The 72,089-nt window shown below is 42.2% G+C and overlaps 1 protein-coding gene and 1 pseudogene across 3 annotated transcripts; both read left to right on the top strand.

The window, feature by feature from the left end:
* The first annotated feature begins 31,450 nt into the window (after nucleotides 1-31,450).
* LOC133923873 (uncharacterized) lies at nucleotides 31,451-37,151 on the top strand. 3 transcript variants are annotated; one of them, XM_062369153.1, is made up of 4 exons: nucleotides 31,451-31,909; nucleotides 32,857-32,958; nucleotides 35,384-36,542; nucleotides 36,622-37,151. In XM_062369153.1, exon 3 carries the CDS (start codon nucleotides 35,408-35,410, stop codon nucleotides 36,524-36,526), a length of 1,119 nt encoding a protein of 372 aa, XP_062225137.1. In that variant the 5' UTR covers nucleotides 31,451-31,909; nucleotides 32,857-32,958; nucleotides 35,384-35,407; the 3' UTR covers nucleotides 36,527-36,542; nucleotides 36,622-37,151. The 3 variants fall into 3 exon arrangements, with proteins under 3 accessions (XP_062225137.1, XP_062225138.1, XP_062225136.1); XM_062369154.1 differs by having other exon boundaries at nucleotides 31,451-31,896; nucleotides 35,384-37,151; XM_062369152.1 differs by having other exon boundaries at nucleotides 35,384-37,151.
* A 709-nt stretch (nucleotides 37,152-37,860) lies between these two features.
* On the top strand, nucleotides 37,861-59,142 carry LOC133923768 (3'-5' exonuclease-like; annotated as a pseudogene).
* The last annotated feature ends 12,947 nt before the right edge of the window (nucleotides 59,143-72,089 follow it).

The raw sequence follows: 72,089 nt of genomic DNA, 5'->3' as shown, positions 1-72,089 counted from the left end.
CAGCCATGCCGAGCCTCTCTAGCACCTCCGGTCCATGGTGGACCCATGGACCGAGTAGCTCCTCTCGGTTCACCGCCCGGTGGACTCAGTCCACGCAGGTTTTTCCTCACAAATATAATTCTTTCCAATTTATGACATCAGCTTGCGTAATAAACAAGTTTTTCAATATAAAATTAATCGGTTTATTCTATGTAAATAAGTAAAATTTATAGAAACACCCTAGAACTTCAAATGCTTATAACTTTTTTGCTCGTAACTTCGATTTAGGCGATCCTTATGCTCAAATTCTTGTAGCGTCGTGTAGAATCTTTTTATATGTTTTTTTACCAAGTTTTAGTATTGTTTGGTGTACTGTTCTTATGTTTGCTAGTGTGCTTATGTAGACGATTTAGTCCAAGAGCAGTTCGGGAATTTTCAGGAAGAGGACTGTGAAGGAACTGTGCATCACCTTGACGAAGGCAAGTGTCTTGACCATGTTGTGAGCTTAGTTTTATTATAAAGTCAAACTTTACAAAACATGCATGCTGCTTTTGTGGTGAAATAGGTAATATAGAAAACACTAGTTTTATATACAGGCTTTACACTTGTAGATGCTAATGTCTCATTAATGTCACGTTACTGTTTAGCCATGCTTTTAGATGAACATGTAGTATATAGTGATGAATTTTGAGCTATGAACTTAAAAGTTGATATAGAAAGTATGTTATGATAATTGATGTTGTTAACGAATTTAGCAACAAGGAATCTAGGGTTTGGACATGAAGGGAAGGTGGGTGTATGTGCCTGTTGATGTGTTTCGGGCATGGTTATATTGGATGGATATGTTTTATGTTTTACCCTTGTGGGTTAGTTGGCGGTCTTGCCTAGACCATGTTAAGAACCGGTTCGTGGAGCGACCACCCATGACAATAATACAATCACAAGACCTATAAGGTATGGTTTGGCTATGTAATTAGATGCTCTCCCAGTGTTGTATGAGCCAGTTGGATGTGTAGAAAAGGAAGGAGTACTTCCCAAATCTACCCAGCACAAGAGGGGGCTTTTAGGGTGGAGGGTTACTCCACTTATGTACGGCGATGAAACCTCAGTGGGCAAGTGCATATTGAGAGACTCTTTGGAAAAGCCTTGTAGTGATCTTTCGGTGCACACCTCAGAAGTTTGTAAGGTACCGACGGGTACTGGCAAAAGAGTTGATTATAACTCGTGGGTAAAGTGTACCAACTCTGCATAGTGTCAAACTGAATATTCAGCCGTGCTCACGGTTATGAGCGGTATGAGCCTCACATGATTAGTTGGGTGGATGTTTTCCATGGTTAAGAAATGGTTGAATTCTTAGAGATTGAAGGAGATCTTTTGCACTTCTTTCCTTTTTAAAAGAAAACTGATTTTTCATAGCTTTAGGCTAAAAATTGGCTTTTTTGCAAATAAAACCCTAGAGAATAGAAAATCTTGGTTCAAGCCTCCATGTCATATTTTCCCTCACTTGTTGAGTATTGGAAATACTCACGCTTGCTTTTCAGAAGGTGAAGCTTATGAAGATTATCCTGAAGATGGTGTAGAGTTCTAGGCTTGTGAAGCTTCTGGTTGACTGCCTGAGGAGTGGGAACTGCGTTGTGTTTCTTTTCCGCTACTATGTAATTTTCTCTAGACCCGTGTGGTCATGTTGTAATAAATAACGTTGTAATAATGAGCACTGCGTCTGTTACCACTAATGACGTCGCTATATGTATGTGTAAATAGATCATGGCATACCTATAGTTTACATTCGGTTTGGTCTTGAAACCGGTTGTGACATTGAACTTGATTTAGCATTGGTTGGTTAAAAGATCAACCGATCAAGTAGGGAAAGGAAAATTATTCTATAGGGGAGCAAGGGACACAACAACAATAATTGACTATGTTATCATTAGCCATGGACAATGGTGCATGTAAAATTGATGTCGACGATTGGGAATCGCCGATTGAACGAACTTGTTGAAGAATTAGGGGATACTTTGAGTAGGCGAGTAACAAGGGGAACACACAAGAGTTTTTAGACATGTTCGGGCCTACGTGAGAATAATAATTCTATGTCTTATTTATCTTCTATTAATCTAAACCTATTACAAGGAGGTGTAGCTAGCCTAGATGGATCTAAACCTAGTCGGTGGCTTCTGCCTCCCATTCTATTGGCTTTTCTTGCTTTCGGTGCTCTCTAATGACTTGTATGGGCTTCTTCTTGCTTGTCCTCTGCAGGGTCCCTAGGCTCCATATATATAGGGGTGTCATACGTTCTCTAGAGTCTTCATTCTAGTTCTTGGAAATACACTTCCCTATTTATGGGATACCCTGTGTTCTTACCGGTAGTTTTCTTTCATCCAGGGATCCCCTTTACTGCTATAGAGATATGCCTCGAGTATGGTAGTTACCCTGGGCTATCCGAGTATGGTAGTTACACATCGGTCATTGTCAAGCCACCCACTAGTATGTGAAATGAGGCTTCGACGACTCAAGTACTTGGTCAACAAAGATAAGCATTTTGTCTGATCGTGTCATCAAGTAAGACTCGGGTTCTCCATTAGGATGACACACCTAACCGGGGTTTTCGGCTTTTCAGATCCTCTATTCGGGGTTCTGAACGCCTCTGAGTTCTCAAGTGAGTCCTTAAGAAGGTGTTTTATCCGAGTAGGTTCTGATCAGCCCAAAAATATCATTCTATCCTTGTAAAAGGATGGGGGAGAAAAGACTTGTTGCTGGCCAAGTTTGAAAGTTGGACCGTAGCAGCAAAAATTTTACGTGGTGGTGAAAAGAATCTTTCCTCCTTCTCTGATAAAAGATCAAGATGACGTTTGGAAACTGAATGCCTTTGTCGGTGTGGAGCGCCAACTTTCCTGGTATTTCCTACCAACAGCCCCCGCGTGCTTTAGAAGAGATCCCGAACAGAAAAATTGATGGGATCCCGGCACAGAAGGTCATATCTCCGAGTAGTACTTTAAATCGCTAGGGTGGTAGGTCGGAGAATCATCGAGTTCGCTTAGACTTTCTTTTGTAACATGTGCTGTGGAATATAAACTTATTCTTCGCTTAGGCTTTCTTCTGTAACATGCGCTTTGGAATATAAACTTATTCTTTTGTTAGTAAAAAAACAAAAAGAATGAGAAACCATGTTGAAATGAGTATTGATTTATATGTGATGAGTAATTGACATAGTTAATTTGGTTTAATGATTTTTGGTATTACATAAGTTTGGTTGTGTTTGTCTATGTTTGAGACTAACCAAAGATTTTGTTGTTGGAGTGTTTGTCTCTGAGTTAGGAAAAATGCGCTCACCGGATGGTCCGATGTGAGAAAAATTGAGTACATTGGATGGTTCGGTGTTCAGATAAAATTCACACCAGAGCATTTCAATTCAGAGGCAAAAATATGAAGTGTTCACCGGATGGTCTGGTGTTCAAATGCGGAATACACCAGACTATTTTTCAGGAGGTGTGTCAATGTGTGTCTAGTGTGGTTGTACACACTGGATGATCTGGTGGTGAGCAGATGAGAGCACCGGACTATTTTCCAAGAGGTGTGTCAATGTGTATCTGGTGTGGTTGTACACACCAGATGATTCGGTGATGAGCATATGAGAGTACCGTACTATTTTCTAGGAGAAGTTTTAATGACTTGTCTGGTGATTGTACCCAACGGATGGTCTGGTGTTTGAAGATGTAAACATCAGAGGCATCACCGAAGCTTTTTCGAGAAGGTTTCCTATGGAGTGAAGAGGTGTACACACCAGATGGTCTAGTGATTAGAGACTATACACATCAAAACATTCGGTGTTAACAATTTTTCTGGGATGAGCTTTTCGACAGAGAATTTTGAGTTTGACTAATTAGAGATGGATATTTGGTGGCTAGCATTACTAAATTCTTCTCCCCCTCACTTTTCTTTGTACCACTCAGATTTGGCTTGTGGCGCTCACTCACCGAAAGTGGAGTCACTCTATGTTTCTCTCGCTCTTTCTCACACTCGACGTGCACCTCCATTTTCTGCATTGAAGAAATCACAATCTGTTGTGATGTAAGTGGCTTCAAGATGATCTCCTTATTGTTCCATCGGAATGTATAGCGATTGGTATACCCATCGTGAATAGCAGAACGGTCATATTGCCATGACCGTCCCAACAACAAGTGACATGCCGTCATAGGCACAACATCGCAATCCACAGTGTTGGTGTATTTCCCAGTAGTAAATGTCACACGCACCATATAGGTCACCTTCACTTCCTCTTTATTGCTCAACCATTGCACATGATACATCGTGGATGTGGCAAATACTTTAACTTATTGCACATGTCTTTGCTGGCCAAATTATGATAACTACCTCCATCAATAATGTGTATGCTTGTTTTATGATGTGCAGATGATGGATGCAATTTGACGGTCGATGACGGGATGATCATGGCTAAGTGGGGTGCTTGGTGCTGGACGATCAAGGAGGTCAGGCGGAGTCAAGGATGATCCTAGCTGTGCACATGGTAAGCAAGCACAGTGTGAGAAGATGGATGAAGATGGCGTGTTAACAAAGTCAAGCGAAAGGGATGTCGGTGTAAGTGACAAGGCGGTCTGAGATATCAAGAGCGGGAGAGACTTACCGACAGTCAAGATCACAACGGAGTACACATGTCGACATCAGATTGCTTACTTAAGGTGTAAGCAAGTGGCGGTGAGTCACGCTTTGAGAGGGCATGCAAAGCGGTTTCGCGATTTGGCTTCAAAATTGTGGGAAGGATGGAATGCACGTGGAATCATCACGAAGTTGCGTTGAGGTGAAGCTAAGTCATTAAGGCACTATGGCTGTTCGATGGATGGAGAGAAAAAATTGGATGAAAATGCCCTTGCTGGTAGGTAGGAGTGCATTGAAAGAGGGGGCAAGAAGGGAACATGAAAACTTAGGAGCTAATGAAGCTCCCAAGGCCTATAAATAGAGGGGAGGGGCTCTGTGAGCTCCTTGACCCATCCATTTGAGTTTGTGTGTTAAGGTTTTAGATGTGAGAGAGAGGAGTGCTTAGCCTATGTATTAGGTGGGAGCTTTTGTGAGCAAAATATTTTGTAATCCGTTGAAATTAGAGCATTCCTCCGCAAGTAATGAAGATGCTGTTTAATTGTATGCTTGTTTTCATCTTCTTCTAGTTGTTCTCTTTTGGCTCCCTTGCTTTGTTTGCGAGCTTTTCTTTTTTGTTGTGATTTTCATTTTTATTGGTGACCTGAAATTTTCCATCGTGTTCGAGTTATTTTTCTAGTTGCTAGAGGCATAAGAATCACAAGCAAGTTGGTTTCGAACCATCCCTATCCTCTAAATCTATCAACTTGGAGAATCTCTTTATCAGGTGCTTAGATCTAAGTTTTCGATTCAAGTTGAAAGTGTTATGGTGATGACTCTTGAAATGGTGTACTACGGAACCTAGGGTTCAATTCCGTCCATAAGAGTCATGTTTTTTTCTTTAGAGAATTTCATTTGTGACTTGCTTCTCTCATTTTGTTTAGCTTCTACGGTTTTGTTTTAGGGTGCGATGAGTGAAAGATTGGGATATGCCATCCAAGAAATTGGCGAGGCTCTAGTCGTCTTTGTCAGTCCTACAAAAAATGTAAATGAAATCAGTGGGACTTCTTAGGAGCTCGATACCAAGGAGATAACGACAACCTAACATGTCTAGTGTTACTCGCTTCCTCCTCTGGCTAGGGTAGGATGACTTTGTCACTAATCAGGGAGTTTAATTAGGTCAGCCCTAGGTCCACGTGAGTGGGAGACATCGTAGCTCCTAGGCACTAAGGGATGCGATAAGGAACTTTTATCACATCTCGCGAGGTCGTAACTTAGAACATTTTCCCCACGCATAGGAAGTCGCTTTGGCACATACACAATATGTTGTCGTTAACTCTTTGCATATAGGATTCATCCAACCCTGACTGCTTATCTAGGAAGAAAACTCAGATATGTAGTCAAAGATAATAAGATAAAAACTACCGACCATCTATTATGAATTAGTTGGCCAGGGTGAGAGAAAAGAATTGAATGCTCATATTTCCCCTTTGGTCGTACAAACTCTTATTTCCTGAAGTTGATTCCCATGTGATTTTGTCCTGGTGCACGCAATAGGTAGAGGTACCTGGATTGCGGCTTACCACCGATGTACCCATCTTATGGGTGCCAACCATTGAGTTTAGGGAAGATAAAAAAAGAACACAAAGAGATTCAAGCGACCTTACGTGAAATATGAACCTTTACTAGTGTAAACTTACTTTTAGTACATATGCATAAAACTTCTGGAGTCAGTCGATGTTCCAAGAATTAGTAAAGACTCATCCATCCTCCATTGCTTAGAGACCCAGGGCGAGTAGACTTGATAACCGTGTAGAGACCCTCCCATTTCGGGGATAGCTTGTTGTTGTTATGTTGGCTCTGAACAAGTCATAGAACTAGTTCCCTGCTTAGAGGGCTTGTTGTAGGACGTCTTGGTCATAGTTACTCTGGAAGGATTTGATATTCGGCTGATCGTATCAACGTTTGAGTCCTTTCTTGGCAGAGATACCAGAGGAGACAAAAAGGAACTTGAAGCCCCCGAGCGCTGCTAGGAAGGGGCCCTAGAATATCCAAACCCCAAGTCACAAAAGACCACGACAAGGGGATCATCTGCAGAGCCTGAGCAGGTTGATGGACGCGTCTACTATAAAACTAGCACTTGACGAATCTTTTTACCATCTCGCTTGCATCATGGAGAATCGTAGGCTAGCAGGAACCTTGTCTGAAAGCCTTTCCGATCGGGGTTCGGAAGGAAGCACGAGCTTCGCACACCCCTCCATGGTTTTTCTCAAGTATTTTGCTACTCTTCTTCCGAGAGATGCTCCTCATGAGCACTCCGTCAACACCTTTGCGATAAAGGACGTCGTCCACTAGGATATACATCCTGGAATGACAGGAAATCTGCTCGTATAGTGCATAATCTTCAGGCACAACTCAATCTTGAAGGTACTTGTAGATAGGATCCATCCATGAAACTTTGCTTTTGAGTTGAGACACGAGTTCCCCCATGACTCCTTTGGGTGTCCATCCCTAGTGAGCCCTTGAGCTGGTTATAGGTCTCATAGACCACCACTCCTTCGGCTGTGTTATCTGATGATTTCACAGGCGGTTTTGAGAGTTTCTCTTTGAAAATCTTGATTTTTCTTAGAGATTGTGAGGATGCTAGGAGGGCAAGACTATTTGCGAGGCAATTATCTTCCTTGGGATATATTTGACCGCGAGTTCAATAAATTTCTTTTCCAGCTTCCTCACCTCCGTAAGGTAGTCCGTCATAGTCTTATCCAAGGTTTGATACTCCTTGCTGACTTGCTTCACCACCAACTGTGAATTCCCTCTCACGAGAAGGCAATGGATACCAAGAGTAAAAGTTACTCAGAGATCGGTGAGCAGATCCTCATATTTGGCTACATTGTTTGTAGCCGAAAAGTTAATCTGCAAAGCGTATTGCATGCTTTCTCTTATGAGAGATGCGAGTATAATTCTAGCCCTCGAGCCTTGGAGTGGGGTCTCGTGAATTTGTGGGATCATCATCATGAGTGGACGAACTAGGTCCCCCATCTCCAATCGTGAAGACTTCTCGGGGGTAATCTCCACTTGAGGAGGAGTCCAGATCCTTCATGGATTTGTCATCGGATGAAATCTCTAGGTAGGTATATCAACAATCCATGTTGTTGGAAGCTATGGGGGAGGATCCTGGCTTGTGATGAATATCACATTTGCGATTATCTTGGCAGCCAAGTGGTTCGAACTCGATATCGTAGTCCTTGGCACATTGATCCATAAAGTGACTCACGTCATCGCTTGAATCGTCGCCAAAATGTTCATCGTCAAAACTCACCTGATCGATTGCCAGCTTGCTAGGAAGAGGGGTAAAGTTGTCGTAGAACCCCTCATCCGAGAAACTGGTTCTCGGTCAAGCCGACGGCATGTTATGTGTAGACTCTTCAACGCCTAATGTCATGATCCCCATGAACGGCACCAGTTGTCGACGATTGATGAACCACCGATCTAACAAACTTGTTGAAAAATTAGGGGATACTTTGAGTCGACAAATCACAAGAGGAACACATAGGGGTTTTCAGATAGGCTCAAATCTCCATGAGAATAATAACCATAAATCGTGTTTGTCTTGTATTAATCTGAGCTAGTTACAAGGGGGAAAAGCTAGCCTAGATGGATTTAAACATAGTTGGTGGCTTCTTCCTCCCCTTATGTTGGCTTTTCTTGCTTGTGGTGCTCTCGAATGACTTGTATGGGCCTCTATTGGCTTGTCCTCTCCAGGGTCCCCAAGCTCCATATAAATAGGGGGTGTCATACGTCATCTTGAGTTTTTTTTCTATTCTTGGAGATAAGCTTCCCTATTTATGGGATACCCTGGGTTTTTACGAGTAGTTTCCTTTCATTCAGGGGTCCCCTTTCCGGAGACAGAGATATGCCCCGAGAATTATGGGAAACTCTGGGGTATCCGAGTATGGTAGTTACCCATTGATCACTATCAATTGCCTTCTTTCATGTGTACGAAAAATGAAGGTTTGATGCTTCTGTCTTTCCAAAAATTGCAGCCAAGTAATTCGACCATTGAATGGTTTTTTTATACATTGACATTGTTTGACCCATATTGTCATTGGAGTAGAAGTTATTGACAAAGTTGACATCTTCGTATTGAGTTTCTATGCTGCTGCTTTCGATATGGCCAATGTTATCGAAAGTTGTCTTTGCATCGAGTGATTGGACTGATTTGGGCCAGCACAACATGTTATCGACATCGAGTTTGCTGAGGAGGACTTATACCTTTGGAGGTGAGCATGCCTCAAACGTGGTTTGGCGTCCCTTTCTTCTAATGAAATAACAAATTTAAATGATATTTCATATGCTAAGAAGAGCCCATAAAGTATTAAAAAGAAAAAATCAGACAAGTATCAGTCCAATCATCCCAAGCTTTGAGAAAGCGGTTTCACCATTACCAATTCTAGGGGAGTCTACAGACCACTACTCTCATTCCCTTCCCCAACCTCCTACGGCTGGCTCTCCACCACCTCCATCAAGATCCAAGCATCCTCCCTCTCTTCTTCCTCTCGACCACCATCATCCTCGTCCTCGTCCTCCCCTGGACTGGACTGGCCTGGACCGGAGACGCATCCATCTGAACTTGGATTGGTTTCTTATTTTGTTGGTAAGGAAGCGGACATATCCTTCGCCTTATTATGTAAAATCTTGACCTTGTTGTGAGGTGAGCCCTCAAATCCAAATCTGTCCAATTTGTCGTGGATTGATTTGCTGTGAGGCGAAGTACTAGTAGTTAATTTCCCAGCTCTTTGCTTGGGATGTTCGTTCGGCTCAATTGTCTTGTTAGATCCACCCCTCGTGGGAGGTGATGCAAATATATAATTCTATTCTCAGATGTGTAATCGGTAAGAACCTGAAGGCACATATATGGATGAATGACAAATTGACAATCACTTTTATTGCGCGATTGTGCGCACATGGTTAGACCATAATCAGCCAACTTGTTAGTATTTGAACATTTTTTCCACATAGTCTAAAAGTATTAGAATACAATCCAGTCTTAGAGTTTGAACTTGATTAAGCATTGGTTGATTAAAAGATCAACCGATCAAGTAGGGAAAGGAAAATTTGGCTATAGGGGAGCAAGGAACACAACAGCTGTAATTGACCACATTATCTTTCACCATGGGCCATGGTGCATGTAAAATTGCCTTCTTTCATGTGAATGGAAAATGAAGGTATGACGCTTCTGACTTTCCAAAAATAATTTTTTTATATACTGACACAATTTTACACATATTGTCACTAGAGCAGAAGTTATTGACAAAGTTGACATCTTAGTATTGAGTTTCTATGCAACTGCTTTCGATATGGCCAATGTTTCAACACACTTCAAAAGTCATCTTTGCATCGAGTGCTTGGACTGATTCTGTCCTGCACGACATGTATCGACATCGAGTTTGTTGAGGAGTACTTATACCTTTGCAGGTGAGCATGCCCCAAATGAGGTTTGGTGCCCCTTTTTTCTAATGAAATAACAAATTTAAATGATATTTATATGCTAACAAGAGCCCAAAAAATATTAAAAAGGAAAAATCAGACAAGTATCAGACCAACCATCCCAAGCTTTGAGAAAGTGGTTTCACCATTACCAATTATGAGCAGAGTCCACGGATCACTGCTCTCATTCCCTTCCCCATCCACCTGTACCAGGCTCTCCACCGTCTCCATCCAGATCCAAGCATCCTTGCTATATTTTTCCTCTCTTCCTCTCGACCATCATCCTCCTCCTCCCTTGGACTGGATAGGCATGGACTGGAGACGCATCCATCCGAACTTGGATTGGTTTCTTCTTTTGTTGGGAAGGAATCAGTCGGAACCTTCGTCATAATCTTGTCCTTGTTGTGAGGCGAGCCCTCAAATCCAAATCCGTCCAATTTGTTGCGGATTGATTTGTTGCGAGGCGGAGTACAAGCAGTAGTTCATTTCACAATTCTTTGCTTGGGATGTTCGTTTGACTCAACTACCACGTTAGATCCCCCCTCGTGGGAGGTGATGCAAATATGATAATTCTATTCTCAAATGTGTAATTGGTAAGAACCTAAAGGCACATAGATGGATGAATGACAAATTAACAATCACTTTTGTTACGCGATTGTGTGCACATGGCTCAAACTGGATTTAGCTACACTTTCAGAGTGAATTACAGTGTTGCTTGTAGGCTGCATGTGTATTCACAAAGCTTGATTAAGTTGGGCCCGTAGTGCTTGTTTCTTTCTAATTAGGTAGAATAACTCTCTAACTTGTAAGGAACATGCAAATTCCTTACATTTTATTGCTGTATTCTTCCATTTAATACTAATTTACTTGTCAGTATTTGAACATTTTTCCCACAGAGACTTAATGTATTAGATTACAATCCCAGTCTCAGAGTATGACTTGATTTAGCATTGGTTGGTTAAAAGATCAACTGATCAAGTAGGGAAAGAAAAATTTGTCTACAGGGGTGCAAGGAATACAACAGTCATAATTGACCATGTTATCATTAGCCATGGGCAATGCTGCATGCTAAATTGCCTTCTTTCATGTGTATGAAAAATGAAGGTTTGATGTTTCTGTTTTTCCAAAACTTGTAGCCTAGTAATTCTACCATTGAATGATTTTTTTTTATATATCAACACTGTTTGACCCATATTGTCACTGGAGCAGAAGTTATTGACAAAGTTTACACCTTCATATTGAGTTTCTATGCAGCTACTTTCAATATATCCAATGTTTCCACACACTTCAAAAATCTTCATTGTATCAAGTGCTCGGACTGATTCTGGCCTGCATGACATGTTATCGACATCGAGTTTGTTGAGGAGGACTTATACCTTTGGACGTGAGCATGCCTCAAACGTGGTTCGGCGTCCCTTTCTTCTAATGAAATAAAAAAATTTAAATGATATTTTATATGCCAACAAGAGCCCAGAAAGTATTACAAAGAAAAAATTAGACAAGTATCATTCCAATCATCCCAAGCTTTGAGAAAGCAATTTCACGTTTACCAATTCTAAGGGGAGTCCATGGACCAATGCTCTCATTCCCTTCCCTAACCTCCTACGGCTAGTTGTCCACTGTCTCCATCCAAATCCAAGCGTCCTCCCTCTGTTCTTCCTCTCGATCACCATCATCCTTGTCCTCCTCCTCCCTTGTACTAGACTGGACTGGTGTGGACCAAAGACGCATCCATCCGATCTAAGATTCATTTCTTCTTTTGTTGGTAAGGAATTGGATGGGACATTCGTCTTATTATGCAGAATCTTGTCCCTGTTGTGAGGTGAGCCCTCAAATCCAAATCCGTCCAATTTGTTGCAGATTGATTTGCTACAAGGCGGAGCACTAGTAGTAGTTTATCTCCCAGTTTTTTGCTAGGGATGTTCGTTTGACTCAATTGCCACCTTAGATCCCCCCTCGTGGGAGGTGATGCAAAGATGGTAATTATTTTCTCAAATGTGTAATAGGTAAGAACCTGAAGGCACATAGATGGATGAATGACAAATTAACATTCACTTTTGTTGCGCGATTGTGCGCACATGGCTCAAACTGGATTCAACCACACTTCCAAAGTGAATTACAGTGTTACTTGTAGGCTGCATGTGCTTTCACAAAGCTTGATTAAGTTGGGTCTGCATTGCTTGTTTCTTTCTAATTGGTAGAATAATTCTCTGACTTGTATGGAACATGCAAGTTCCTTACATTATGCTATTGTATTATTCCTTTTAATACTAATTTACTTGTCAGTATTTGAATATTTTTCCCACAGAGACTAAATCTATTAGATTACAATCCCAGTCTCAGAGTTTGAACTTGATTTAGCATTGGTTGGTTAAAAGATCAACCGATCAAGTAGCGAAAGGAAAATTTATCTACAGGGGAGCAAGGAATACAACAGTCATAATTGACCATGTTATCATTAGCCATTGGCAATTGTGAATGCTAAATTGCCTTCTTTCATGTGTATGAAAAATGAAGGTTTGATGTTTCCGTTTTTCCAAAAAATGCAGCATAGTAATTCTACCATTGAATGATTTTTTTTATATACCAACATTGTTTCACCCATATTGTCATGTTGACACCTTCGTAGTGAGTTTCTATGCAGCTACTTTCTATTTGGCCAATGTTTCCGCACATTTCAAAAATCATCATTGCATCAAGTGCTTGGACTGATTCTGGCCTACACGACATGCTATCGACATCGAGTTTGTTGAGGAGGACTTATACATTTAGAGGTGAGCATGCCTCGAACGTGGTTTGGTGTCCCTTTCTTCTAATGAAACAAAAAATATAAGCAATATTTATATGATAACAAGAGCTAAGAAAGTATTAAAAAGAAAAAATTAGACAAGTATCATTCCAATCATCCTAAGCTTTGAGAAAGCGGTTTCACATTTACCAATTCTGAGGGGAGTCCATGGACCACTGCTCTCATTCCCTTCCCTAACCACCTGTGGCTGGCTGTCCAACGCCTCCATCCAGATCCAAGCATCCTCCCTCTCTTCTTCCTCTTGACCACCATCATCCTTATCCTCCTCCACCCATGTACTGGACTAGACTGGTGTGGCCCGAAGACACATCCATCCAAACTAGGATTCGTTTCTTCTTTTGTTGGTAAGGAATCGAACGGAAGCTTCGTCTTATTATGCAGAATCTTATCCTTGTTGTGAGGCAAGCCCTCAAATCCAAATCCATCCAATTTGTTGCGAATTCATTTGCTACGAGGCGTAGTACTAGTAGCAGTTTTTTTCCCAGTTCTTTGCTTGGGATGTTCGTTTGACTCAACTGCCACGTTAGATCCCCCATCGTGGGAGGTGATGCAAATATGATAATTCTATTCTCAAATGTGTAATTAGTAAGAACCTAAAGGCACATAGATGGATGAATGACAAATTAACAATCACTTTTGTTGCGCGATTGTGCGCACATGGCTCAAACCGGATTTAGCCACACTTCCAGAGTGAATTACAATGTTGCTTGTAGGTTGCATGTGCTTTCACAAGCTTGATTAAGTTGGGCCCGCATTGCTTGTTTCTTTCTAATTAGGTAGAATAACTCTCTCACTTGTAAGGAACATGCAGGTTCCTTACATTTTTCTTGTTGTATTTTTCTTCCTTTTAATACTAATTTACTTGTCAGTATTTGAACATTTTTCCCACAAACACTAAATGTATTAGATGACAATCCTAGTCTCAGAGTTTGAACTTGGTTTAGCATTTGTTGGTTAAAAGATCAACTGATCAAGTAGGAAAAGGAAAAATTATTTACAGGGGAGCAATGAATACAACAGTCATAATTGACCATGTTATCATTAGCCATGGGCAATGGTGCATGCTAAATTTCCTTATTTCATGTGTATGAAAAATGAAGGTTTGATGTTTCTATTTTTGATATGGCTAATGTTTCCACACACTTCAAAAATCGTCATTGCATCAAGTGCTTGGACTAATTTTGGCATGCACGACATGTTATTGACATCGAGTTTGTTGAGGAGGACGTATAACTTTGGAGGTGAGCATGCCTCGAACGTTGTTCGGCGTCCCTTTTTTCTAATGAAATAAAAAATTTAAACGATATTTATATGCTAACAAGATCCTAGAAAGTATTAAAAAGAAAAAATTAGACAAATATCAGTCCAATCATCCCAAGATTTGAGAAAGCAGTTTAACGTTTACCAATTCTGAGGGGAGTCCATGGACCCCTGCTCTCATTCCCTTCCCCAACCTCCTGTGGCTGGCTGTCCACTGCCTCCATCCAGATCCAAGCATCCTCCCTCTCTTCTTCCTCTCGACCGCAATCATCCCAGTCTCATAGTCTGAACTTGATTTAGCATTGGTTGGTTAAAAGAACAACTGATCAAGTAGGGAAAGGAAAATTTGTTTATAGTGGTGTAAGGAACACAACAACCATGGGCAATGGTGCATGTAAAACTGCCATCTTTTATGTGTATGAAAAATGAAGGTTTGATTCTTTCATCATTCTAAAAATTGCAGCCTAGTAATTCGACCATTAAATGGATTTTTTATATATTGACACTGTTTGAAAGGTCAGCCTCCTAAGACCATCTCTAACTATACATCATTCATTTCGTTCCCTTCTTGATTTCCCTCTCTGTTTTCATGCTATTTATTTTTCTTCATCTTCGACAACTTCCTTTTGAAGGGATTCATGAAAGTAAAGGAGAGAGAATCCTGGGGTGGAGGGAATATGAGAAAGAATCCCTTCGTGAAGGAAAACCGTAAAGAGAAATTGTTGAATGTTGAAGGGAACAAGAATTCCTTTATAAGGGGAACAGAACTCGTGAAGAAAGCCATTAGAGATGATCTAATCTTCGTAGGCATCAAATGTGTCCAAATGGGTCATGCCTCCTGGTCCGGCACCAAGCCCGTCACTATAGGCACGACCCAGGCATGGCACGGCCCAAGTGTAGATGGGCCAAGCCAACACGACACGGTGTGACAGGTCGTGCCTGGACCAAACGCGTGGCACAGCGGGCCGGCACAGCATGGCTCGGCTGATACGGGTAGGCTCGGACATGACACAACACGGACTGGCACGACATGGCCCGGCCAGGCACGGCTTGGCCTAGCACGCCAGTGGCCCATGCTGCACGGCCGGCCTGGCTAGGCACGGTGGGGCCCGGCATGGCAGCGGCCCTGTGCGGCATGACCGGCCTAGCTAGGCACATGGTGGCACGCCTGGCACAACCCAGCAAGGCACGCCAATGGCATGCTTGGCACGTGGCGGCATGCCCGGCCTGGCTAGCATGGCACTCCCTGCACGGCCAGAGCACGAGCGGCACGGGTGGCACCCGAAAGCATGAGGGGGCACGTGAAAGCACACGGGGGCACGACCGGTTAATGGGTTAAATGGGCTACGCCCAGCCCATTTAACTCGTTGACCTGATTTTTTTTTTTTTTGAATTTGTAGCCATTTTGTGATCGTTTGAGCTCCAAAAAGTTCAATTTTTTTTTTTTTGCAAAAATCACAAATTTTCACCTATAAATAGAGTACCACGTTGTCATTTCATTCCACACCAGCAACATCATTTGCTCTCTTGTTTACTGCTCTCATTCTTATCTCAAAGTTCTTGTGAATTTACAAAATTTGGCACAATTAGGTTGAACTATTGCCAAAAATCTGAGAAATTTCAACACCGTCATCATGCTGTCTTGAAGAATTCTTGGTGATTTTTTGCATCGTTGTTCTTTATTGTTTCTTCCAAATTTCATCTTTGTTTTATTATTTGATTATTTGTAACTCTAAATATTTGAATTATTTGTAGTGCTATTTGATATTGATCATGGACACTAGTGATCATGATGATACGCCCATCGATCATGATTTTTTCTTCAGGGACTCCCAGGGGACTATGGCAACTTTGATATCAGCGCTATAGATGAGGAAGGACCTGACGGTGAACTCCCATATAGTTCACATGCAGGAGCACCTTCATCGTCAGGCTCTACAAGTGCACACACGTCAGCAAGTACCGGCTCCAAAAGATCAAGAGTCACTACTTCTGAAGTTTGGCAAGACTTCAAAAAGATCTACAAAGATAAAGACGGGGTAAGTGCCAAGTATGCTAAGTGTTATATTTGTAAACATGAATTATCTGCAAAGTCCTTAGGTGGAACAAGACACTTGAAGAGGCACACCGCAACTTACAAGCAAAAGAGTGGAGCAGCCATGAAGCAGACAGTGCTGCAGTACAACCCCGATGGCTCTGTTCGTCATTGGGAATATGACTCCGCCAATGCTCGAAAAGAGCTATGCTACTTGATTGCAAGAGTGGATCTAACACTTAACATCAATGAGTCTGCTGCATATGAAGATTATATTAAGCGAGCTCATAATCCTAGGTTCACACATGTTTCTAGACAGACAACTACTAGGGATATGGTCAAATACTACAATGCGTGTCGTAGTAAGCTTAAATAAATGTTGCAAAGATGTACATTTTCAGTTGCTTTGACCTTGGACATATGGGTAGGTAGAGCTAAAGAGGATTATCTTAGTGTGGTTGCTCATTTTGTTCACACATGTTTCTAGACAGACAACTACTAGGGATATGATAAAATACTACAATGCGTGTCATAGCAAGCTTAAAGAAATGTTGCAATTATGTACATTTTCAGTTGCTATGACCTCGGACATACCAATGAAAATATTACTGAAAAAATATCTCAAGTAGTTGAAGACTTTGGGTTTACAAATAAAATATTTTCTATCACTTAAGATAATACCAGTGCAAACTCTAGAGCAACGGATATTCTTACGCTGTTGTTTAGTACATATGCTGGATCTTTCTTATTACATCAACGTTGTGCTTGTCATATTATCAATCTTATAGTAAAATCTGGTTTGATGAGGTTGGAGTAATACCTAAACGATTTTCATACTGCAATATCTTTTGTGAACTCCTCTAACTAATGAATTGTAGCATATAAATAGTATTATGTTGCAATAGGTGTGTGTCCATGTAAGTTTGCTGTGGATATATCGGGAAAGTGGAACTCTACTTTCTTGATGCTCAAAAATATTCTATCATGTAATAGCACATTTGGTGTGTTTATTCATACACACTATCATCAGCATGGGGTTAGACTTTACTCACACAAGCGAATTGGTATGTTGCCAAAAGGATACTTGAGTTTCTTCAATTTTTTTGTGATGCAAATGTGAGTTTATCAGAAATTTATTATCCAACATCTTGTTTAGTAGTGCATAATACTGTTGAAATTGCTACTCATTTAAGGAACTATGAAAATAACAATCTTCTAAGAGATTGTGTAGTTCCTATGAAATCTAAATTTTTGAAATATTAGAAAGAAATTCCTTTATTTTATGTATTTGCCTTTATTTTAGATTCTAGAGCAAAAATTGCAAGTTTCTGTAGAGTTCTCACAATTCTAGGTGATGCTCTTGGCTACTATTATTCTACTTATTATACTAATATTCATTCTAAGTTATTTGATGCTTATAGTAAATATGAACAAAGTATGATGGAGTCCACCTGCAACGATCTCCACTAGCACTCACAACAAGTAAGAAGACGACAATGTAGGGAAAAATATTTGGATGAGGTTCTTCATCACGATCATCTATGAGCGCCGGAATTCCAGCATCTGGAGGGGAGCTGAAAACCTTCATCAACAACGACATTATGAACCAAGAACAAGAAAATTTCAATATAATGCAATATAGCATGAGCATAAGACGAATTATCCAGTGCTTTCACTGCTAGCACAAGATTTGTTGACGGTCCCCATATCTATAGTTTCTTCGGAGGCTGCCTTCAATCTTACTGGAAGGATAATCAAAGAGAGCAGAACAAGTCTCATAAGTGAGATGATGGAAATACTAACCATAGTAAAAGACTGGGAACAAGCTGAAGCATGAATGTAACACACTACAAAGAACACTGAGCTTTAAGATTCATTCAAAAAATTGTATCTAGATGTTGATGAGAACTGTAATTTTGATTTCCTGAGCTAGATTGTACTCTTTTTTTCTTTGTACTCTTTTTTCTTAGCTAGAAAGGTTTTTAATGAGACAACCTATCAATAAAGCTCATTTTTAGAAGTAATTATGTGTCCCTATTATTTTCTTTTTCTTTATTTTTTCGAAAGCGACCCACAACCTTAAGGACTCACCTCTCTGGCTCTTTCCCTATTATTTTTTATTTCTTTTATTTTTCAAAAGCGACCCATCACCACTAACCTCTCATCTTAGCCTATAAATAGCCACCGTCCTAATTCCTAAACTTCCCAAGTTCCAGTGATCACATCGGCCGCCCATCTCTCTATTTCTATTTTTGAGCCAGAGGAAAGCACTTTCCCACTTCAACAAATCAATTTCATATTTTCATTCATGGATCAAGACGTCAAGAACTCACGTGCATGGTCCTTTGTGTTGCACCATTTTGAAAAGGTCTTTAGAGAAATTAACGGGGAACGAGTAAGATTTGCTAAGTGTAATATATATAGCAATGAAATAGGTGCCAAGTCTACACATGGAACAGGACACTTGACAAGGCATGTTAAATATTGCAAGCAAAATTCTAGGGTTTCTAATTGTCTAAGATTAGTTCCCGACAATATGTTCGTAAATTGACTGTGTACCTTGGAGTGTAGGGATTAATCACGAGACGAGACACACGATGTATACAGGTTCGGGCCTCTAATTGGAGTTATACCCTACGTCCTGTGGGGTAGTTGTTGTTATATATTGATGATCTCGAGTACAAGCAATGTGGCTAAGACTATTACTAGGAGTAGATCGGATCTAATCTAACATAGAACTAAAGTTGCTGAGTAGCTCCTCTGCTGGGGTCTTGATGCTTGACTCTCTTCTCCCTCCCCCCCCCCCAACCTTTCCGCCTTATATAGAGGTGAGGTACCGACTCCTATCCAGTCTGTTTAGGATACTAATCATTTCGAGTTGGATAACTAATCTAGACCTTCCTAGTATGTACTTCTTTGATTCCGGGTGTATCAGGTACTGCTGATTCAGTTCTATGATATCTAGAGCTGCCTAATATGTGTTGTACATACCATGTCTGTGTATGATATACATCTTATGCGCATATACTTCATAGTTAGATATTCGACACAGCCCCCTAACTCTACCCAGGAGGAGGGGTTTCCCTAAGCACCCACTCGAGTGCCACCAAGTTTAAGCTTGGTTAAGTAAAGTAGATCAGGCCTATAGTCGAAAGAATTGAGCATGGACGCATCCTTCCTTGAGTATCGAGTGGAAGCTCAGTTGGGTCGAGCACCCTGTGGCTAACCATACTCGAGACTTGAAGAAAAAAATTAAAGAACTCAATTGATGGACATTCGACTCCGAGTAGAGTTAAAAAAGCCTTTTGAAATTTGAAATAATGGGTATAGGCAAATTTAATGCGGGCAGAAGGGCATCCAAAGATTCGCACGTCGTCATCATTCCTCTTTTCGCGCTGGTTGAAGCGTTGTAAAGATGGGAGTGGTCGAAGAGATGGTAAATTTTTTATTGTTTACCCGTATGACCCGGACTTGTAGTGGCCATTCCTCGCCATTGCCACCAGTCTTCCTGCACAAGCCCCTCGACTTTCTCCGCCCCAGCATGCACCACTGCCAAAAGAAATTTAAATCCATGGATCCCAGTTCTTCTCCTAAGATCTCGACTTCCTCTTCGCCGAAGAAGTTGTCAGATGCAACAGCCGTCGGTACCTCACCTGATCAGTACGGTGAAGCGTGATTCATGATCGAGGCCTGGACACCCTCAGCAATGCAAGAGTCTCGGCTGGCGGAACTTGAAGCAGAAGGAGTGGTGTCACCGCGCAGCCTAATTAAATGGAGGATGGCATCTGGTGAGAGATTCCCTTCCTGCAAGATCGAGCACGAGTTTGTAGTTTTCGAATCATTCTTCCATTGCAGATTCAACATCCCTCCTCCAAATTTGTTCTCAATGTGTTGGATCAATATCAAATTGAGCTTCACCACCTGAACCACAACTCCGTCACGATGCTGAGTATTTTCGTCCATCTGTGTGAGGCTTTCCTTGGCATCGAGCCAAGTTTAAATCTTTTTCAGTATTTTTATAAACTGAAGAGGATTATAGAGAATAAATGTGTTGGGGGTGTTGTTTCCAATTGAGGAATGGAATGAAGAATTCTTATATCTTGGTTCCCCTAATCTCCTCCTGGTCGAAGGATTGGAAAAAACTTTGGTTTTATGTTTCCAATCCTGACCCAATTGGTTTTCCTTTAGTTTATAGAGGACTTTTCCCTGTCCAAAATCTATCTTGGACATAAGAGCACCGAGAGTCCGACCACACCACCTATTACACCAACAAAATTGGCATGCTAAGGCAATTTGGCGTAACTGGGTGGCATGTGGCCAAAGATTTTATTAGCAAGAGATTGAGGCCCTTGAAGGCGCGGACGCGCTTAGCTTGGGAATACAGTGGGGATGAGGATACCTCCAGGGACGCGGCCGGATGTAAGGCTTAGTCAGCACTTTGCTCTTTTCTTTTTTCTATGACCTTCGAGCTTTGTCGAATAACCTTTCTTCTCTTTTTCAGCCCTGCTTGCACAGGATGTAACTGCCCGGTTGAACAAGATCTTCTCTTCTGAAGCACCGAAATATGGCATTTTGCCTTATTCCTTCACGAATCTTCGACAAGATGTAAGGATTTTTCTAATGGAAAAGTAGGATTGATCATTGTCTATTTGATCTGACATGTCTGTGTGATTGCAGGCTCCAGTCTTCCGCCAAGAGCACATCCTTTCGAGTGAGCTCTTTGATCTCGATGGCACTTCTTCTGTTGATGCTGTAGATAAGGGGAAAAGATCAGCCAATGAGGAGGCCGAGGGGTCTCTTCGATCAAAAAGATCGTCCTCGTCTTCTCATCAGCTGCATGACCTGAGCTCTCTCAAGCGTAAGCAAAGGAGCCCACGGGTACTGAAATCAAAGTTCTCATTATCTTCTTATTAATTTTCCTTTCAAATTATCAAGTGGATACTTGAATGGGTTTAATTTGGATGGGTGGCCTTTTGTTAGGGGACGGCGAGCGTACCCCCCCTAATCACCTCCTCGAGCAACCGTCACACTCGACGATTCGGCCAAAAAGGTAACTCTTCTCGAGTTATCAATTTTCTCTCGGTCATTGTACTAATGATGAATTGGCGTGGGTGGCTTTTTTAAGGGACGTCTGACGCATCCTCACAATCACCAACTCGAGAGAACATCGTGCCCCATGACTCAACCAAAGAGGTAATTTCAATAGAATCATCGCTCTTTAGTTGGTCATACTTTTACTCGATAAACTTAAGATAATGAATTTTTATCATCTGGTTCTTTGCAGGCTATAGATGCCTTGGCTTTGCCTGGCCCACGTGTAACTCCTCCACCGGCTCCACCTGCCGGTCCAAGAACGAAGAAGGTGACCACCAAAAGGCCAAAGTCAAGCATCATTTTGCACTTCCCAATTTCGAAGAGGTTTGACCTGGATCCTAATCTCGACTGGCAGTTTTTTCTTTTCCTCTTCCCTTATTCTGTTGATTGCAGACAATCGACAGAGGCAAAAACCCAGGCTGCCAACATCTCGACTAGTCTTCAGGGACTGACTTCCCCGGTTGACTTAACCTCGGCTCCAATTCCTCATATTAAAGATCCTGCCTCGAGCATGCCCAAAGAAGACCCACAGCTCAAGGGAAATGAAACCTCAATATTGATCCCAACCAATGACCCATGGGCAACGATAAATGTTCTTCTCCAAGTCACAGGTGCTCAGGTAGCTGCCGTCGAGGCCAACCACCAAAAGTAGCTTGAAGCCAAGAGAGAGAAAATCAAATGCAAGTCTGTCCCCGATCACAAGTGTGTGATTCAATTATTGGACGACTAACAAAAGTTATTTTCCGGTTTGCCTTCTTCAGGCCTTGAGTCCTCCTGTAACAGCAAGGAAAAACTTCTTTCTGACGTTGTGAAGAATCGATGATGACGCCAAGTATCAAGAGAAACTTAGGAATCAAGTGAAGACCACGCGAGTAGAAAGGAAGGCCATGATAACTGAATGGGATGCTACCATCGCTCAACGGGATGCTGTGGTTCTTGCTCTTCAAGAGTTGAAGGAACAAACACTCGACCTCATGTCCCAATTAGCCTCTGCTAGTGCCGCCACATTGCTCGGTATCCTCAAGATTACAATCCCGCACTCGATATCTCATTGGTGACAGTCAGGTTCAACTGTACTAGCGAGGAGGCTGCAAAGCTTGTTGAAAGCGTTCAACTGGTGGTCCCAGCCTTCGTCGAGTCGTTAAGGCTTAGCCTAATGATGATAGTGAGGGGAGTCCCTCACACTGATGATCCATTCGACTCTGACACTTTTAAAACATATTTTATGATCTGAGAATGCCTGCAACAATACTATATTTTGCCAGTCTATTATGCTTTTGTCTGCTATTCCCTTGTCGATGAAATAGGATTAGCATAAGTAGATGCAATAACTGATAGATACGTGTTGTCATCATTCTCAAGACCATACAATTACGCATCTGTCAACACCTGAAATCTTAACTAGATAAGCCATTAGATGCGCGGCCCTCCAATACTCGAGAAGACTGTAATAATGAGGAAAAGACTAATACAGAGCTAGAAAAAGAAAAAGCATATCAATTTTTCTGCGAACTTTTATCAATTTGTGCATTCAATCAGCACACAAATATGAACTCGATAGAGAGCACACGCGAGGCAGACTAGGACTTCATAACCCTTTTGGTCGTTAGGCGTGAGATGTCTGACAATCTCTATGTCGTTATGCCTCATAAGGTATAGTTATCCGTCATCGACTTAACACATGCCTCCGTTGGTTCTATTCAATATGATCGACGCAGAGCCAGATAAAATTTTACAAAAACATATAAAATAAATATGGTATTGTGATGTAGCCCCCGACTCTATGGTCGAGGAAAAAATTACTTGATCGGAGAATACAAAAGGACATACCTGTACCATTGATCAAAGAGTAGTGTTGTAGCTCTCGACTATGTACTCGATGACGGAGTCGGACGAAGAGTAAAGCTTGTTCTCAACTGAATACTCGATAGTGCAAGCCCCCGAGCGTTATGGTTTTAACTGCAATGTGGTTACCAAGTAAACTCGAACCTCTAGGTAGGTGGGCATTAAAAAACTCCACTCCCATCTGTGCTCGTTTCACCGCAACCTTGATTTGACGCGTCGTAATGGCCGCACATTCCTCTTTGCAGAGACTAGACAAGCCATAACACCATCATGACGTCTCAACTTTCGTCGAATGCGCTACGCGCATGAGGTGACGCCATCATTTTGGATCTTGATGGCTACGTTTACACAGTACGACCCGTTTCCCTGCTACAAATAGAGGGGACTCGAAGCCGTTTGTCCATCGTCTCCTTTGTTTCCTTTGCGCATTGCCTCCTAGGACTCATAGAGCTTGAAGCCATGGCCTCCACTCCCTCTCCGCCTCTTGAGCCAATCCCAGAAGTCCTCTCCCCTAGGCCTCTCGTCATGGTACTTCTTCGAAGGGAACCGCGAAGTCTACTGGAGATGCTGCGTGATAGCCTTTGTGGTTTTGTTACAGGGAGCTCATCTGTTAGTGGCGAAAATCGTAGAGCCACATTGGTCAAAGGGTGTAGGCGCGCTCGCATCTTCGACTTCCCGGACTGGCGAAGACAAAGGAGTCCTTCGACTGAAGAGCAAAGCCCTGGTCTGCAGTCTGCATCGTTCGTAGCGGGCGAAGACGCAAGCTGACCCTTGCAGGGGGACGAAGTCTATCCGACGGGCATCCGAGCGAAGGAGGCTTCGACGCCCTTCGGAGAGATGAATCACCTCGACACAGTGGGCCCGATTTCGGTCGCCCAGGGTACTGATGTAATTATGCGATTATGCTTATTTGTTCTATAATGCCCCCGGATATTCTGGGAATGTAGCAGATAAGGGGGTAGGATTAGTAAAGAACACCTGTGGTTGCCGGGTACAGGCTATAAATAGAGCCACAGTGCAACCGGAAGGGATATCAAAAAACTGTTCCGCCTCCAACACGTGTCGCTCTGAGTGCCCTTCGATATCTCCGTATCCAAAGGCTCTCCTTGTCTGGGAACCCAGTCCCAACACTAACCAAATTGAATGTAATTGACTTACCTGTAACCTACTATTTCCATGAATAAAACTTTTGGAGTTTGTAGATGTTCCATGAGTGCTCGAGTATCTCACCATTTGGAATAGATAGCCGTACTGATCCAGGTCGAGTGACTTCGACTACTATGTAAGGTAATTCCCACTTAGGCGATAACTTGTGGTTCTGGATCTGTTTTTGCACCTTTCATAGGACAAGGTCCCCAGCAGCGAGTTTCCTGGGCTGGACTTTCTGGCTTTGATATATACGCAATGCTTGCTGATACTTAGCTGCTCGAATAGATGCTCGATCTCGATACTCCTCGAGTAAATTTATGTCGTCTACTCGTAATTGCTCCTGCCTTTCTTCGGGGTAATTTTCCACTTGAGGTGATCCGAACTGCAACTCAGCCGGGAGCACCGCTTCCGCTCCATAAACCAAGAAGAACGGAGTTTCATCGATGGCCCTATTAGTCAAAGTACGAACAGTCCATAGTACCGAGGGAAGTTCTTTTACCTAGCGTTTCAAGTAGGTTTTTAGCCTGTCAAAGACCCGAGTTTTGATGCTCTGTAAAACTATACCATTAGCACACTCAACTTGACCATTACTCTGCGGGCGAGCTACTGAGGCGAAACAAGTTTTGATACCAAATTCTTCGCAAAACACAATAAAGGTCCCGCTTCGGAACTGGCTAATGTTATCCGTAATTATTCGATGTGAAATGACGAATTGAGTAATTATGCTCCTCATGAACTTTTGGCTGCTTCTGTGGTTATTTTTCCTACGGGTTCGGCCTCTATCCACTTGGTGAACGTGTCGATAGCTATGAATAGGAACTTGTAACCACCTTGGGCCCTTGGGAACGGTCTCAGGATATCCATGCCCCAGATGGAGAAAGGCCAAGAAAGAAGAATTGTTTATAAAGCTTGGGCTAGTCGAGTGGCCTGCCTTCCAAAAAATTGGTAGCTCTCATACTTTTTGACCAGCTCGGAAGCATCCTGGAGGGCAGTCGGCCAATAGAATCCCTGGCAAAAAAATTTTCTAACCAAGGTGCGAGAAGACGCATAATTACCATACATGCCACTATGGATATCGAGCAATATTTTACTGCCCTCTTCCTGAGTGATGCACTTCATCAAGATTCCGCTACTCCCCTTTCAGTAGAGCTTGCCGTTTACCAAAACGTAGAGCTTGGATTTACGAGCAATTTTCTCTGCAGACGCATCATCATCAGGGATGTCTCGACCCTCGAGATAGGCTTGGTATGGAGTCATCCAAGTCGGGTTGCGTTCGAGTAGTGCAGCATCCGTGTCTGTGGGGTCTGCCTCGCTGACCTGGCCAGACTACTGGTCGGGTTGGGCAGCATCCGTTCGCCGAACTATAGGGATAGATGGTTTAAGGAGTTTCTCAACGAAGACCCTTATGGGTACCGGTGCTCGAGAAGAAGCGAGTCTAGCAAGTTCATCCGCACCAGAGTTATCACTCCTTCTTATGTGCGCTACTTCTAGCCCTTCGAACTTCTGCTCGAGCTTTCATACCTCGAGTAAGTAAGCCGTCATGTTATCGTTTGAGCATTGGTACTCCTTTTGAACTTGGTTTACGACTAGCTGTGAGTCCCCTTTCACTTTAATTTCAAGAGATGTAGCTATGTAGAGCCCGTTTATCAGCCCTTCATATTCTGCAACATTGTTGGAAGCTTTAAAGTCTAATTGAACAACATACCTGAGTTAGTCCCCCGTTGGAGATTTGAGTACAATGCCAGCTCCCGAGCCCTGAAGCGTGAGCGATCCATCAAAAAAGAGCATCCAGTGATCTTCAACCATGTTTGGCCTTGTTTCTTCAATGCTTGTCTATTCAGCGATGAAATCTGCTAACACTCCAGATTTCATGCTTGTGCATGGTATGTAGCTTACATCGAACTCATTTAGCTCTACCGCCCATTATGCGATTCGTCCAGTAGCTTCCCGATTGCGTATTACATCCTTTAGCGGGTACGTCATCATGACGATGATCCTATGCACTTGAAAGTGACACCGTAATTTCGGGGAAGACATCAAGACTGCATATATCAGGTTCTGTACTTGCGGGTATCGTAGCTTAGCATCGTGTAGAACCTCGCTCATGTAGTAAACAGGTTTCTGGACCTTGGCCTTTTTCTCGGGACATTCTCATTCGACCACAAGTACCATGCTTACAACTTGTGAGGTAGCTGCAATATACAAAAAGAGCTCCTTTTTTCGTTAGGCGGTGTAAGGATTAATGGAGACGATAAGAACCTTTTTAAGTCCTGAAAGGTGCACTCCGCTTCTTCTGTCCACTCGAACTGATCTTATTTCTTCAACAGCTTGAAGAAAGGCATCCCTTGCTCTCCCATCCTGGAAATGAATCAACTAAGAGCAGCAATGCAACATGTTAGTTTCTGGACCTCCTTCAGTGTTCGAGGTGACCGCATCTGGTCGAGAGACTCATTTTGCGCAGGTTGGCCTCAATGCCGTGACTTGACACTAGGAAGCTAAGAAGCTTGCCGGACGACACACCAAACGTGCATTTTTCGGGGCTGAGCATCATGCGATACTTCCTGAGGTTGTTGAATGTTTCCTTGAGATCGTCAACCAATACGTTTTTGATTTTTGATCTGACTACAACATCATCTATGTATTCTTCTACATTGCGCCCAATTTGGGGTTGTTAGACAGTTTTGAATACACTTTTGATACGTAGCACTAGTGGTTTTTAACCGAAAGGCATCTTTACATAGCAAAATACACCGAATGGAGTAATAAAAGCTGTTTTCTCCTCATTCTCTAATCCCATGCTAATTTGGCGATACCCTAAATAGGCATCTAGAAAACATAGCAATGCACAGCCTACTGTAGAGTCGACGATTTGGTCGATGCGCAGGAGAGGAAAAGGATCCTTGGGACAAGCCTTGTTGAGGTTGGTGAAGTTGGCGCACATTCTCCATTTGCCATTTGCTTTCTTGACGAGGACGAGATTTGCGAGCCATGTAGGATGACGCACTTCTCGAATAAAGCTAGCCTTTAGGAGATTATCGACCTCCTCCTGGATGGTCTGCTTCCTATCTTTTGCAAATCTTCGCTGCTTTTGCGCCAAAGGTTTGGCGTCGGGTTTAATAGCTAGTCGATGCTCGATCACCTCCCTAGGGACCCAGGCATATCAGACAATTGCCATGCGAACATGTCTTGGTTTGCCTGGAGGAAAGTGATGAGCTCGAGTTCCTATTTGGGATCAAGATTGGTCCCAACCTTAACCGTCTTGAATGGTTTAGAAAGTTTGAGGGGCACTGCCTTAACGCAACCATCAATCTTTTTGTTGCTGGCGCCGTCGTTGGTCTTGCCTTTGGCATCGTCAGATTTAGAAGTGCCAGCAAGACTTACAATCCTTGAATCTTTAGCCTCGATGACACCTTGGTGCCTTTGACGCTTATAATTTGCATCCTTAGGAGTGGTGGCTGCTCGACTGAAGTGTTCGACCATATCCAGGCTTTGCTTGTCGCATTTGACTACCGTGCGCTGATCTCCTTTAACCATAATGGCCCCATTGGGTCCTGAGATCTTGAGTGTTTGGTAGACATAGTGAACATAGCCATAAACTTGCCCAGGATTGGACAGCCTAGGATCACATTGTACACCGTCTCGAAGTTCGCGACATCGAAGGTCAGCTTTTCTGTACGGAAGTTGTCGGGCGTGCCAAATGTGACCGGAAGCTCGATCTGGCCGAGAGGCATGGTCGATGAGTCGGGAGTTATGCCGTGGAAAGGCTCAACTCCTATCCTAAGCTTTGATATCTAAATTCCCATCTTGTCTAAGGTTTTGGAGAAGATGAGGTTGAGTGAACTACCACCATCGATCAGAGTTCTGGAAACTTTGATGTTGAATATGGTTGGCTGAACCACGACCGGGTATCAACCAGTATATGGTACCGTGGCCAGATGGTTGGTTTGATCAAAGGTGATCAGTTGTTCCGACAACTTGAGATACCAAGTGGGCCCAGTTAGGGCTAGGTTGACTTCTCGTTCGACTGCCTTGTACTGCCTTTTGGATTCATATGTGACAGATCCTCCAAAGATGTGCGTCAAGCTGTGGTAAGCCTTGTGGAACTAGGGCTTGTCACCCTCAACGTTTGGCTTAGCCAGCTTATTACCACGCTCAGCATTTGCCTTGATCTTTTCATCAAGTTTCTTCTTGAACACATAGCACTTGTCGAAGTCGTGCTGGTTGCTCCGATGGATGGGACACCACTTTTCGCCACCTCGACTGAGGCCTTTGTTGCCCCCAATGTTGCACGATTTGCTCCTATCGACTGTGGCTATAGTCGTATCGGGATCCTTGCGCTTGTCACTGGGTTTGTTCTTCTTTCCTCCGCTCTTCGAGGACTCGGGTTTGTCCTTGCCAGATTGAAGGGTTTTAGCGCGCACCTGAGGTTCCGCTCATTTTGCACACTTGTCGGCCAACTCAAAAAGCTCTTTGACCGTACGGATCTTTCAAGTAGCCATCTTTCCACGCAGATCCATGTTCTGAATACCTCATTTGAAGGTGATGATTACCGACTCATCAGAGATATCCGGGATCATGTTACGCTTGTCGCTAAACCGGTGGATGAAATCTTGAAGGGATTCATTGTCGCCTTGGTGCAGCTGGTGGAGGTTGTTCTCCGTTCCTGGTGCTTGAATGTGCCTTGAAAATTGGCTATGAACTAAGCCTTAAGTTCTGCCCACAAAGGAATCGAGTTGGACGGCAAGTTTAGCAACCAGGACCTTGCAAGTCCATCAAGGGCGGTTAACAGGTAGTTGGCAATTACTGCGTTGTCACCATTGGCTGCTCGAATGACAGTGATGTAGATCTTTAACCACTCATTGGGATTGATCTTCCCATCATACTTCTGGATTGGGCCCACTTTGAACTTCTCAGGCCACCGAATTGACCAAAGTTCGCGTACAAAAGCCTCGCAGCCCCCGTCGAACTCTTTAGGAGGAGAGGGGGACTATCACACCTGTCTCTTTGATCAGGGGAGTCATGTCGACCATCTCGTCCTGTAGATATGTGGTCGTAGTAGCGGCGATCGTCTTCACGGCGTTCCTCATGGCAGTTTGGATTGTCGTACGTAGATCATGCCTGTTGTGAGGAATACAGTTCCTCAGGTCTTCCTGATTTCTACACCTATGGATAGGGCAAGTAAAGTTTGGCCCACAGTGTCGTGTTCAGACTTGACCACATGAACTTCCCATCTGAGATTCCTTACTCGAGAGTGTTCCCGCCTCGTGGCTCCTCGAGCCGGGATAGTACCGACTGGTGGCCTAAAGTTGTAGGGATTGTTTGCTCAAGCAACTTGGATCTAAGCTACATCGAGTAGGATCTTGACTTGATTGGCTATAGGAGTTAGTGGATTCGCCGGATCCAATTCTGGAAGCGATCTCAGAATCAGATGAGCTCCTTGCACGTTAGCGTCCGGAGTACTGAATACGTCGTTACCAAGGCTCGGTTGCGGTCGAGCCGATGAAGCCTCATGATGAATGTTCAGAGGGAGCTTCTCCCTTGAGCCGTGGGCTATCACGGGCGGAGGCACACCCACCGAAAGTCATTGGGAAAGGCCAGGAGGCATCTTCCTTCGTGTGGTCCGCTGGTGGAGGGTCGTGTCGGGTGCATATAAGGCTCCAACTGCGGATTTTGGGTGGTAACTCGGCGCCGATACCATCGGTAGCAACGGCTGTTGCTAGGTCTTCAAGAATTTTGGCGCCGTTGTTGACCGTGGCATTTGGATCTACCGCCATTGGGTCAGCCGGTGGGGTGTCGTCACCTCTGGCCATAAACACAAATCAATCTATTCGGCTACTCTGGCTAGTGTTGAAGTCACCGTCGCCACCCTCGTTGCTATCGGTGTCCATGCACTGGAGAACATTAGGCTCCGCGGGATCCCACTTGAGATGTCACACCTCGTGGTACGCATCCAATGGTCTGGACTCGAGGGTACCGATGTGGATCAGTCCACCTTGATCATCCCAACGAAAAACCATAGTTCCGAAGATGATCTTAGAGTCAACGGGAGGGGACTCGAAGATGTCTGCCGTCAACTTGAAGTGGTCATAGAAACCGGTGTCGGAGAATCCGACGCAAAAGTGAGCCCCATGCATGATTAATCCTATAAAACAAAAGAAGACCCCTACCTGGCGTGCACCAACTGTCGAATATTAGTTTCCGACAATATATTCGTAAATTGACTGGGTACATTCGAGTGCAAAGATTAATCACGAGATAAGACACACGATGTATACAGGTTCGGGCCTCCGATTGGAGTAATACCCTACGTCATGTGGGGAAGTTGTTGTATATTGATGATCTCGAGTACATGCGACATGGCTAAGACTATTACTAGGCGTAGATCGAATCTAATCTAACCTAGAGCTAAAGTTACCAAGTAGCTCCTCTGTTGGGATCTTAATGCTTGCCTCTCTTCTCCCTCCCTCTAGCCTTTTCGTATTATATAGGGGTGAGATACCGACTCCTATCCAGTCGTAGTCAATAGGGAGTTTGTCTTCCTTGACGTCCAAGTAGATAGATATGTTTCGGATACTGATCGTTCAGAGTTGAGTAACTAATTTAGACCTTCCTAGTATGTACTTCCTTGATTCCAGGTGTATCAAGTATTGCTGATTTGATTTCATGATATCTGGAGCTGCTTAATATGTGTTGTACATACCCTATCTGTGTATGATATACTCCTTATGCATATATACTCCATATTAGATATTCGACACTAATGAAATCATATAATTTTCGAAGCATATATTGTACTCTTTTTTCGTTCTAATAGAAAGGTTTTTAATGAGACAACCAATCAATAAAACACATTTTTTTATATCTATTTTCAATATCTACTTTTTAAAATTTTGTAGCTATTATTTTTATTATTTTTCTATTTTTATCTCCTTTATGCCCCTATGTGACACTACCCTGTACCCGTGGCTCAGCTCAACTCCACTTGTTACCCCTCCATCGTGCTCGTACTTAGCTTTCTGCCTCCACCCATGACTCCTTCATCGTGCCCTGGCCCGCCGAGCCCCACCGTGCCTCCGAGCCGCACCATGCCAGCCAACCTCACCGTGCTTCCAAACTAACCGTATCACCAAACCATAATCATACCCCAACAAATTCAATATAATACGATAACTAACGAATAATACCATAGATCAACACGGCACGACCCATAACACTAACTAGACCTATCAGGACAGCATTACTAGGCGTCAACCTCCGAGGTCCAACCTAGTGCTTACTCGCCTCCTCCCGATCCCTAATTCCCCATCTTCTCTCTCTGCTCGCTCCCGTGCCACCTCCCGCCGCTTTGCTGCCCCACGCCGCAAGCCAGCCACCACCGTCGGCCTCTACATCGGGCCGATCCGCCGATCCGCTGCTTGCTCCCCCTCCCTATCTCCAGCCCCACCACTGCCTCACCAGCAGTTGGATCCGCCGTTGCTTCACCGCCCCGCTGCCCCGCTCGTCGTCTCCGGCCCCATCGTCGGCCCGTCACCGCCGCCTCGGGTCCGTGCGCTGTCGCCTCCAGTGCTACCACCACCGCTTCGAACACCGCCATCCTGCCGCAACCACCGCATCCACTCCTGATTCTCACCCGCCGCCGCGTACTTCAGTGAGGAATATCTGTAATTGTACCCTACATCTGTGCTTGTAGTTTATTTTGGGCATCATATGATCTGTGCATAATTGGCTTGGCGCGGGCCTTTTTTATGCAATGCGTAGTCAGGTTGTTGGATCAGAAGGTGTGATTCTTAGCAGGGTTTGCTATAGCCGTTGGTTGATTTAGCTAAGGTTTAATGTTGGGGGGATTAGGGTTAAATTTGGGAAAAGACCATACTTTATAGATTCTTTTATTCTGCGGATTTTACTGGTTAACTCGGTATGATTCCTGTAAATGATATTGTTTGGTGAGGTTGCTATGGTTCTGCGATCTACAGCACATCAATTTCCTGACCTTAAACAAGGCTAAGCAGATTGGGTATGAGTGAGAATGCTGAAGTGCAGCTGCAATGGATTGATAATACTTGATCATATTTAGACTGATTGCTATCCTTGTCAATAGGTGCAATCTTTGCAACATTTGACATTAGCAAAAGCATGCCAATAGGACTCTTTCCCTTTCCAGTTGGAGACCTGTTGAAAGCTTGCAACAAGGACAAAAGAATTCTGCCCAAAATTCAATGGACATTGCATGCATAATTTTGATGTTATACACCAACTTAGAGGGGCTTAATAGATTAGGACTGTTACCAATGTTTCATAATGGTCTGCATATGATGTTCTATAATAGATTAGGGGTTGCATGTGCAGATTCGATTCTGATAATAGTCTTAGATAAATGTTCCTATGTGACTTTTCCTGTAGCCACAAGAGCTGGGCACTAGAATGCTCTGTTTTGTTGCGTTCGTCATCCAAGGATCCTGCACTATAGCCCTTGATTTTGTATACAGCATAGAACAATGTATATCATAACCAATTTGATGACATTAATACTTATCATAACCCCTACCTTTAATTCTGCAACCCCTTTCATCCTATTTTCCATATGCACTAATATTCATCTCTCTTACAGGAAGAGAAACAAACCTTACTAAGATATGTCTTGGAAACCATTGGACGTCCCTTGGCCACAGTGGTAAAACGAAGTCCCTTCCGCAAAAGATAAACACACCAGGTAACTACTCAAACATCTAATACAATTGCCACTGGATCATGTTCATGTTGCCTTAGTTGTGGTACTGTTGCTGTGATCAAGTGAAACTTGTCATACAATTGTTACGCTGTCAGGATCAACTAGGATATTGCTCTTATTTGAACTAATTTTTAAACAGTATGCTTCATTGTTTCATTTACTCCAGTATATTATGGCCAATAGATAGTGCATTCTAATTTGATGTTGCTGTAATCAGTTGCCACCTGATCATGCGAAGTGGTGGACAAACTAAAGAACATCCTGTTTGATTAGTTCAGAAAACAAATTTGCTGTGGAGTTTAATTAGCATAGGCACCACACTAACGAACACCTATGGACTATGGTGGTTAGCACCAGTTAAAGTTCAATATTACAGGTTTCTTTTTGGAAACAAATGATCCGTGAGTTTTGTACTATTGATTGAAGACATCTGACATCTTTTTACAGGAAGTTCTTAGCATGCATGGACAATAAAGCAACTAAATCTGGCTGAATTCCTGGAACTGAATTTGCTTCACTGACATTTGTTGTTTCTGATCTGTAATTGAAGGATCAACCCAGAGTCTTTGTCTTTGCTTTCTCTCTCTACATTGCAGGAAATATGTGATGACATGATAATAAGGGTACTATGAGATGTTTTAAGAGAAGTTTGAATTTGCATATGACAAAATGAAGAACAAAGATCATAGTTATCTGTTTTTAAGTCTTAAACAATGAACAAAGTTGAAGAGTGCATGGTCTCACTGCTTCTGTAGTTTAAGCTTCTAGATAGAGTGCAAGCGTATATATCAAGTTGCAACTTATGTCTGCTAGCTCAACAGTTGAGTGAAGCTTCACTTCTGAAAGTTCATTCAGATCTGATCAGAAAAAGCTAGGATCTCTCTGTGCTCTATTCATGATTGCAATAGATATTTGAACAAGTTTGCAAATAGCACATTTATATGTATATATTAAATGATTGCAAATAAATATTTGAACAATTATTAACATTCTAGGATAGCACAACATAAGTTGGAATGTGTTAAACGGGGGTCATACAGAGCGTCAATTTGCGCGCCATATTTCTAGTATCCCATTAAAGCGGTTGCTGAGCCTGCCTAATTGGCGACTTTTAAAAGCTATATATTGGTTTTGTGGCTCTTCAAAATAAAGACATTCACCTGTATTCCTGTAAGGATATTTCCACTTATGCAGGCATTTATATGAGGCCAACAGGATGAGCGAATTGTTAGTGTTTAAAACTTCAAATGTGTATTTAAGTTGACATGGGTTTGCATTCAGAAGGACATAGTGTTATTCTTAGGTTAGTGTTTAATACAATCTGGATCATAATTAGCTCTATTTTGAGGTGACAATAAGTCATGTGCCTCAACTAGGTAAATACTTGAAATATAGTGGCTTAAATCATATGATCATGTGGTTTTGGCACTTGCAGTCTTTGATTGTTAATTGGGGTACATTTATTAAATTAGGTGGTGGTTCAACAGAAGGTCATGCTAGAGTGAATATAAGTTGTTAGTCATAACTCATAGGTCGTAGCCCTAGGCGTATTACATATGAAGATCAGCAGATGTGGACCTAGTCATGGTGCGTGTGACTGATCTAGCATTATAGTCAGGCCATTTGTATCATTGCGCACTCATCCCATTGAAAAGGCTAATTTGCTAATGTCACGGTGAATCCGTGAATGTTTTTGTTATTGTATAGAGGGACATTTCTGTTGTAATCAATTTTTTGGGTGGCAATTCTTTTAGATTCCAAAACAAAATATTGTATTTTGCTCAGAGCTTCATATTATTAGATTCCAAAAGAAAAAAGAAACACAAATAACATGATTGCAGTTACATGCTTTGAGTGCTATAGATGTTTAGTCAATTAGTTGGTATTCCTATTTTATTGAATGAGGACTGATACCGGATGGAGTCACTAAGCTCAGTACAGGTCTTGCACTTAAGGGCTTAGCAAAATTGTTGTTTTTCTCTTGTATAAATATCATCATTTCTGGTGTTAGAGTGTTAGTTGATTCCACCCCTCTTACACTGTGTACATTTGGTCACTTTGACTAACTATATGAAATCAAGTGGGCAATTATTGATCCAATATATGCAAACTTATGATCCTAATTGGAACACCAGTTGCGACTTGCGTTGAATGAACTTGAAAGTTGTGTTTTTTATAGCAATAAATATGGATGATGACTTAAAAAACAGAGATGAGCTTTTCCACGGTTGAAGCTGGTTAACATAAATGTCTTTTTTTTTTTTTGCCTGCTTGTAGAATACCAATGTATTCTCATAGAAAACAGTGGTCATTATATGATTATAGAATCTTGACTAAGTGCTGAATGCAGATAGAGATTTCTACATATGTGCAGTACATGTTATTGAATTTGTTCCATATTTTTCAGTGATCCCTGAACAGTTTATTCAAGATGACAAATGAAGAGAACTTGTTCAAGATGGCAAATGCAGATGCAGATACTGATACACTGCACAAGGAATGGGATGATGCTCTCTGCCCAATTTGCATGGACCATCCCCATAATGCTGTCCTTCTGTTGTGCAGTTCCCATGACAAAGGATGCCGATCCTACATATGTGATACAAGCTATAGGCATTCAAATTGCCTAGACAGGTTCAAGAAAATGAAAGTGAATCATGAGGACAGTTCTTCACAGCCAAGCTCCTCTATGCCTGTGGATACAAGAAACCAAAATGCTGGCCAGAGATCTCGTTTTGGTCTCATTAGAGAGAGCCCCAGGCTACTCATAGACATATCTGAACCTGATGAAGATTTCAATCATCAAGATGCCAGTCATAGGCCTGCAGCCATATCTGGAGAGCAGGAAGAAAATAACTATAATGAGGACCCAGATTTGACATTGGAAGCTCGGGAGGGAGAGGGCAGTGGTCCTGTGGAGTCAAGTGAAGTGTTAAACTCAAACGAATTGGTGTGCCCACTGTGCAGGGGTGCTATCAGTGGCTGGAAGATCATCAAAGAAGCCAGACAGTACTTGGATGAGAAATCAAGAGCTTGCTCACGGGAAGCCTGCACATTTTCTGGAAACTATAGGGAGCTCCGTAGACATGCCAGAAGGGTCCACCCCACAACAAGGCCAGCTGATGTGGACCCATCAAGGCGCCGTGCGTGGCACCGCCTGGAGCATCAGCACGAGTATGGTGACATAGTGAGCGCAATCAGGTCCTCTATGCCTGGGGCAGTTGTGCTTGGTGATTATGCTATTGAAGGTGGTGAAATATTTTCACATGACCGGGAAGGCAGTGGCCCAAGTGAACCTAGTGGATCTTTGTTGACAACATTCTTTCTATTTCATATGCTCAGCAGTAGTCCGATTAGATCAGGTGATGAGCCAAGAGGCACAGCAAGGGGCCTGAGAAGGCAGAGGCGTCGTTATCTGTGGGGAGAGAATTTGTTAGGTCTCCAATACGATGATGATGGTGACGAGGAAGAGGAGGACCCAGATGAAGAGGTTCAGAGACCAAGGAGTCGCCGGAGGTTCATAAGATCAAGGTCGGAGGAGCGGGCGTAGTACACAGTCAGCTATGGTAATTACATTCTTCACTGCTGTGAAGTTCTTTTACCATGAATTCATGATGACTCCTTGCATGATCTTTACCATGTCAGTGGAGATGTGGGAGATGTGCTTCATTGAATGGTTAAAATGCTGTGTGCGTCCCTGCAATCAAAGATCAAGGCAAGTGGGTGTCAAGTTAAAGTTTGGATGATCCAAATGCGATCGACACTATCCATGAGGCCTTCTTTAATGATGTGAAGCTCAGGAGAAATGCTCATTCTTAGGGCATGGCTCTCTCGGACGAAAAGTGACCTGGAAGCTCTGTTGGTGTTGGGAAATGACAGCTCCATCGCAGCAGGAGCAAGAGCAGATGCACCATGTGTATTATTTACTTTTCACTAGGCGTGTTACCTGCATTTGTTGTATATTCTTTCCGATACTACATTTGGTTGAATTCATGCTGCTACTGTTGCAGTTGATATCTTTGTTCAACAACTGAAGCGGGCAGAATCTCATGTTCTGCATGTGGTTAATATTATGTGTATTCTTGTTACCATCCAGAAACTTGGTGTGCGCGTGGTGTTGTAATTCAAATGGTTGCCATCATTGGCTTATAATTTTTCTCTTTCTTTTGACCAAAGGCTGATGATTTTTCTAATCAGTCCTGTAGATATTCTGCCTACATTATTTTTGTTCTGAAAACGTGCCGTCCCAGAATTCTGGGATACGATTTAAAACTAAAAGCACCAGTCATACTTGATATTATGAATGATAGACATGCCCCAGCTATACTTGTTGCTTGGCAACTTCCAGTAGTTATGGTTGGGGAACTTTCCAGTTATACCCCTAATCATTTCTAAAGGATCAGTACTCGATGACCACTTTGGACGAAACCAAGTAAGAAAATGACAAGAAATTCGATGGTCCAAGTGACGCACGACGCCGGTGCGTCTGCGCGTGCCTCACCTGCGGCAGCGGCGGCCGCTTCCCCGGCTCATGACTCCAGTCGATGGAGTCCAGGAGCGCCGCGGAGTCAGGGGATGCCACGGAGGCTAGCGATGAGTCCGACGATGGACCCGGGTGGAGGTTGCCAAGCATCGACATTGACGGCGATTGAGATGGAGTTGAAGGCGCCGAGACGACATAGCCACTCGCCGGCCTTGGATGCTGGGTGTGATTGGAACCTCGTGTCGGCTTGCCTCACCTCGCCGAGCTCACCTTGCCCATCAAAGCAAGCCAGCTTTGGTCGCTTGTTTGGTTGGCTTGTTGTCTCTTTCCTCTCCTCCTCCTCCCAAGCCATCAGGTAGTCCCCAGAACAGCTGAATCCGGCGGAGGAGGTTGATTTGGGCATGGAGGAGGTCGATACGAACACGGAAGAGGTCGATTTGGGTGGGAAAGCACTTAAATCTGACGCAGATCCAAGAGAGGAGGCCGATTTTGGTGAGTTGGAGGTTGATTTAGCGCACGTCCGAGGTGAAGAGTGTTGTAGCATAGACAGTAATTGAGAGAGATAATGAGTAGTAAATAAATTTTTATATTTATAGATCATGGTATTTACATATTTATATATGGTGAAAAGATATGATAAGAGGACATGTCTATTAGGAAAGTATCTTTTCTCAATAGATACAACTCTTAGTAATTGATCATATGGTTATATCTAGAAGTGTCTATTCATAACACTCTCTCTTGATCAATTATTTTGAATGTAAATTTTTTGTTAGAATTCCTCCAAAAATTCTGTTGGAAAAATATGAGAAGAAAATAATATATTGATATGTCATTAAAACTCCTTTTAAACCTAATGTGAAAATATAAGAAGAAAATGATAAGACATATATTGGTTATTGTCTCATTGTAAACTCATATGAGAAACCTAAATAGTAAAAACTCATTTTAGTGAGCTTAAAGAACAATAATTATAATCTATATATTATATTAAAACCTCCGAAAACCTCTTAGAAAAATAGGAGGAATAATAATGATATGCTTTTAAAACTCCTTTAAAACCCAGTGGGAAAATAAGGAGAAAATAGTACAACATATATTGATTATTGTCTCTTTGTAAACTCATATGAGAAAATCTTTAAAAGGAAAAACTCATAAGCGAGTTTAGAGAACAATAGATATGTCTTTGATATCTCTTTTAAAAACTCCGAAAGGAAAAATAAGAGATATGATATATGATCTTGTGTAGATATTACCTCATTAAAAACCTTATATGAGAAATCGTATAGGGAAAACTCGTAAAGGAAAAGAGTGCAATATAATTATGAACAGGTTATCATTCAGGGATTAACTTCCCTTGAACCTTGCAAATCTCGAAGTTGCGCATAGCAATTCTGTGAATACATTTTGGAATGTGGAAGTTGGTAAGGACTTAAAGAATAAATCAACGAAATTATCACATGATTTAGTTTACAAGATTTCTATCTCCCCATTATGAGGATAGAACAATTTAAGAGTAATATGTTTGGTTATATTGCTCTTTATGTAACCTGTTTGCATTTGAGAAATACATGCAGCATTATCTTCATAGATAATGGTTGGTGATTCAATAGAACCAATACCACATGACTTGTTATGTGGTTGATCATTCTATGAAGACAAACACATGTATTTGAGGTTTCAGAATGACAGGTGGAAGTAGCCACTAGAATTTGTTTGATGACTCCTGTGAGATAGCTATATCACCATAATATTAATCTGTGATATGGCGTTATAGGGATCAGTTATATAGCCAGTGTCAGAATATCCCACTATGGTCATAACTTGATTTTCTGATAGAAAAACTTAGATCTTTGGTGCCATAAGATATATATTGATATCTTCTTTGACTCCCACCTAATGGCGTTGTTAGAGCTGCGCTATTTAAGCTAGCAAGTTATATGCAAATATAATATCAGGCCCGTTGCGATTTGCAAGATACATGAGCGCTTTGATGGCACTAAGATATAGAACTTTAGGTTTAATATCTTTTCATTGTCAATCCAATATATGAATGTATCTTGATTCATATTTAGGGATTGAATGATCATAAGTATTTTGATGGATATGATTGTTCAATATCATTTGGATATTAATGGACTGATGGATAAATATTCCTGAAGGAATATGCTTAAGTTGTAGACTAAGCAAAATTTGGTTTTACCCAAATCATTCATCTCAAATTCCGTCTTTAAGATGATTACATATTTTTTCATGTGTGGTTTGGAGATGAAACAAAATCCAATTGAGACTTTATTATAAACACACATACGTAATCATTGTGTTTGAAGTAACCCTTATATGGAAGGAACTCATTTAGTAAGTTGTACCACAATCAACTTAACTGCTTGAAGTCATGGACTGACTTTGAGCTGTACACAATATATATTGCGATTTGTATTTAGATTCAGAATGTGAAGTCTATCAGGGAATTATATGTCCGAATCTATTCAATTCATTTGATCTTCCAACGATATTGAATATGAGAACATAATTTCCACATATACCATGAGGTATGTAGCATCATAATTGATGCTGAGCCTCTGCGTAAACCCATGTACTACAAGCCTCTTTATTTCACCACTTTATAGATTAAAAATCCATTTTGCTTTCGTAGGGAAGATATTAGAGGTGTAGGTATTACTTTTGTGAATACCTCTTTTTTGTGAGCGAGTGCAATTCTACCTCAATTGATTCCTTCTATTTGGTCCAATTCGAGTGCTTGAGGCACTCTGCCATGGCCATGGACTTTGGACTGGATCTAATTGAAGATCTTTTGCAATTTTCTAGGAGAAATTATTTGTCGACAATTTTTAGTCTTTGGTATTGATTGATTCTATGGAATCAATATAGTTTGTGGAAATATTATCTCATTTAACTCCGTGTATTTCCCAAAACAATGGAGTTAGGATATTCCCATGACCCAGCACCTAAATTTGTGTACACATTTGTGCTGGGTATTTGGATGCTGAATATCCATAGACGTTTAGATAGTGAATATCCATAAGGTGTCTATCAACTTGATGTTGTTGATTTGCATTTACTGTTGTAGAGGAGGGATTCCTCTATTTCCGCGGTAGCTTACAAGAAGCTTTATCCTTTGTGACCGTACTTCTCCCCCTCTTATTTTGATTTGGGAGTTGAGTGGTTTTGTTTGGTACCTCCACTCTTTCCGGCACATTCTTAGCAGGAATGTAGGATTTGATGACACCTTTATGACGAGTAAACGCATCTGGCAGATGATTTGCAATATGTTACAAATACAAGATGGTCTGAATAATGATTCAGATCTCAGATACGTGGATATAAGGATTAAATGTGAACGTGTGTGATATTCTCTTATGATTCCTGGCATTATTTGTGGTATTAATCTCCCCCTAATGCCTGGAATTATCCTCAAAATGTTATGAGCATACATGCAATGAATATGTCCTCTGTGAGGGACTTGAGGTATTATATGATTGACGGATAATTATACCTCATATAGATCCTCAATGCCCTTTGATGTATGATGTATGGTGGTGATATCGGTACGTGCAGAACATAACCGATTCGCAGATTGGAAATACTTGGCTGAGGCCAAATTTCCACGTATTAACTGCAACGGAGGGAGCCGTATGATTGCAGTTGGATGAATTTGGTATAATGATGCGGTGTGTAAAGCCGTATGTCACCAACAAGATGTTGGCTAATTACAATTCTTTGGTCGATCAGGCAAATGATTTGATTCTCTTGATGAGATATTCAGTTAGACCATTGTGGATGTGCACATATGGTACTTAATGCAGTAGTGTTCAAAACCAAACAATAATTGCATGCACGTTAAGGAACGGCATTATCCATGTGAATGGATTTGATCCTGCGTCCAGGATTATTCGCTCTAGTTTTGATAATTTGAGCAATTAGTTTGGCATAAGTGTGGGGCCTTATGTATAAAGGACACATATGAGACTATTGTCTAGATGCATCAATCAACATTGTATAATACCTAGATAGTCCATAAAATTGTTGAAATAGAACCACATGTATGTTCTTGAATGCGTTCAAGAAATTGGGTGGCGCATTGTGAATTTTAAGGTAAGAGGGCCTTAAAATTAAATTCCCTGTGACACATGCGGTGCACATAAATATGAAGATTTTGGAAATACTGTGACCAATAGAATTGATAATAATTTTTCTCATCATCTCTAATGTAGAGTGACCAAGGCAACATGCCAAGCCTTGATGTAATCAAGATAGAAAAATTATTTTGTACGCAATATGTGGTACGGGATTTAATATATGTATACTACAATCCAGATGGTATATAGGGAACCTTGCCATATCCGTTGATTGAGAGGAGAAATTCCTCATGGGTTTCGATATGGAAACCATTCTGACGGATATCTCTATAACTTATAAGGTACGGGTTGAATCGAGATACTATAGAGCATCAACGATTATGACTTGTGTACCCATAGGGAGAGTAATTATGGCACGATCAAAGTCAATAATCACTACATCGCGTCCAGCGATTGTCAAACATTTCGTTATCTCTTAGTAAGACGAAATATTTTAATTTCCCTAAGTATAGAATTTGTGGTGTAACTATCCACAAGACACATTTCCTCCATCGGATTGACTCCCATATAGAATTGAAGAATTTGATATAAAATTCTTTTCAGATATATAGAATACATACATACTTTATTGTAGTATCATAGTGTTGATACAACATTGTATTACAACATTTAATGGGACGTAGATAACATGGTATCTAATGAATTGGGAGACTAGATAAGGTCTCCAAACATGTTGTGCAAAGCAAATTCGACAAACATGTTTTCCGTGCTCGTGAGATCTTCTGGTTGCAGAAGAGTCTGATTGTTACTTGATTCTTGTAGAACTTGTTGTGAATAACTAGCCTCCTTGGTGGAGTCAGTTTGAAGATTGAAGTGTGCTTCAAATCTTTTCCCTTGAGCAGGTCAGTTATATCCTATAGATTGTAACTACATATCAATTAAATGTCTGGAGGTGCGACATTTCTTAGTGGAATGCTTGTAGCATCCGTATTTGCGACAAACATTAGATTTGTCAAGTTTGAAAATGCCTTGACCCTAATTCAGTCCACGTGGCTTCTGTTTTTTGTTGCATTTGCGTTTACCATTGAAGTTCTTCAGATGGCGTTTAATAGAGCCATCAAACTTATTGTTATTCTGAACATTAGCATGTATTTCAGGTAAAGGAGGAGCGCTGATTGGATGCTAATGATGATTCCTTAGACGGAGGTCATCATATTTCTCGGCCTGAAGTAATACATGGATTAATTCAGAATAAACTTGGTATTCTTGCACGGTATTGTTGCTGTAAGATCCTATCAGCAAAAAAGCATAGTAGATAAAGTTTTATCTAGCTTTTCCACATTTAAAGGTTCTTTTTTTTTTTTTTTGCAAAAACGCAATTCTGAGTAGATTTATGAACATCATGTTTGTGATTTTCGACGGACTTAAAATCCTGGAGTCGAAGATGTGTCGAATCATGATTTGCATCAGGCAGAATGACTGTCTAGTGCTGTTCATATCTGGTTTTGAGAGCTAGCCTCAAAGTGCTCGGATTTTCTTCCATCAGATACTCAGACTTAGATCCAGATGGATATGATGTCTTATGTATAATGCACCATATAAACATGATCTTGTAGCGGTGGTTCTCCCTCTTGGGGGTAGTAGTGCCGCTATTATTCTGTGGGACACAAGACTAATCTTGACGTCCATTGTCCATGTTGGATAATTGTGACCGTCGAGTGTGAGTTCATCGAACCCTTTGTCGGTTTTTGTATCGTACATGGATTTTGACCATAGATTTGATTAATTTACAGTAGGTAAATTAAAAATCATTATGGTAATGTTGTAATAATAATGCAAAATTTGTAAAGTCAAGTTGAAACTTGAATTATATAGTGTAGACCTCAAATTATGTAGCTAACACGTTGAAGATAATCACCAGATGTGGTGCATATCTCACAGTAGTAGGAGGCATAATCTGACATTAGTCAATAGATACCTATGTTTCTATTACCTTGTGTTAACACTTTAAAGGTAATCATCAAAATGGTGTAGACCTTTATTTAATTCATATTCAAATTGGTACACACGTTGAGGATAGTCACTATGTGCTAAACATAATATAGATCCCACATTAGTACTAAGGTACTACCTAGTGTATGGCCAATATGAGATATGAATTAAGGTAATTATCTGAAAAAGTGTAGACCTTTATTCCAAATTTGACATTGGATACGCACTTTAAGGATAGTCACTATGTGTTAGACATAGTGTAGATTCCGCAGTAGTATTAGAGTACTACCTAGTGTATGACCAATATGCAAAGGTTTGGAACATTGTGTTATATCAAGTGGAAGAGATAATTATCTGATTTGCATTAATAATCAGGAGAAGAACAAGAAGAATATGCGGTCTCCAACGCCATCAAGGTTGAAAGTATGACATCAATGAGTATCTGATGGTCTTCGTGCCTCAGTTCTAGATGGCCGGAATCGATTTCTTCTCTGTGTTGATCCCGATGAACGCCTTGTAGAGCGCGAATGCATCGCCTTTGTAGCACAGTGGATGAGCGTGTTGATAACGCGTTGGAGTGTAGATAGTAATTGAGAGAGACAATAGAGTAGCAAATGAACTCTTATATTATTGATCATGGTATTTACATATTTATACATGGTGAAAAGACATGATGAGAGAACATATCTATTGAAAAGATATCTCTTCTCAATAGATACAACTCTTAATAATTAATCACATCGGAGGGGGGAGGACCGTGAGATGGGAGTACGAGTGTAAAAGTGTCAAATGATCGCTGCCTTAATCTAAACAAATTGTCTGAAACGTCAAGTAAAAATGACCGGATGGAGTATGGAAGGTTGGTTCCTTCTGTGCTGAACTTTTCACCTCAAGAAATAGGAGCCATCCGAACTCCTAAGCACTCAACTGGCTTGCTCTTGGACATTCTCCTGGAACAATAGCAAGCCGGTGTAAAACTAGAAGCTAAAAACAATCTAAGAATTTGGTCACCATTATATTTTTCGATCTCAATTTAGATACCAAGGTTGTCTACTTTGAACTTGCTTACCATAAAACTACGCAGCCCCCTTCCGTTAACCTTTTCCGTGACGATGTGCATATCTGATATCTATATTCTCTTATGTCCCCAAACAAAGGGAAAAATTCAAATTAGATAATATATCAGACTGTATTTAAAAATAGATAATATGATATTGTATTTATAAATATAGCATATGTATTCGGTACCTCGTTCACCGAAAATAGGTTTTTGGTACATCGTGCAAAAAAAAAAGAAGTGAAGGCCTGGGTGTTTTTGGCATCTCATGTGCCGAATACAGCCAGGCCTACAATGTTGTCGCCTCTGCCATCTTGTCACCTCTGTCGCGTGCTGTTGGTGCTTTCGGTGCCTCTTGTTCAGTGTGCTGCTGCTGTCAACCAGTTTCGCTTAGCCAGTGCTATAAAATGCGAGGTGCCATCAGTTGAGAGCAGCAATGTGAGAAGAGAGCAGCGCGAGGAGAGGAGCACCAGCGCGAGAAGAGTAGGAGCAGTAGCGTGAGGCAAGGAGAAGCAACAGGCGAGGAGCATCAACGCGAGTTGAACATTTTGAGAGTGCTCCCTTCAGTTATAGTAAGTACTTAGAGTACGTATTTAATTAATACTTAGATTAGTAATAATAATTAGAGTAAGTAGATTGTTTAATCTATTTAATTATATTTGTTTAATTATATTAATTTGGTAAATTAGAGTACTTAGATAATATGGTTAATTTGATTATATGAATTTGATTAGACAGTATAATTAGATTATTTATTTAGTTTAATAACATGAATTTCATCTACCAGTATAAATGTTTAGTATTGCTTTTAATGTTTATTAAATATTTAATCACAATAGTTGTATATTAATACTTAGTTAATATTTATTAAATGTTTTAATTCAATCTTAAATATTAATTATTTCATTTGAATTCAATATTGATGATTCAATTAGCATTGTTAATTACTTAAATATTTATCATTGTTAAGTACTATACTATTTAATTTGTATTATTAATTTACTTATTATTTATTGAGGGGCGTAATTAGTTTTGTATTGTACATGCATCTAAGTAGTTATTTTATCATATGTATGTTTGTTTAGTATATATGGTATGACTATCCATATTTATTATGGAGAATATTTCGCTGTTTTACACGGGAGGTTTGTAACAATTTAGAACTGCCAGCACATAGAAAGTCCGGTTGAGCTACCTATTGACCTAAATGGTATAAAACCACATATTATGAGCCTTTTGCGTGTGAACCAACAGTGTCATATTGTTGTCCTGAAGGGTGTGCGGCCACGTCTTGTTCCAAACAACTCGGTCATTGTTCATACGTTGTTCGAGATGAGAAGAAACAACACATATGCTTTGTACTCAACACAAGGCATTGAAGGAGAACATCAAAATGGGGGTGTACGTAAACATAGTGCTAGGACTGGTGCAAGGTGATGCAGTGACTAGCGTGGAAGGATTAGGCCAGTAGGTGATGCATGAAGAGGAGAAAATGCATGTCGGGGAGTAGGCCTGGCAACGGTCGGGTCGGGTCGGGGCCCCGCGGGTTTTATACCTGGCGGGGGCGGGGGCGGGGGCGAAATTAGACCCGCGGGGGTCGCGGGTCGGGTCCCCAAAATGGGTTCGGGTCGGGTTCGGGGATAAATTATCACCCGTGGGGTTTCCACGGGGGCCCGAAGTAGTATGTGGCCCGTCACCGCGTCACGTCCGTGGAGGCAACCGATAGCCCATTTACGTTGCAGCCTTGCAGGCCCGCACCCCGCATGCCCGGCCCGCGTCACATCCTCGTCGGGTTTCGGGTCCTCGTCGGGTTTCGGGTCCCCGCGGGGTTCGGGGTCGGGTTCATTTTTGCACCCGACATGTGATTCGGGTTCGGGTCGGGTTTTTTTATTCGGGTTTCGGGTCGGGTGCATTCTGGCTGCACCCGGCCCCGACCCGCCCCGTTGCCAGGCCTATCGGGGAGGTCAGTTGCGGTACAAAGGGAGCTAGAGTGGACCCTTCTGAGGTAGATGTAGGATGCATGGATGATGAAACCGGTGGTAGCGGGGATGAAGAAGCTACTAACAATGATGACCCGGTGCTGGCGATCCAGTACTTTCATGGTGCTGAGCTGCTTGATTGTACCGCCGTTGAGTATAACACCTTGTCTAATTAGGGATACCAGAATAGCGACATCCAGGTCAGACAACAGTTTCGTAACAGGGAGGAGGTCATCCACTTTATTAGCAACTATGCAGTAATCACAAGAAAGGAACACAAGTGCGTCCGGTCTAACCCTACGGAGTATGAGATTAGGTGTATCAAGTACCCCAGTTGTCCTTACTTTGTACAAGCATATAAGCCAAAATATGACAACTATTTTGTGATCAATAGATCGATACACCCCACATACATGCAGTAAAGAGACTGTTAGGAATGTGAGCCATACCATTGATGCGAGGTTCATTTCTCAACTCCTCATGACCCTTGTTGGCATGGACATATGTTTGTCTCCAAAATCGATTATGGAGGAGGTGCACACTAAGATGGGTATGCTGATCAATTACCACACCGCGTGACGAGCAAAGCAGAAGGCATTGAAGATGTTTTTTGGAAGCTTCAAAGAGTCTTATAACTATGCTCTGAGGCTACTGTAGAAGATTGACATGATAAATCTAGGGACTCAGTGGGCCATGACAGATGAGCTGATCAAGCTAGAGGATGGGTCATACAAAACCATTGACCGATACCTTATTAGGTTATTCTGGTCATTTGGACAATGCATTGAAGCTTTCAGACATTGCAGACAAGTTGTATGCGTGGATACCACATTTCTGAGCAGCAAGTATCATGGTACCCTTATGACAACGATGACAGTGGATGCAAACAATATGATCATTCCTTTCGCCTTTGCAATGGTTGAGAGTGAGAACAATGATAGCTGACTGTGGTTCCTCACCTTGGTGAGAACACGTGTTGTGGGTAATAGGGAATGAGTTTGCATCATCTCAGACCGTAATGAGGGCCTTATGTATGCATTGGACATGCTGCATGATAGCACAAATTACTCCATTGCATGGCCTGATGTGGAGAGAAGGTGGTGCATGCAACACTTGGGCGTGAACATGTACACAAGGTACCACCACAAGTCTCCTGTAAAGAGATTCAATGGGTTATGCCTTCAGAACAACAATACGAAGTTCAACGAGATATGAAGAGAATTAAATGAGACCACTCACAAGATGATGGAAGAACAACAAGCACATGAGGACTATCTACGGACACAAATGATGGGGGGGGGGGCAAACTATCGTTAGCCGTTCACGTGCTATGTTTAGCTAGTAGATAGTGGGGAAGCCAGAGGAGCGTTAGGTCCTAATACATGACACTAACAGTGTTAGGTTAGCATATATCATTTTTATTATATTTTACCCTTTCTTATGCAAATAACCATTCTAAAATTATCGTATCTCATGTTAGGTACACCATCAAGACAATGAACCCAACGGAGGCATTTAACAATGTCCTAAAGAGTGTACGTGGCCTCCCATTATGTGCCATCATTGAGCTCACATTCTATAGAACAACATACTACTTTTGAGACCGTAGTAATGCTACTATGGAGTGCAACACGCATTTCACACTTAAGGTGGAGAAAATCATATCCAGAAGGAAGAATAAGACACACTTTCATCGGACCAGGGTCTACGACCTGTCCAACAATGAATACGAGGTTTTGTGCCACCGCAGGTATGCTTCAGAGTATAGCGCAAGGGACACCGTACATCAATGTCAATTTAGGTCTCACGAGGTGAAGTGCACATTCAATAAGCCAACACTGCACCATATCCCATGCTCTCATGTCTTCATCGCTTGCAGGGAGATGGGTGGCAATGACGGATCACAGCACATATCACTGTACTTCACGATCGATGCATTGAGGAGCACATGGCTTCCAAAGATGCATCCCTTCAACATCGAAAGCAGCTACAAAGTGATCAAGGGGCCTAAGTAAGTACCTTATCATTGAGCATGACGTACAGATCCTAGACCCATGAGGCTGCAAGGTGACATGGATGCAGCAGATGTTGTTGATGGCCTACGCAAGTGCAAAATTACAAACAGCCAGGTCATGACCGGAGGACTTGTCCAACCCGATAGTGAACTATCAGTCCACTATCGAACTGTATTGTATTAGAGTTGTTGCAATTTAGTTTGTTTTATGAAGTTATTCGTAGACAGTGGTTTGTATTCTAAATTGTTATTCACCTATTAGTTGTACTATATATTTTGTAATATATCGTATGGTATTGGCATCACAAACAATGTTTTTTTATTGAACCATTAAGCTCTAAATAATTGTCATGGTTCATGGTGGTCTTCCCGAGCTTCTTCAGCAGAGGTACGACGAGAACCATAGGGGAAGGATGATTTTCACAGGGCAACAAGTACCATGAGTATATGTGCTTTTTAATAGTCATGATAATTTATTACTTACTTAGTACATGTATTAGGTACCTTTGTAGTTGCTTCCGTTGCGTGCCCGGAGTGTCCATACGATTAAGGAGTTAGACCCTCGATTCCATGAGCCACTCGCACAGGTAGGACTACTACCTTTTGCTCTTATGATGGCCAGAGCTCCCATGGTGGGCGGTAGCAGGACATCTCTCCTGCTGATTGAGGTAACACTGCTCACAGGTCTCGTCGACCGGTGACGTCCTGAGACGCACACATTCCACTTTTCTTTTGGCGAGATGAGCATAATATTGAGGGACGTGTCCATGCTGACCAAGCTACCAATCAGGGGTGCCCTGTTATTAGTTTCGCGATCAGCAAAGGAGCAGTGAAAGTGTTACGTTGAGGGCAGATAATTATTTGTTATGTAATGCACTTCAAATGTTCTAGTACTATTTAAGCTTCATTGACCCTTTGTATCTTGTAGGTTTGGTGTGAAATATGACATGAAGGATGATGGCCTCTCCATGTCCTAGATTCATGGCTGCCACATTTCGGTCTATGCCCACCGGATGCAGACGATGCTATAGTTATGCAGCACTACGAGGTGTACATGTACATCCTGCTGGGAGACATCATATTTTGCAACACGGTAGATGATTATGTCCTCCCCCATATTGTATGGTTAGTGGGTCAGCTCATGTCACTTATGAGCCAATATCTTACAATTAGGGATCTGCTGTGCTGGCTGCAACTTACAGAGGATTGTGTGATGCAACCCAACAGTTAAAGAAGAAGGGATCTTTTACAGGCTACCTACACCTCTTATAGCTATGGAGCTGGGAGTACCTCCTAATTTGTCAGTCTTAGGTGAGCAAGAGCTACTATCCAGTCCCCATCTCCGATGACGTTACAGATGACATGAGGCCTACAATGGGGTATCAGTGGATTCATGCCAGCCTGAGATGGAGTCAGCAGTAAGACCATGGTATCTACTCCTTGGTGATCGTGATATGGGCATGAGTAGCCGAAATTACGACTAGAGGGGTCATCGCTTCCTCTTGTTTGTGTGACTCAAACTTATGGATGACCAGATGTTTCTTGTTGTACATGAAAAATATGAAAGTATATTCTCTGGAGCATGTACAGAGGCAGTTTGGATACCGACAGGTGGTGCCAGTACCTCCCCCATGAGACACTGGGTGGGCGCACGAGTTAGTGTATTATTGTAGGTACCATTAGTACCTTAGGTGACCCAAGTTAAGAAATTATAACTATTTATGTCATGTACAGAGGAGCGCACAGGGGAGCGAGAGGCATGCAGGACTGACCATCTGTGAATGCTGAGCACATATAGAGGTGGACGGAGTCAGTCGTCATGGATGTCATCGTTCCTGCTAGATAATACGACGACGCCACGTATTAGGAGTACCTTTCATAGTACCATCAGCGTATGCTGTCACCTTACTTAGTGGACTTGTAAAGCCAGCCCCCAAACCCTTTTTCCAAGGATCGTGCTTGCCCTTTTCATGTTGTGGTAAGTGATGTGGTACTTCTAACGATTTCCATTGGTTAAACCTCCGTATTACTAACATAGCCCTCATCGTATAAAGACCGAAGAGGCGTACGAGATGCGCGGAGCAAGATTGTGGGGGAAGCAAGCGGGTCATCAATGTGGAGGGATCGGAACGCTCTCTAAGACTACATGAGGACGAGAGGGTCCTGCTTGCTATCCGCTATACATGGTCTAGGTGGTTGTGCCCCGTGTTGGAGGGGGTATGACCTACCAGCCATGGACCCGTTCTGTGCCTCCCACAACAGGCGCTCGTCCAGTGCCCATGAGGAACCCGTTCAGGCACAGTTGTGAGAGGCACCTTCGGCTGCGGAGCATCATGTGTCACATTCTGGTGTTGAGGCTAAGGAGTGCACGCAGGCTCCCGAGTCGAGCAATGTACACTGGATTCACATCCCTCGCAGTGGACACAGCCTCCTTAGACTACGATGACACCTTCACCTACAACACCAACTCATCACGAGGACATCATTGACTGCACGCAGCAGATGCTTGATTGGAGCGACACATATGCTTTTGACTGGGATGCTGCAATGTAGGCCGTCAGCTTCACCGAGCTCCTCAACAGACAATACCCCCAATATCTCAATACACCTAGGGGTTCACAGTGGTACCAGCAGGGTGGGCCTTCGACACACCGAACTCCATCATAGCACATACTAGAGGCATCCACACTTCCACATGAGGATCCTTCATCATGGTACATGTAGGGCAAGTTATCGGGTCTGGATACACTTTCGATGAGGGTCTCATAGGGTAGGACGATGATGATGATGAGCAAGGGCACATGTGGCAGGGGCCAACTCATGTTGCTGGGATAAGGGCCACACACATGCTAGGCGCTTACACTCATGAGGATTGTGTGCGGCGTCATCGTCATTAAGTAGCAAGTGCAGTTGTTTGGTGCACTTATACTTGTTTATGACACATGTATTATTTGCTTTATTATCGTAGTCATCTGTATTATGTCCTATTCACTGTATTGTTAATGTAATTAATTTTAATTTATTTAATATTTGTCAAATAATTATACCACATAACTTTATTTATTAGTTATTTAGTAAATATTGTTACATACTCCCTCTGATTGCAAATGTAGGTCGTTTTAGCCTCCTCAACTATTCTCTAACTATAAGTCATTCTCGAACTTCTATGCACTTTTTTCTCTTTCGTTCCCTTCTTGCCCTTGTTCAATGAATGCTACCACTCTCATAAATTAATGAGTTATTTTTTCCAATGCAGAATAAATAAAGGGCAACAAGGTCATTTAATCTACTTTCTTAATCCTTGTGCTCAAGTCTAAAATGACCTACATTTGCAATCGGAGGGAGTACTAATTATAATATTTAATACTTGTTTAATGTTTCTTAAATAATCAGGGATTCGTGCTTTGGTGCATAGCTAGAATATTGCAGTCAAGGATCAATAAATCTATCATAGGACTTCTACTATAGGCTTTCCATGGATACCTACAACGATCGATATAGCATTTAATGCCTTCTTGCAGGTTGTGCGTGAAGGTAAGGATGATCCCTTCAAGGAGAACAACCTAATCCAAACTGTGTCCAAATTACATGCAAGACTCTTTTGTTTTGCGCTAACCGTTCCGCTCCAACATGTAACCACCGACGACAACCTTATGGCCCTCATGCATGAGCAGTGTAAAAGGTACCTCAGGGTGTGCGAACTAGCCGACCATCTTTCCGTGCTAGGTTTCTCGAGGAGGCAAATAGTGATGTTTCCCAACCACTATGCATCCCATATTCAGGTTCTTCATTTTCTATTTAGTCACTCTACTTATCTTTTTTCTATTGATTCGAATGCTCCTCCTTTACATTAGGCATTCCCGGAAGACATAAAATTGCTCAACAAAGACATCACAAACTTTTTGGTGCTGTATATGCTCTTTGACAGGGGTGTGATGCCTAGTTCGCATAGAAGACGATGAAGATCAATGAACCTAAGGGGTACAGGGGCACCCTCTACTATTAAATCTGAAAATGACAAGGACGGCGATGATGATGATTTCATGCCACCAACGCCTTGATGTTCCAGCAGCAATACATGAAAATGTTTAAAGAACACTGCAAGAGGACGTTCATGCACCACATCGAGATGGCGTACAACCAACAATAAAATAGGACGTTCTCTTATCGTGATGGCTCAAGATGACGACAACAACGATTTCATGTCACAACGACCCCTCCATCTAAGACCTCCATCTCTGAAGGACACTGATGACCCTGAAGATGATGGTGAATTTGTTTGTATCTATCCTTACAATTTTCCATCATCACCTCGGAGACGATAACCATCTTATCCTGATAGTATTGATTGGCACAACTCACATTCTTCCGCTAATTTGCGTTGAATCTTTCCACCGCCATCTTGAGATGATATAGGTATTCAACAACTGTGCTTAGGTATCTGTTACAATTTGTGTCGTAGAATTTGAATTACAATTTCAAATGTTGGTATCTCTTACAATTTGTACTATAACAATAATTGTCATTTGAGGTCTAAGTCTTACCAAATTTGTTGTATTGACAATTTAGAATATGTTTTAGCTGAACCTCACACGTAATTTTTAGGAAGACTACTACACTTTAAATTGTGCATGTTCAAACATAGCTAAGTGTTAAGGCTGTCTACAGCCTTTGAGACTACATGGTGAATTAGGCATTTTGAAATATACATTTCAATTAGCAAATAATTTCCAATTTTGTTGAAAGTTAGCAATTGATAACATTAATGTGCTATGTTTGAACATGGATTCCATCGGCTTGAAGCTGTAAATTTTCGGAAGGTGGTTGGATGAGATTGAGTTTGTCCGACTCGTTGTTGCGAACTCGATATCCTGTAAATCCTAATTTCGGTTGGCTCAACTTGTGGTGTGGTCACGACGACGGCCTCAAAACCTTCGGCTCAAACCCAGTTTGTCTTGGACGTGATGGAGGAGGCGAAAAAAAAGAAGATGAACAGTGGAGTAGGGTGTTTGAGTCATTGGATTTGTTGTTCGCGCGTGTGGGTACGATCGACGCCACACAACAATAACTCTTTGCACATGTCGATCTCGCATCGCGTGCGGTGGATTGTACAATATCAGTGAGGCTATGTGGGTTGCAGCAGCTTCCTTGCATATGGAAGGGAACGCTGCACGTTGGTTGCAAGTTTACAAGATTCAAGATGGATTAGGCACATGGAATCAATTCATGGCAGCAGTTGAGCAGAAATTTAGGGCTTACGACTATCGCAAAGCCATGAATGAGCTGCTGAGTCTCCAGTAGAAATGATCAGTGGAGGACTATGCAAAGTCTTTTGAAGAAATGAGGTATCAAGTCTCTATGCGCAATACAGGATTGGATGAACTGTTCTTTGTATCTCATTTTATAAAAGGGCTCAAGGATGAAGTTAGGGGTGCAGTACAATCTCAAATACCTGAATCAGTTGATCGAGCGGTCTTGCTGGCCCAAGTGCAGCAAGAAGTGTTAGAGAAGAGTAAAGTTCGTTCGGCCAAGTGATTTACCAGCACCAAATTTCTAAATTCAGTCAGTAAATCAGACAGCAAATGATCCCTTCTAGTGGGCGATCTGTGGAAAGAACGACAGTTAAGGGATTATCGTCATCTACATGGGTTGTGTTTTCATTGTGGAGACAAATATGACCCATCTGACCCAGATAAATGTCCCAAACGAGCCGAACAGAAAGTGTACGCTCTTACATCACAAGACTTAGACACGGAACTATCAAACGAGGTGTTGGACCAGCTACAAAAGGAGGACGCTATTACAGCTGAGCTATGTCAATTGTCTCTTAATGCTATCGCTGGGACTCAAGAAGGTGACACAATACATGTGAGAGCTTGGTACAGAACAAAGTGGTGTTGATTCTCATTGATTCAGGGAGTTCCCATAGCTTTGCCAATGGTGCTTTTCTGTGGAAAGTTGGAATTACACCACAACCCACAAAACCCAGTTCTGGTGAAGGTAGCAAATGGAGAATCCTTGATCATTGACAAGTCTGTTTCAGAGTTGGAATGGTGGGCACAGGGGTCTACTTTCAGAACTGCTATGAGAGTATTAGATTTAGGCACTTATGATGCCATCCTTGGTATGGATTGGCTGAAACCACGCAGTCCTATGGTGTGTCATTGGGAAAACAAGACAATTCAGTTTGAGGAAGGAGGAAAGACGGTAAAACTTCAAGGTGTCTTGCCAGGTCAAAAGCTGAATTTTCTGATGTCTTTGGAGAACCACACCATTTGCCACCAGCTAGAGAATATGACCATACAATACCTCTGATCCCAGGGGCTATTCCAGTAAATTCTCAGTCATATCAATATTCACCATTGCATAAAGATGAAATCGAGCGCTAAATCAAGGAGTTACTGGTAGCAGAACTTATCATTCCTAGTTCCAGCCCCTTTGCATCGCCGGTTTTACTAGTCCAAAAAAGGATGGCTCCTGTCATTTTTGCGTTGATTTTCGCAAATTGAATGACCTGACTATCAAGAACCGTTTTCCTATGCCACTCATCGATGAAATTCTAGATGAATTGGCAGGCACCAAGTTCTTCACCAAATTGGACATGCGTGCAGGGTACCATCAAGTACGCATGAATGAAGACGATGAATACAAAACAACGTTCAAGACTTCAAGACACACCATGGTCTCACGAATGCCTCAGCGACATTTTAATGCGTCAAGAGTTCAGTTTTGGAGCCTTATCTTTGCAAGTTTGCTATGGTGTTTATTGACGATATCTTGGTATACAGTCCATCTCTGGAGCATCATGTAATACATCTTCGAATGGTGCTATCCAAGCTCAGGGAACATCAAGTTTTCCAAATGCTCATTCGCACAACACCAACTTATCTGGGACACATTATCTCTAATAAAGGGGTTTCCACCAAACCGACTAAGACTACAGCAATGTTACAGTGGCCACAACCAACATCTATCACAGAACTATGAGGTTTTCTTAGCCTCACTGGGTACTACCGCAAATTTGTCCGCAACTATGGTACCATCGCTAAACCTCTAACTAATAATCTATTGAAAAAGAAACAATTTGTTTAGGATTCTACTGCTGAAATCTCTTTCAAAACCCGAAAAACATGCTATGGCCACTGCCCCAGTCTTGATCCCCCCCCCCCCCCCCCCAGATTTCTCTGAACCTTTCTTGGTAGAGACGGATGCTTGTGATACGGGGCTGGGTGCAGTGCTGATGCAGAAAGCCAAACCAACAGCATTCTTGAGCAAAGCGTTAGGCGATGTGCACATACATTTTCCCATCTATGAGAAGGAATTTTTAGCTGTGATTATGGCTGTAGAAAAATGGAGGCCATATCTGCAACACTAGTAGTTTGTAATTTGCACTGACCATTAGAGCTTATGCTATCTTGAAGAACAACACTTACAATCTGAATTTCAGCGAAAGGCCATGACTTGACTAATGGGACTGCAGTTCCAGATTGCATATCACTAGGGCAAAGAAAATGTTGCAGCAGATGCATTATCACACGTGGGTCACTTGATGTCTATTTGGGCTATCTCAACAGCGCAACCCATGTGGATTCAAGAAGTGATCAACTCATATGTGACGGATGCAGATACTCGATGTTTATTGACACAGCTTGCAGTCAGCAGCCCAAATGAGCATGGATACTCATTGACACAAGGAATAATTCCCCATGGAGATCAAATTTGGGTGGCTGCAAATTCTGCCCTACACACCAAGCTAGTCGCTGCACTACATGCTAGTGCCCTTGATGGACATTCAGGTGTGCAGGCAACTTATCAACGACTCAAGTGAGTTTTCAGCTGGCGCAGGATGAAACAAGATGTGGAGGATTATGTAAGGCAGTGTGCCATTTGTCAACAAGCAAAGCAGGAGCGTGTGCACCCAGCGGGCTTGCTGCAACCACTCCCGATTCCAGCGAGAGCATGGCAACAAATCACTATGGACTTTATTGAGGGATTGCCAAAATCTGAAGGCTATGATGTCATCTTGGTCGTCGTGGATCGGTTTTCAAAGTATACACATTTTTTTTACCATTGTGACATCCTCTCACGGCCCCTCAGGTTGCAAGAGTTGTACTGGATTCAGTGGTTAAATTGCACGGTATGCCTAGTACAATTGTCTCTGATCGTGACAAAGTGTTTACCAGTGCATTTTGGCAGGAGTTATTCAAGCAACTAGATACAAAATTGCTTTTTAGCACATCATATCACCCGCAAACTGACGGACAAAGTGAAAGAGTTAACCAATGCCTCGAGATGTATTTGAGATGTGCCGTGCATGATACTCCAAAGAAGTGGAAATCTTGGCTTTCCTTGACAGAGTTTTGGTATAATTCCACTTACCCTAAGGCTCTGTATGGCTGAGCCAAATTTTGGTGCTGCTCCTAATCTAGCTCAAGTTCATCATCAGGCAGTTGAAGAAATGTTAAAAGAAAGAGAGGCTCATGTAGCAAATGCTCAGAACAGGATGAAACTTCAGGCAGATAAGAAGCGTACTGATCAGGAATTTCATATTGGCGAGCAAGTGTCATTGAAATTACAACCATATGCTCAATCTTCAGTGGTAAATCACCCTTTTCCAAAGTTGGCTTTCAAATTTTTTGGCCCGTACAAAGTTCTAGAGCGCATCGGGTTTGCAGCATATCGCCTGGATCTCCTGCCAGCGGCCTGGTGCATCTGGTCTTTCATGTGTCACAATTGAAACCGTTTACCCCAGATTATGCTCTTGTATATTCAGAGTTACCAACTATAGTGGATTTGAACAGTAATCTACTTGAATCGGAGGCCATGCTTGAGCGAAGGTTGGTAAAAAAGGAAATGCGGCCGTTCCCCAAGTTCTGATCAAGTGGACGAGCTTGCCAAAGGAGTATGCTACCTGGGAGGATCTCCACATGATGCACAAACGATTTTCTAATGCTGTTACTTGGGGACAAGGAACATCTGATGGAGGGGAAGGTGTTACACAGAGTGCTTCAGCCAGGTAGTTATAGATGGAGATCATGGAGTAGAACCAGGGGACAAGGCACACTCGATGAATACGTCACTAGTGCATAAACACGCTGAAGATATAGGAGTCTTTTATGAGTCTTTTGTTATATAATGGTTGTATGACTGTCCCGTGAACCCAAGTGGTCAGTCTATGGAGAATGTAATATAGCTTGTGTACTCATGGTGACCCTCCATGCAATGAGAAACCGAAACTTTTCCCCTTTCTAGTTAGGGGCGTAGAAATTACTTCTGTTAGCAATTCTTGACGCATTGGGTTTGGATCACAATGGGTACTAAAGAAGGAGGGTTCTTGGTGCTACAATTACATCATTTGAAAGAAAAGCTCGCAATTTTGGAGTACAATGGCAGCTCTGTGATTGTTTCTGTGTTACTTTGTTAGAGCTGAGGGCTTTCTGACATTGCTATGACAACCAGATAGGTTAATTCCTTGGTTGGTCTATTGGTGTAGATTCACGCCTAGTTTTAGTTTATCCACATGATGATTCTTATGTGATTGAAATGGGGATCATGTTTCCTTTTCATTTTGCACTACAGGGTGTGTGAGGGCAAGGCAACAGCCAATTTCATTCAGTGGTCAGATCGTTTACTGCAGGATACCTTCAGAGGCGGAGAAGGCTGAAATGGACATCTTAGGCAAAATTGAGAGCATGAAGGCCTCTGGCCCGGTCTCTCTTGGGTTTGATCTCGAGTGTAGGCCCTTTCCAAGAAGAGGTTTGCTGTTATTTCTATCAGAATTTTCAATAGCATCTTCAATGTGTTTAACTGCAGCAAAATTTGAGCTTCCTTTTTTAGGAGTGTTTCGTGATTTCATTCTTGCAAGTAGTGCTATCTGATGGAACATAACCGGCGTTGTGGTCTTTTGCAGGAGAGCCACCATGTAAGGTTGCTGTAATGCAGCTATGTATGGAATAAACTGTGTGTTATGTTCAGCATATCTCTCACTCTGGAGTACCACCTATACTGATAATAAATGTGAAACTGGAAATTCTTTTTGGTTGCTGATCCATGCTTTCTTTGCTTCGTTGGACTAAAAATTTAAATATTGCAATGCACTTTACCAATGGTAACTTTCTTGTCTAGTTGCTGAAGCCTACAAGAATGGGAAACTGGGAGGCTTATGTTCTCTCCAAAAATCAACTTCAGTATGCTGCTACAGATGCTTACATCTCGTGGTACCTGTATGAAGTCTATGGATAAACTACTCAAGTTACTTTCTTTCTCATGATTGACTTTCATTTCTCCATGATCCTGACAGCCATTGCTACTCTTCATTAGATACTACAGAGTCTTCCAGATTATAATGCTGAAGCTGAAATTGAGCCAGTTAAGGTAGTGTAGCTTCAAATGCACATTTTACTTGGAATCGTGGTGTTCTGTATCTGTTTGACAATTCCTGGTGTTCTGTATATTCACATCTCAATCAGGTCAGCAACCTGGATTCCTTCCCTTTACCTTTAAAACAGTTTGACACCTTCAAGGCTGCAGTGGTTCCTTAGAACTGGCCAGTGGACCATCAATGCCAGGGCAGGTGCTGGTAAAGGAAATTAAGGTACCTGTTGTACAATGGGAAATTTGAGCTTACAGTTCCATTTGGATTATAGCAAAGTTCCAGTGGATTTTTTGGCTTAATGGAAAGTTGCATGAAATGCAACAAGTCAGTTTCTGTGGGTAGCATACCGCAGAACCATCTGGTAGCAACGTTTGGTCTTTGGGAGAACATGCTCGTTATGTCCCAAGCTAATTGTAATTGTGTAGTATTATGAGGTCAAAATTTCGACATAGCACGCTTTAAGAAATTTTGTGTTCTTAAACAAAAAAAAAAAATCATCTTTATATTTTGTTGGCCAGCTGATCTAATTAAATAGTGTTTGAATTTGGAGGAATACACAAAGAAGTCCCATATCCTAGAGCTACTTAATCTGTAGCAAAAATCCTCTGTATGATTAAACAATCCAATGATCAATCTAAAGATGACATTGTTGGTTCTATGCATGCAGATGAATTCAGAGTGTTGTAACTTGTAACGCCTGAAGTTTCTGGTTCTTGTGATTTATGTCTCTGATGGTTGGCTCCTTCACTATGACTTATTGGAAACCGGAATTAGACTGTAATTTGCTTCGTGTTGTAGAAATTTCTGTACGAAAACCTTTTTAACCTCTACTTAATGCAAAGATACGCAATTCTCTTGTGTATCCTAGAAAGAAAGACTGTGATTTGTAAATTGAATGTACACTCTTTTTGCCGATTTGGATTCAGCTTGCTATAGCAGTATCTCAGTTCCCAAGTCTCTCTCAGTTCTTATGCAGTGTCAAGTTGGGCTTAGGCAACATGCCAACTACTCATTGGCCCATCTGGTATTAGTTCGTGGGCATAGAGTCATCAGATGAGTCCTCGCCGGGCCAGCTAATCTTCTCTCCTTCATCGGCATAGAGTCATCCAAATGACAAATTTTTTAATATTTGCAAAATTACATACCGTTTTAAAAAAATTACAACAATATGCTTGAGTAGCCCATTCATCGGGTGAGAGCAAGATCTCATCCGATGAACGGACGAACCCAACTATTAGGGAGTAAAAAATCTGGTGATATGACACGTGTCGTTCGTTCACCAGGCGAGACCTTGCTATCGCCCAGTGAACCAGCAACACCTTTGTCTCACCCGTTGATAGGATGACACCTCGTATTGGCTAAATTAATTTAATTTGTGGCAGAATAGGCATCTGTGCGCTACAATTTTTTTGTTATCGAATTGTCCAGTGCCATATTTTTTGCGATAATGTTTGTGCGATGTTTTGGATACCCGGATTTGACAGAAACAGAAAGTTGAACATGACAATTTTAATGGGAACTACGACATATACAGGCGTTGGTATGTACGGTACACGATCATTATAATCTAAACAAGTACCACGTCTAAACCTAACATGCTTTAAGAAATGTAAATAACAGGATCAGAACATTTGGTTTACTGAGTGCAACGTAGGTACTTTTCCTTCCTTGTCGCTTCAGGTCCTATGTCACATGCCCGACGTGCCCTCTCATGCTTCCTCTCCCTCTCCGCCTCACAGGCCTCTGTCATCATACGGTTATGCTCCTATCTCGTCTTCTGTTACTCCTCCTGAATGCTCTTGCGTGAAGCCTCCCTCCTCTCGTCGGTTTTCATCTCATGGAAGCGTCTCCAAGCGACGCGATGCTTAGTGTGAAGGAGGAATACATCCTATTCCGACTGCTCAGTATTCAACCATTGTAAGAAGTCACATAGTGCCGGCGGCGACTGCAATGAAGACCAACATGTTAAGTGGTAAATCTTAGTTTTTGTGGAGTAGTTTGGTAAGAAGTTATTACCTGGCGGTGGGAGCGAACATTGGTGCTTCCCTTGGGTAGATCATACTCGTAGTTGCAGCGCATGATGAAGCTCCTTCCATAGGTGTAGGAGAACTCAAAGGACTTCATCACCCTACAAATGTCTCCACACCAGCACATTTTCGTCGGAGTTGTGGAGGTTGAGGCTAGTGGTTCGGTTCTACATGTGGGTAAAAGATTATCTATTTATATACCGGATTCGTGCTGGTGCATAGACTAAGTCCACAGAAATCGGCCACAAGCAGTTGATTCTGCAGTAAGGTGTGGTATATCAACTTAAAAGGCTACTTCCAAAAAGGCTACTTTTGAAAAGCCTAAATCTGAAAAGGCTACTTTTGAAAAAACCTACTTCTGAAAAGCCTACATCTGAAAAGTCTACGTCTGAAAAGGTTAGATATGAAAAAGGTTGCTCTTAAAAGGCTATTGACGAGAAGGCTAATTTTGAAATGGCTAGGTTTGAAAATGGAGTACATATTTTATTATCACGGTTGCATGTGTACAGGTAACACAAATTTGATGGTAATATTACGCTGTGGTAAAATGACATATGCTGCTACAACACATCTATAAAAGGCTCATGTATCTATAAATTGAAGTCACAACGATCAATGGAGGATAGGGACGGGAGGGGGCGAGGAAGAAGGGGGGCGGCGAGGGTAGTGGTGAGATGGGAGGGTTCGTTTGGTTCAACTGAGTATGAGGAGACTATCTACAACTTTCCTTTGCATGATATGAGTGATTTCCGTCCTCCAAGTCACCTAAAGATTTATGAGCACCTGAATGAGCCATGGCCCAAGTACTCCCATGGCTACGATTATGTCGTTCAGTTGTACAATGGGAGCAGTCATGGGGGGTATCGATTCTTCTGATATCCTCTTGGTAGGGTGAGAACTATATCATCATCATCGTTCGTATCCTTTTTTGAAAGCACTATACGTGACCATTGTATTTTTGCAGGCCTTTGACGTCGACCCTGACAACTACCAGTACACGAGATGTGTCAATCCTCCTATTCTACAGCATATCCAAGATTACGTCCATCACCCGCAAGACCAAATCTTTGACTTGCAGAGGGAGGTGAAGAATATGGCAAGTCCTCCTATAATACACTTAGAGGACCCTTCTATATGTATCTATCCATGGTGCAATTGCTTGTGCCACAGTAGGGATGCTCCTCCACCTCATGCTCCTCCTCCTCTGTCAGCGCAATACAATGCTGGAGATTATTGGGACTCAGGAGCCTCCTCGCAGCTCACTTTAAGTCAGTACGATTAGAATCAGTGTCAGGACGGAGTTGTAATTTGTGTATCATCCTATCGATCTTCGCCCTTTTACATTCCCTAAGACATGTTAGGCGAAACTCCGGTACACCACTAGGACTATCGTATATGCCATTGTATGTTAGGTCAACATATTTATTTTGATTGTTATGGAATGCTCGTGGTACGACTCTATGAGCCAATAGAATCACAAAAAAAAACACGGTACCATGAAAAAGGTAACATTACACTGACATTAATATAGTACCATAACACCGATAATAACATAACACTATGAAACTAACAATAACATAGTAGCTTATAGGTTACGTCCCCTCTTGGGGAGGACCCCCCTGGTCGCATCCACTCTCGGGACCCTACGCTTCTGCGCTCTCACCCGGTGTGCTGAGTACGTGAACGGGTCCGATGGAACGATCGCCTGCACATGCCGTTTAGTGGGCGGTGGAGTGGCGTAGCTGTCTTGCGAGGGTTGTGTCCCCATAAGTAGCACGCCAGGTAGTGGTGATGCACCGAGCTTGTCACTGTGCCCGAAGATGTATGAGTACCCAGGGACCTAAATACTATCCCTAGTGAGCAACTCCATGTAACTACCCTGCGCTTTTACATCCCCGAGATCATCGATCTCTGCACATGGAACAATGAAGAAAATATGTTAGCACTAATATAGCGTGACATACGTAACAATTGATTATTTATGAAGTGAGTGTCGTACCTGAGTTGGGGACATGAGAATTCGAAGGACCTAGGTCCATGGATGAAGGCTGCGTGGATCCGCTGTCGGTGTAGAAGTGGTCACCGGCACCCGTGAAGGCTAGCCTACACGCTATAGAAGGGGTCACTGCCGCAGAAGAAAGAAGGCCTAGCCCAGACACCGTTGTAGTGTAGGTCAGTAACCCCGGAGAAGGACTGCCTCACCAAGGCATTGTCATAGTAGTAGTTAGAAGTCAGGGTGGAAGATGGCATCGACGGCTCGATGATGAAGGTCGAACATGGTGGACGGGCATGTCGGGGGAGGAGCCGACCCTCGTGCACCCGTCAGAACATCCAAGGATGACCTGTAGCTGAGCGACCTGAAGACCTTGTTCACCTATCGAATAATCCGGCCTAACACTGCGCTCATCTCGGCCCTGGGGACCTTGAGGCCACTTTTGATCCAGACCTTGGTTGCCTATGCCTCGATCTCAACTTGGTGAGGAATGCCTCTGTGCAAATAAAAGTTTCATTTGATTACACAATTTATTTATGCCAACAAGTGTAGTAAATGAGGAGTCACGTAGTACTATACGTACCTCAAGCGAACGCGCCTGGTCCCTATGCGTCAGATATGTGTCGCGCATGTTCAATACGTGACACGAAAGCTTGATCAGTGTGTATGTAACCCGAGTGCGCATCGGATCCATGAACTAGAACAAGTACTCCACGTACGACTCCTCAGAGTGTGTTTGATTCTCGTCCACGATGTTCTTGACAGCATGGTCTCATTTGTCAACCCACATCTGCATGTGAGTCGCAAATGTGATTGTGCTTTGAGCCCCTTGCGCGTCAACATGCAAAAACATAATCAAATGAAAAAACATGCTGCAATGTCTCCAATGAAAAGGTAATTACAACGTTATGTACTTGTGTATGTTGATAGGCACCTTCCTAGTCATCAGGAGCGAGAACGCCTGGAACTTCCCGAACTACCGCATCACGCGATGTAGTGAATACTCATTGACGTAGATGTCGTAGACGAGGATGCACCGCGTGAGCCAGTACTCCCAGTCCCGTAAGCACAACATTGAAAGTCCAAGCGGAGTGCGTCGATGTACCTCCTCCTCCTCCATGTATGGCCTCTAGCGGACGTCGTTCACCGTCAGCTCATCGAACTGGTAAATGACATATAGGTACATGTGGTGTGTCTGCACACTGGACCAAAGTGGTTGTGCAACCAAACTAAGTTAGCCAAACAAAAAAGGAAGTAATGAACAAATACGTGCAAAGTTCAGAGCTCTTACTCTCTGGCTGCACCACAACGATCCCATGGTGGGGCTGCCGATGCTATCCACAGGGAACTAGTACACGCTATGGTCCACAACGGGCCTACCGATGGTGAAGTGCTCGTATGACCACACCTGAAGCAGCAGGGGACACCCGGTGAGAATCGCGTTGTCATCCATCTTCGTGTAGGTGTCACACAGGACGCAGTACGTCGCAACCAGCAAAGCAGAAGCCCAGTTGTGCTGCGGGACCTCCCCTGGGTTGGTGTCCGCAACCTCTCTGGCATATGAGATCATGCTTCTGCTAGCTTATCATTTACATGCATATGGTTTTAAATGGTTATATTCCAACTAGTTATAGACATTTGAAACAACCCTTCAAAAAGAATTAAATACCCACCTACCAGTCAAAGCATGTCCTCTTCTATAAGCTTCTACATAACTGATATCATTATTCGCAAGTAAACTAACCATTATACATAAGATGAGGTTGTGCTAGAAACGACTAAACCGACAAGGCATCATCACTATTGCATAAGACTCCATCAACTATAACTAAAAGATTAAGCCAAATTCATAAATCCAGAGCAAATAAGTATAATATTCCAAATTAATAAGTATAATCATGTGTGATGCATTATTAAAAGTGGAGGTAGCAAAAATAACAAGTTAAATTATGGCAACAACCGCAACGCTCAATTGCCTTCACCGACGAAGATGACGACACTAATTGTGTCCCGAAGTAGCACCACCTGTGAAAATACATTTTCATTATGTAACAACACCACAAAGCATACACAAATCATGCATTCGTCTCCTACATTTGAAAAACCCCACAACACGAAAAAACTGGAAAACTGAAAATTCAAACATACCACAACAAGTCTACTTCACAATTTTATATCTTTTTTTTAATGCACAAACATATAAAGCTATGACATTTATGAAAATTAGAGAACTAGAGCTACAACTTCCACGAATACATGATATTTAAATTCTGAAATTATCTATGCCTAACAAGCAATAGAAATCAGATGTCTGAATATGTCTCCCATGTCCTGACATCAATATTCAGACAAGTATCGCGGCCAAACCACAACTCCAAATGACATGAAAATTTTGCAAAAAATATATAACACCATGATCTACAACTTTCATTTTGGTGGGTCATAACTCAAAGGTCTAAAAAACCTCTAAATCATCCCTCGAACAGGGACTATTTAACTAAAGCTGAAACTGCAGCAACAAATTTCAACAGGGCATATCTCACAAACCACAGAGGCTATGACAGGGAACTCTACATGAATAGAAATATAATTTCATGCCCTACAACATTCTAGGCTATGACAATTTTGAGGAAACATAGCTAAGGTCATCAAATCGACTGCCAAAGCAGCACTGCTCAAACTGAATTTTCTGAACTGAAATAGAACATACTGTTGAATTCAGACAGTCATATCTCCTAAACCGTGTGAGTAAAATTCTGAAATTTTGTCAGAAACTAGTTATAGACATTATCTACAACTTTCTAGTTGATAGTTTCTGCAGAAAAATGCATCTAGGTCGTTGAAACATCAAAAACATGCACACTACTCAAACTGCCTGCGTGTAGAACACTTGGTTCTTGGGGGGGAAACAGTGGGAATCATGAGGGAAAACACCGGGGAAACAATCTTCTCCTCCGATTCCTATTCTTCCCTTTCTTCTTCCCTTGATTCCCCTTCTTCTTGTTCCCTTGCTGCAGATCAAAGAGAGGGGGATGGAGGACGCCCAAGAACAGAGGGAGAGGAAGGGGTGTCAGCCAGGGGGTGAGGGGAATGTGGTGCTGCTAGGGGAAGGGGCGGCTTGGGCTCGTGGGATGGGCTGGCGGTTCCTTAGCCAGCCCAATGGCCGGCCTAGCTGGCCCTAGTTCTGTTTTTTTATAAAAAAATTTCTAGCATTTCACCATAAATAAAAATAAATTCCAACTCACTTGATTCACCGAAAACCGAGGAAACGAAGCGACACCTGACGATTTTTAGGAAAATGACGATTCGACTTCTCGGATGATACATGAGGAGCACGTGGCTGCGCACGCGATGGTTATGTACACCCAAGTTGAAAATGATGGGCCCGCCATTACCGGGAGTTACAGAAAAGGATTTTATATATAGGAAAACTAGTCTATATTTCTGGTTTGATTCATAATTGATCCTATTATAACTGAAATATATACTACTTTCTAAGATGTATATACTACTTTTTGATATGTATATATTATTTTATAAGATGTATATATTTTTTTATAAGTGATTTTTTCTTTCCTGAGATATATATACTACTTTTAAAGATATACGTACTTCTTTCTAAACACTCATTAGAGGGGGAGAATGTACAACCGGAAGTATAGAAAATGCTATATATATAGAGAGAAGGATATCTACGTGTTATATACAGATCCTTCCACTTCTGATCTCGTTTCACAAATCTGTGTACTGAGAAAATTACTTTCTAATGGCAGAAAGAGGAGAAAGAATCAGATGTGTTCAAGATTCCTATAACCGCCTATCCCACATGGAAAACCAGTAGTGGCAGTAGTATATGTGCCCTGGGAATCTCTCTCCATCTAGGTTGTCCACCTGTAGCCGGTGCACGTGGCGAGCATCCATCCATGACCCGTGTCACTTGCATAATACTTCTTTTTGTTTCTTCTTCGTCTTGTCACATGGATTTGTGCTTTTTCAAATGGAACCAACATGGCATTGTGATCTCGTGCACAAGATTTCATCAGAGGAATCATTCTCTTCAATTGAACATGTTGTGGCATGCCATGTAGAAGACGACGAAAAATAACTTGTTCGGAAAAAAGAAGGCGGCAAGAAAAACAAAAAGGATTCGTTTCTTTATGTGTCATTGCAATTGGCGTAGGTCAATTTCAATATTGGAGTACTACTCTTGCCGCACTTCAGAGCTAGGATTCACTCAGCTGATGACTCCATTCCCCTGCAACTGTATTTGGTCTTTTCCACTTCCAGTATTGGAGCCCGCCACAACCAGGGGCGCAGCTAGACCTCATTTGACCCTGGTGCACCATTCAATATACATGTTATGATATGGTTTGGATAAATTTTGAAATTTTCACTAAATTTCATTCCAATTTGGAATTTTTGGCAAAATTTAATCAAATTTAGTTTTTTGTCAAATTTTATTAAAAAAATTCAATAACCATCGATAGCTGGCCTTATCGACTGTATCGGCCATGCTCAGTATTTTAGTTAAATGGTACCATTAACATTGTTCCAATACTTAGTACTCGTGTTATAGAATCAAGAGAAAGAAACATAAAAATTCAATTCAATCAAGCATTGGAAGCTTACTTCTCATGGTATTTGTATATTTGCATATCAATTATCGAGTCTCATGTCAGAATCCTTCACCACTTAGTGTCGTTTTGCATTTTTTTTTTTTCTAATTGCAAGTCCCCAATTGTGACTTAGAAGAAACGAAATGCAAAAGCTTCTTCAAATCTTCCATACTGCAGAAAACTAGAAATAGTTCTGAGCTTCATTTAACTGACCTTCTTGCTTACAAGTTGCAAGAAGTGAAATGAAATTAATAGGACCTGGTTGAATGCCAGTGTTCAATATAATTGAGCTTGATTCCATACCATAAAACATAAGAATGCCTAGTACCTACAAGCTAGCGCTAGCAGGGAGAATACTAGCCACAACCCATAGTCACCGTATCAGACCTATCGCTCTTGGCCTCTTGCACATCTCTGAAAAACGAATTCCCCCAAGCCTCTTCATAGAATTCAGCATACAACCGAGATGACGCAATTCCAAGAATTCATCCCCAGCTCGACATATCTTAGCCGCATTTTGTCAAACAGACATAGCGCACTGAGGTCACCATTTCGGGCAAATCCAGGCACCAATTTGTTCCAAGAAATCGAAACACTACCTTATTTTCTTAAAAGAAATAGACTTGGAAAGATCCTAATCAAACCGAACCACCACGGCTCCTCCTCCTGCAGTCCTGCATGCGAAACCACCACATAGAAGAGATCCTAATCAAACAGAATTAGAAGTAATCAACCACTCCATGACCCATGACCAGCGTGCTTGACTGCTTCTGCTTGGGCGAATGGGCGGCGACGCCGGACGCGGGACGCATGGTGACCTTCGCCGGCTCGAGGGTTGGGGCATGGCTGTGTGAGCGCTGCAAAGGAGGAGGAGGGTAGCGAGCAGGTGCTGCAGCTGGGTTATTCGACTTCCTGAATCCTAATCGAGCGGAGCGTCGGAGCTAGCCAAGTGCATGGGCAACTGGGTGAGGGTGATAGCAGGCTTGGGTGGCTTGGCGAGTTAGCGATAGGGTAAACTTTTTATATATATTTTCAGTATTTGCAAAATTACATAACCATTTTAGAAAATTGCAATAATAAACTACCATCGCCTGTTCATCGTACGAGAGCAAGATCTCGATCGATGAACGAGCAACACCATGTGAGCCCCATCGGTCAGAAATAAAAAAAGTGTGGTGATGTGCCAGGTGTTGCCCATTCACTGGGCGAGACCTTGCTCTCGCCAGCTGAACGGGTGACACATTTGTATCGCCTAGTAAACGGGCGATAGCAAGGTGTCGCCCACTGAACGAGCAACATCTTGCTGTGGCTGAATTTAATATTATTTGGGGCATAATAGGATTACGTGCATTGCTATTTTTTTTGTTTTTGATTTGTCCAGTGCTATTAGATTTTTGTGTGATATTTTTGATATCCAGATTTGATAAAAATGGAAAGTTGAACATGGTGATTTTAGTGGGAACTGCAGCATACACAGATAGTGGCATAATTGGTACACGATCATTCTAACCTAAACAAGTATCGTGTCTAAACTGACATGCCTTAGGGAATGTAAACAACATGATCACAACATCTGGTCCACTGAGTGCAATATGCATATTTTCCCTTCCTCGCCACTTCCAGTCTTGCCTCATGTGCCCTCTCACGCTTCCTCTCCCTCTCCACCTCATGGTCCTCTGCCATCATACGGTTATGCTCCTCCCTCATCTTCTGTTACTCCTCGTGAATGTGCTTGCGCATAGCCTCCATCCTCTCATCGCCTTCCATCTCATGGAAGCGTCTCCATGCAGTACAATGCTGAGTATGCAGGAGGAAGATGTCCACTTGCGACTGCTCCATATCTAGCCACAGTAAGAAGTCACATAGTGGTGGCAGAGACTGCAACGGAGACCAAAATGTTCAGTGGTAATGTGTAGTTGTATTTGGAGTAGTTTGGCCATAAGTGATTGCCTGGCGGCGGGTGCCATCATTGGTGCTTCCCTGGAATGGATCATACTCGTAGTTGCGGCAGATGAAGAACATCCTTCCGTAGGTGTCATAGAACTTGGAGGACTTCATCACCGTACAAAGGTCTCCACACTAGCATATGGGCACTTTGACCACATCAGGCGTAATATCTGGCAAGTATTTCTTGGGGAAAGGATCGAAGGTCATTTTTGTTGGAGTTGTGGAGGTTGAGGATATTGGTTTGGTTCAACATGTGGCAAGGAGATCATCTATTTATACTGCGCATTCGTGCTAGAGCATGGACTAAGTCCACGGAAATTGGCCCAGAGAAAATAGTTGATTCTGCTGTAAAGTGTGGACATATCAACTAAAAAGGTTACTTCTGAAAAGCCTACTTCTGAAGCCTACATTTGAAAAGGCTACTTTTGAAAAGCCAACATCTGAAAAGGCTACGTCTAAAATGGCTAGGTCTAAAAAGGCTACTTATGAAAAGGTTAGGTCTCAAAAAGGTTGGTCTCAAAAGGCTACTACTGAGAAGGCTAATTCTGAAAAGGTAGGTCTGAAAATGGAGTATATATTTTATTATCAAGGTTCGATGTGCGCAGGTAACACAAATTTGACGGTAATATTATGATGGGGTAAAAGGACATATGTGGGTATAATACATCTATAAAAGGCTCATGTCTCTAGAAACTGAAGTCACAACGATCAGTGGAGGGCATGGGCGGGAGGGGCAAGCAAGAAGTGGGGCGGGGCGGCCGGTGGTGAGATGGGAGATGGGAGATTTCGTTTGGTCTAACTGACTACGAGGAGCCTCTCTACAACTTTCCTTTGCAGGATAGGTGTGATTTTAATCCTCCAAGTCACCTAAGGATTTACGAGCACTCAAATGAGGCATGGCCTAAGTGCTCTCATGGCTACAATTGTGTCGTTCAGATGTACGATGGGAGCATTCATGGGGGTGCCAATCCTTTCGATGTCCTCTTGGTAGGGTGAGAAATATATCACCATCACCATCCAAATCCTTTTTTGAAAACATTACACATTGTGACCATTGTATTTTTGCAGGCCTCTGACGATGATCCTGACAACTGTCAGTACACAAGATGGGTCAATTCTCCTATTTTGCATCATATCCAAGATTACGTCCACCACTTGTGAGACCAAATCTTTGACTTGCAGATGGAGATGGAGAATATACCAAGTCCTCCTGTAATACATCTGGAGGACCCTTTCTGTATGCATCGATCCATGGTGCACCTGCACATGACACAATATGGATGCTCTTCCTCCTCTGTCAGCGTAATACGGTGCTGGAGATTATTGGGACTCAGGAGCCTCCTCGTAGTTCACTCTAAGTCAGTACGATTAGAACCAGTGTCAGGACGGCGATCTTCGCCCATTTATATTCCCTAAGACATGTTAGGTGAAACTCTGATACACCACTAGAGATATCGTATATGCCATTCTACATTAGGTCGACGTGTTTATTATGATTGTTATGGAATGCTCATGGTACGACTCTATGGTCTGAATAGAATCACAAAACAAAAACAAAGTAGCATTACACTGACATTAACATAGTACCATAACACCGACAATAATATAACACTATGAAACTAACAATAACATAGTAGCCTATAGGTTACGTCCCCTCTTAGAGAGGACCCCCTGGTTGCATCCACCCTGAGAGACCCTGCATCTCTGTGCTCTTACCTGATGAGCTGAGTACGTGAACGATCGCCTGTGTAGGCCATCCAGTGGGGTGTGGAGCAGCATAGTCGTCCTGCGAAAGTTGTGTCTCCATAAGTAGCACACCAGATACCTGCGATGCACCGAGCTCATCACTTTTTTTGAAGATGTACGAGTACCTAGGGACCCGACTACCGTCCCTGGTGAGCAACTCCGTATAGCTACCATGCGCCTTTACGTCCCCGAGAGCGTCGATCTTTGCACATGGAACAACGAAGAAAATATATTAGCACCGATAAAGCATGACATACGTAACAATTGGTTATTCATGAAGCGAGTGTCGTACCTGAGCCGGGGACACAAGAGCTCGAATGACCTAGGTCAGTGGAGGAAGGCTATGTGGAAGTGGTCACCAGCACCGATGAAAGCTAGCATGGATGCTGTGACTCCGTAGAGGGGTTCACCGGCATCGGAGACTAAATGTGTAATATCCCGAGTTTTAGCATTTAGAATATATCAAAAATTCACTCTAATTTAAAATTTTCCTAATTATTAAAGCAACATAAAATCAAAAATATATATATATATATATATTTAAATATATATACTGGTGTATATATAATCAAATATATTATTTTGATTAAGTATTCTAAGGAGCATCAAATTAAATTCTAAATTAATCTTTGCAATAAATTCAATCATATGTCACTCCTGCCTTAATCGCAGCCGCGCTGCCTTTTCTATTCGCTCAAGTTTTGGATGGTGCCGTGCGTCTATGGAAGCCCTGGCCACGCATCAAACTGCATGCTAAGCCAAAATCACTTTGCCACACATAGGA

The sequence above is a fragment of the Phragmites australis genome, chromosome 7, assembly GCF_958298935.1.
Source record: "Phragmites australis chromosome 7, lpPhrAust1.1, whole genome shotgun sequence".
NCBI classification, from domain to species: domain Eukaryota; kingdom Viridiplantae; phylum Streptophyta; class Magnoliopsida; order Poales; family Poaceae; genus Phragmites; species Phragmites australis.
This window is presented reverse-complemented; position numbering and strand designations above follow the sequence as displayed.

What these genes read in the sequence shown, in the direction of transcription:
- LOC133923873 (XM_062369154.1), top strand. Translation starts at nt 35,408, where the DNA reads ATGACAAATGAAGAGAACTTGTTCAAGATGGCAAATGCAGATGCAGAT.